At 41.8% G+C, this 70,225-nt stretch overlaps 6 protein-coding genes across 7 annotated transcripts in view; 3 read left to right on the top strand and 3 right to left on the bottom strand.

Annotated features, from left to right (window-relative positions):
* The first annotated feature begins 30,295 nt into the window (after positions 1-30,295).
* Positions 30,296-31,571, top strand: s1pr2 (sphingosine-1-phosphate receptor 2). The gene has a single exon (XM_037688431.1). The coding sequence runs from the start codon at positions 30,382-30,384 to the stop codon at positions 31,486-31,488; it is 1,107 nt and encodes a 368-aa protein (XP_037544359.1). The 5' UTR covers positions 30,296-30,381; the 3' UTR covers positions 31,489-31,571.
* A 5,451-nt stretch (positions 31,572-37,022) lies between these two features.
* On the top strand, positions 37,023-49,772 carry dnmt1 (DNA (cytosine-5-)-methyltransferase 1). The gene is made up of 34 exons (XM_037688430.1): positions 37,023-37,070; positions 37,434-37,470; positions 38,209-38,316; positions 38,405-38,648; positions 38,756-38,828; positions 38,911-38,992; positions 39,083-39,123; positions 39,208-39,262; positions 39,351-39,434; positions 39,526-39,635; positions 40,181-40,299; positions 40,401-40,493; positions 40,568-40,719; positions 40,878-41,065; positions 42,001-42,181; positions 42,253-42,350; positions 42,434-42,581; positions 42,660-42,775; positions 42,851-43,052; positions 43,689-43,822; positions 44,311-44,490; positions 44,691-44,915; positions 45,010-45,202; positions 46,216-46,306; positions 46,398-46,526; positions 46,606-46,888; positions 46,971-47,112; positions 47,192-47,358; positions 47,462-47,639; positions 48,629-48,824; positions 48,908-49,071; positions 49,228-49,344; positions 49,452-49,545; positions 49,628-49,772. Exons 1-34 carry the CDS (start codon positions 37,024-37,026, stop codon positions 49,663-49,665), a joined length of 4,509 nt encoding a protein of 1,502 aa, XP_037544358.1. The 5' UTR covers position 37,023; the 3' UTR covers positions 49,666-49,772.
* Positions 49,773-52,885: 3,113 nt separating this feature from the next.
* eif3g (eukaryotic translation initiation factor 3, subunit G) lies at positions 52,886-55,499 on the bottom strand. Its single transcript, XM_037688429.1, has 10 exons — positions 55,409-55,499; positions 55,273-55,319; positions 54,682-54,770; positions 54,350-54,409; positions 54,145-54,249; positions 53,778-53,973; positions 53,570-53,680; positions 53,339-53,475; positions 53,068-53,174; positions 52,886-52,986 (listed from the first exon to the last, which is right to left on the bottom strand). The coding sequence occupies exons 1-10, from the start codon at positions 55,429-55,431 to the stop codon at positions 52,971-52,973; spliced, it is 891 nt and encodes a 296-aa protein (XP_037544357.1). The 5' UTR covers positions 55,432-55,499; the 3' UTR covers positions 52,886-52,970.
* A 2,487-nt stretch (positions 55,500-57,986) lies between these two features.
* On the bottom strand, positions 57,987-58,935 carry p2ry11 (purinergic receptor P2Y11). The gene has a single exon (XM_037689101.1). It carries the CDS (start codon positions 58,933-58,935, stop codon positions 58,000-58,002), a length of 936 nt encoding a protein of 311 aa, XP_037545029.1. The 3' UTR covers positions 57,987-57,999.
* Positions 58,936-60,278: 1,343 nt separating this feature from the next.
* ppan (peter pan homolog) lies at positions 60,279-65,511 on the bottom strand. Of its 2 annotated transcripts, XM_037689099.1 has the most exons (13): positions 65,312-65,511; positions 64,888-65,058; positions 64,608-64,709; positions 64,465-64,515; positions 64,107-64,277; positions 63,818-63,894; positions 63,402-63,509; positions 62,083-62,206; positions 61,930-62,008; positions 61,609-61,738; positions 61,372-61,526; positions 61,043-61,286; positions 60,870-60,998 (listed from the first exon to the last, which is right to left on the bottom strand). In XM_037689099.1, exons 1-13 carry the CDS (start codon positions 65,324-65,326, stop codon positions 60,959-60,961), a joined length of 1,467 nt encoding a protein of 488 aa, XP_037545027.1. In that variant the 5' UTR covers positions 65,327-65,511; the 3' UTR covers positions 60,870-60,958. The 2 variants fall into 2 exon arrangements, with proteins under 2 accessions (XP_037545026.1, XP_037545027.1); XM_037689098.1 differs by having other exon boundaries at positions 60,279-61,286.
* A 1,423-nt stretch (positions 65,512-66,934) lies between these two features.
* Positions 66,935-70,225, top strand: part of angptl6 (angiopoietin-like 6) — a 3,785-nt gene continuing 494 nt past the window's right edge. Inside the window, exons 1-5 of the mRNA XM_037689100.1 lie at positions 66,935-67,387; positions 67,468-67,599; positions 67,671-67,860; positions 68,540-68,733; positions 70,079-70,225. The exon at positions 70,079-70,225 is cut by the window's right edge and continues 124 nt beyond it. Coding sequence (XP_037545028.1) covers positions 66,935-67,387; positions 67,468-67,599; positions 67,671-67,860; positions 68,540-68,733; positions 70,079-70,225 — 1,116 coding nt within the window. The remainder of the gene's footprint in view (positions 67,388-67,467; positions 67,600-67,670; positions 67,861-68,539; positions 68,734-70,078) is intronic.

Here is a 70,225-nt window from a genome sequence, read left to right as displayed (position 1 = left end):
CGTAGCACTCTCAAATCTCACATCAACATCAGAGGTCAAGAAAGCAAGAGCAGGATGTGGTAGAACATCACACACAGCCTCATAACCAGAGGTTACAGTCTGAAGTTAAAATAAAAAAATAAAATAAAAGAAAAAGGCTTGCATGACGCTTCAAACACACATTTATTTAAACTGAGAAAGTATACTCTTTATAAAACAAAATTTCCACATTTATCTCCTTTTTAATACTACGGGAGCACGTTCATTCTGCAAACCTAAAACAAATGTTTTCACCTTGTGGTCAGGGAACTGGCGAGAAGTGTCCGCGTGAGGTTTCTTTAGCTGCCATATGGTTTCAGGTCAAAACAACAGGATTTAAGTTGCCCCCTTTGGCAACGCCTTTGTGGATTGAATGACAGAAATCTGATCTTCTCATGGTTTTCCTTTGAACTATTTCAAAGAAGTCCTTCACCAGAATCACCAACGACAGTTAGACCGCAGTCCAGACCAGTCGTTGCATCACTTCTGCTTCCTCAGTGTGAAAACAAGCTTTGGTTTCTAAAGTTAATGGAATCGATTCTAATGATAAATGTCTGGATTTATAATTGTTTTGCTAAGGATACTTCAGTGAGGCTTTATAAACACTGCTAATCTTCAGGAAGCCGCTAAAGTCATGGTTTTAACCCCCACTACAACTGTGTGGGCCCCGTGCTTTACTGTCCAACAACACTCTTCGTCCTGAACGTTCTGAAAACAGCAGACACCCTACACCAATAATCAGGCAGGGCAACTGGGAAAAATGTTCATCTGAGCCATGGGAACAACATATTCAGGCGATACTGTACAAATAATGGAACTTTATACTCGAGTTGGAAACATGAAATGTTGCAAAAGTGCCAAAATCTTATCCAGCTAGAAAATATTAGAAGAATTTTATTGAAAAAAGTAACTTATTTGTTGTTGATAAAGTAGAATACATGCCACAGACATCAACTGTTAAAAATCTTGGCGTTATTTTTGATCTGGACGTGTCTTTTATCCCCCCACATTAAAAATGTTACTAGAACCGCCTTCTTCCACCTGCGTAATATCACTAAAATTAGAAACATTTTGTCTAAAAACGATGCAGAAGAACTGGTCCATGCATTTGTCACGTCTAGACTGGACCATTGCAATGGTTTAATATCTGGGGGCCCAAAATAATCTTTAAAACGTCTTCAGTTGATCCAAAATGCTGCTGCCAGAGTCTTAACTGGAGTTAGTGGGAGAGATCATATCTCTCCAGTTTTAGCTTCTCTCCACTGGCTCCCTGTCAAGTCCAGAATAGAATTCAAAATCCTACTTCTAACCTACAAAGCTCTCAACAACCTAGCTCCATCTTATATTACAGATCTTATTGTTCCATATTTTCCTAACAGAGCACTTCGCTCTCAGGCTGCAGGTTTACTTGTGGTTCCTAGAATTTACAAAAACAGAATGGGAGGCAGATCCTTCAGTTATCAGGCTCCTCTCTTGTGGAACCAACTTCCAATCTCTGTCTGTGAGGCTGACATGTTGTCCAGTTTTAAGACTGGTCTTAAGACTTTCCTTTTTGCTAAATCCTATAGTTAGGGTCGGCTTGGGTTTCCTGAGCTGTCCCTTAGTTATGCTGCTATAGGCTTAGACTGCTGGAGGACAAACTGACCACACTTTTTCACTCTGCTACTGTCTTTACTCTGCTCAACCTGTTTTGTATTTGTAATTCTTTTTTCTATCCTTAACATGTGTTTTTTGGGGGGGTTTTGTCTTTCAGATACACCTGGACCTATATCTGGACCTATACCTGGACCTACCATTCTGTGTTCATCTGTCTCTCCTTCCTGTCCTCTCAAACCAGCCGGTCAAAGCAGATGGCCGCTTGTCCTGAGCCTGGTTCTGCTGGAGGTTTCTTCCTTTTAAATGGGAGTTTTTCCTTTCCACTGTTGCCACTGTGCTTGCTCAGGATGGGAGACTGCAATGAAGCCAAGATTCAACTTGTCTGCTGGATTCCTTAGATAGAGAACTTTACTAATTGGCTTTTTTATGTTTGTGAATGTTTCTGTAAAGTGCCCTGAGACAACTTTGTTGTGATTTGGTGCTATATAAATAAACTGAATTGAATTTAAATTGAAAGGCAAAGGCAGATGATTGTGTTTTTACCTATGTGTGCATGTGTGTGTGTGTGTGTGTGTGTGTGTGTGTGTGGGGGGGGGGGGGGGGGGTTCCATTCCCAAAATATCTCATGATATTTCTTTCAGTGAAATATGATGAAACCCCACATAAATTAATCATTAGTTACACATGTACATTCAAGATGGCTGCCACAGGGAACCTTAAAAACCCAGAAACGGCTATAACGCTTGTAAATTTACAGATGTTGAGCTAAAATTCGGTGTGGTCGTAGCTGAAAGACATCCACAACACATACTATGAATGTGGTGTCTCACAACAAGGATTCAAGGATTTTTTTATTTTTTTTATTTATTTTTTTGTCATACCAGCTCACATACATGTATGCATATTTATGGTACGAAATATGGACTCAGGTCCCAGATCAAACAACAAAATGTGGGTGGGATAGGTGAAGCACCCACACCTGTCTCCACCCTCATTTGCCCCACTCTGGGCCCTTGAGCAAGGCCCTTAACCCCCCCATCTGCTCCCCTGGGTACCCTTTATAGCAGCTCTCTCTGCTCCACACAGAGGGCTGTGGTAGCTCAGTGGTTAGTGATTGTGTCAGGAACGGCATCCGGCATAAAAATAATTGCCAAGTCTTCATGTGACTTAATTCGCTGTGGTGACCCCTGACAAAGGGAGCAGCCAAAAGAAGTGGGGGAAAATTTTTATATATATATAAAGTTAAACACCCCTCCCTGGGCTGCCACCTTACCGTGGTGGAGGGGTTTGAGTGTCCCAATGATCCTAGGAGCTATGCTGTCAGGGGCTTTATGCCCCTGGTAGGGTCACCCATGGCAGACAGGTCCTAGGTGAGGGACCAGACAAAGTGCAGCCCAAACACACCCCTATGATGGAAAACACAAATGGACCTAGTGTTCCCTTGCCCGGACGTGGGTCACCGGGGCCCCACTCTGGAGCCAGGCCTGGAGGTGGGGCACGTGGGCGAGCGCCTGGTGGCTGGGCTTTTACCCATGGAGCTCGGCCGGGCACAGCCCGAAGAGGAGACGTGGGTCCCCCTTCCCATGGGCTCACCATCTGTGGGAGGGGCCAAAGGGGTCGGGTGCAATGTGGGATGGGTGGTGGCCGAGGGCGGGGACCCAGGCGGTCTGATCCTCGGCTACAGAAGCTGGCTATTGGGACGTGGAATGTCACCTCACTGGTGGGGAAGGAGCCTGAGCTGGTGTGTGAGGCTGAGAGGTTCCGGCTAGAAATAGTCGGACTCACCTCTACGCATGGCTCTGGCTCTGGAACCAGTTTCCTTGAGAGGGGCTGGACACTCTTCCACTCTGGAGTTGCCCCTGGTGAGAGGCGCCGAGCAGGCGTGGGCGTACTAATTGCCCCCCAACTTGGTGCCTGTGTATTGGGGTTCACCCCGGTGAATGAGAGGGTGGCCTCTCTCCGCCTACGTGTTGGGGGACGGGTTCTGACTGTCGTTTGTGCTTATGCACCAAACGGCAGTTCAGATTATCCACCCTTTCTGGAGTCCTTAGAGGGGGTACTGGAAAGTGCACCTTCTGGGGACTCCCTTGTTCTGCTGGGGGACTTCAATGCTCATGTGGGCAATGACAGTGAGACCTGGAGGGGTGTGGTTGGGAGGAACGGCCCCCCTGATCTGAACCAGAGTGGTGTTCTGTTGTTGGACTTCTGTGCTCGTCATGGATTGTCAATAACGAACACCTTGTTCAAGCATAAGAGTGTCCATATGTGCTCTTGGCACCAGGACACCCTAGGCCGCAGTTCGATGATCGACTTTGTCATTGTCTCATCTGATCTGCGGCCACATGTCTTGGACACTCGGGTGAAGAGAGGGGCGGAGCTGTCAACTGATCACTACCTGGTGGTGAGTTGGCTCCGATGGTGGGGGAGGATGCCGGTCAGACCTGGTAGGCCCAAACGTATTGTGAGGGTTTGCTGGGAACGTCTGGCAGAGTCTCCTGTGAGACGGAGTTTCAACTCCCACCTCCGGGAGAACTTTGAACATGTTCCAAGGGAGGTGGGGGACATTGAGTCTGAGTGGACCATGTTTCGTGCCTCTATTGTCGAGGCGGCTTACCAGAGCTGCGGCCGCAAGGTTGTCGGTGCCTGTCGCGGCGGCAACCCTCGAACCCGATGGTGGACACCGTCGGTGAGGGATGCTGTCAGGCTGAAGAAGGAGTCCTATCGGGCCTTTTTGGCCTGTGGGACCCCGGAAGCAGCTGATGGGTACCGGCAGTCCAAGCGACATGCGGCTCGGGTGGTTGCTGAGGCAAAAACTCGGGCATGGGAGGAGTTCGGAGAGGCCATGGAGAATGACTTCCGCACGGCTTCGAGACGTTTCTGGTCCACCATCCGGCGTCTCAGGGGGGGGAAGCGATATGCCACCAACACTGTTTATAGTGGGAGTGGTGTGCTGCTGACCTCAACTCGGGATGTTGTGGGTCGGTGGGCGGAATACTTTGAAGACCTCCTCAATCCCACCGGCACGTCTTCCACTGAGGAAGCGGAGCCTGGGGACTCTGGGTCGGGCCCTCCAATCTCTGGTGCTGAGGTCACCGAGGTGGTTAAAAAGCTCCTCGGTGGCAGGGCCCCAGAGGTGGATGAGATCCGCCCAGAGTTCCTTAGGGCTCTGGATGTTGTAGGGTTGTGTTGGCTTACGCGACTCTGCAATGTTGCGTGGACATCGGGGGAAGTTCCCCTGGATTGGCAGACCGGGGTGGTGGTCCCCCTATTCAAAAAGGGGGACCGTAGAGTGTGTTCCAACTACAGGGGAATCACGCTCTTAAGCCTCCCTGGTAAGGTCTATTCGGGGGTTCTGGAGAGGAGGGTCCGTCGGATAGTCGAACCTCAGATTCAGGAGGAACAGTGCGGTTTTCGTCCTGGCCGTGGAACACTGGACCAGCTCTACACTCTCAGCAGGGTCCTGGAGGGTGCGTGGGAGTTTGCCCAACCAGTCTACATGTGCTTTGTGGACTTGGAGAAGGCGTTCAACCGCGTCCCTCGGGGGGCCCTGTGGGGGGTACTCTGGGAGTATGGGGTACCAGGCCCTTTGATACGGGCTGTTAGGTCCCTGTATGACCGGTGTCAGAGCCTGGTCCGCATCGCCGGCAGTAAGTCGGGCTTGTTCCCGGTGAGAGTTGGACTCAGCCAAGGTTGCCCTTTGTCACTGATTCTGTTCATAACTTTTATGGACAGAATTTCTAGGCGCAGCCAAGGTGTTGAGGGGATCTGTTTTGGTGGCCTCAGAATTGCGTCTCTGCTTTTTGCAGATGATGTGGTCTTATTGGCTTCATCAGATCGTGATCTACAGCTTTCGCTGGAGCGGTTCGCAGCCGAATGCGATGCGGCCGGGATGAAGATCAGTTCCTCCAAATCCGAGGCCATGGTCTTGAGCCGGAAAAGGGTAGAGTGCCCTCTCTGGGTCAGGGAGGAGGTCCTACCCCAAGTGGAGGAGTTCAAGTATCTTGGGGTCTTGTTCACAAATGAGGGAAAAATGGAGCGTGAGATCGATAGGCGGATAGGTGCAGCGTCTGCAGTGAAGCGGGCGCTGTACAGGTCTGTCGTGGTGAAGAGAGAGCTGAGTCAAAAGGCGAAGCTCTCAATTTACCGATCGATCTACGTTCCCACCCTCATCTATGGTCACGAGCTTTGGGTTGTGACCGAAAGAATGAGATCTCGGATACAAGCGGCCGAAATGAGTTTTCTCCGCAGGGTGTCTGGGCTCTCCCTTAGAGACAGGGTGAGAAGCTCGATCATCCGGGAGGGACTCGGAGTAGAGCCGCTGCTTCTCCACATCGAGAGGAGCCAGTTGATGTGGCTTGGGCATCTGTTTAGGATGCCTTCTGGACGCCTCCCTGGTGAGGTGTTCCGGACACGTCCCACCGGAAGGAGGCCCAGGGGAAGACCCAGGACACGCTGGAGGGACTACGTTTCCCGGCTGGCCTGGGAACGCCTCGGGATTCCTCCGGAAGAGCTGGCCCAAGTGGCTGGGGAGAGGGAAGTCTGGGCCTCCCTACTTAGGCTGCTACCCCCGCGACCCGACCCCGGATAAGCGGAAGAAAATGGATGGATGGATGGATGGATAAAGTTAAACAATGTAAGATGAAGCTGAATTAAGTGCAGTTGGAGTTCAGCAGTCTGACAGCTGCAGGGAAGAAACCGTTAATGTCACATGAGAGTGCACATGATGGCATTTTAAGGTTTGCAGCAAAATGATAACTCTAAAATTTCTTCAAATAAAAGTCTGACGTGAAAGGTATATATATTCCTTCAAGCAACAGATTATGACCTCATCTTGACCTTAATCTGAATCACTTCACTGTCTGTCAGACTACAGCACTATATGGTGGCCGAATCAAGTTATTTTATGCAAATCTAAAGTTTGCTGATTGTCCTGAGACAAGCAGCAAGATTACAGTTTTTTAGATGATGGCAGTGGGGTGGGGGGGTTGGTTGGTTGGGTTGATGAATAAAGCTGTGCACAGCAGAGACATGTGGCACAGCAGCACTCAAGCTCAGTGTTTAGAATGCAGAGAAAGATAAGACACCCTGACTTAAGACAAATCTCTTCTTGATCAGAAAAAGAGACCAAATCTGCTGCCACAAACAACACAGCTGACTTTAAAAACGGCACATTGTTCATAAATTTGCTGAATAGCATTGCTGAAATTTGCTGAGAAACTGAGCTAATGTGTTAAATATAAAGAAGCAGAAAATTAGATAAAAGCTAAAAAAATATATAATACTGGCTAAAAGCTAAAAGAAGCAAAATGTAAGCTGCAACCTAAAGTAGCAAAGATTAGCTAAAACCAAAAATAACAAAAGGCTATAGCTAAAACCTACAAGTAACAAAATGCTAACTCGAGGCTAAATATGTTAGCTAAAGGCTAACAGTAAAGAACAAAGGCATAAAGCTAGCTAAAAACTAAAAGTAATAAAGAGCTAACTAAAGCAAAATGTTACAGAACAGAAGCTACAAACTAAAATGTAGCATACATTAGCTAAAAGTTAAATGTCACAAAATGGTAGCTGAAAGAATCAAAAGGCTAAAAGGTAAAGCAACTATGGAAATGAGTAAATGGGTAAATGAGGGCACAGATTGTAGTGTAAAGCACTCTGAGTGTCTTGATAAGATAGAAAGGTGCTATATAAGTACAGTCCATTTCATTTAAATGTACTAGAAGTCTAGCCAACAGTGTCAAAAAGCTTGTTAAAGGCTAAAAGTAGCAGAACGTAGATCAATACCCAAAGAAGATAAAACTATCTGAAAGCCAAAAGTAGCATAAAAGATTAATTAAACAGATTTCCTAAAGTAAACTTTTGAGAATATTTTTAGACGGAATCACCACAAACTATTTCTATGAAGGAGATATTTTTAAAAACGTTAAATAATTTGAAATGCTAGTTACAAGAACTAAAAGTCTTAACCAACATCTCCTGAATAAGCTGAAAGTTTTGGTCTGCGAATGGCTAGAATACGACAAAGTATGCAGAAGACGTGAGACTGTTAAAAATGCACAGAAAAATATAAACAGGGAAACAATAGTGTGACTGCTGAACCAGCGTTTACACGACTAAGGCAGGGCTATTCAAGTGGTGGCCCAGGGGCCAAATCAGGCCCACGGGTGAGCTCATTTTGGCCCACCAATGGGTTCATTTTTAAATAAATCTAGATTTTAATCCATAAAGCAAACGTACTTAATGACAACAAAGTCCATGCTCAATAATCCAGATATACAATCCAACATTTTTCAGCCAGGTCATCTGGACAGTTTCTTTTTTTGTGCTGAAACGTTTCGCCTTCGGTCCGGAAAAAAGAAACTGTCCAGATGACCTGACTGCTGGATTGTATACCTGGATTATTGAGCATGGACTTTGTTGTTTTCAACCAGTCTGACAAGACTGTCAACGAGGAAGAGGGCCGGCAATGGAGGCGGGGGCGTACCAAAGAGACCATCTTATCACAAGCGAAACTGGTTTGTTCCACTTTGGAGTAAGCTGTTGGGGGAAGAATCAGTTTTGTTGTGTGTGCCCTTGACTGATGAAGCCTTCCGGATCGAAGGCGAAACGTTTCAGCACAAAAAAAGAAACTGTCCAGATGACCTGACTGAAAAATGTTGGATTACTTAATGACAATAACTGCTGGATGTCTGGCCCCTGAGCTTTTGGCTTGACCTAAAGACCGAAGATTCATTCAGCTTTTATTTATACAGTTTAATCCCATTGAGCCTCTGGGACTCATTTACAAGAGAGACCTGAATTTTAACAAAGAGTGATGACAACAGTGGACAACAATAGACAATAATCAAGGCTGCGTACAAATGTTTAAAAAAAATTTTTTTCATTGTGCTGCCGACTCCTTTTTAGGAAATAAAAAGTCTTGTTGCAGAGAAGTGCAGATCCTGCAAAGTAGCTGTGAAAACTGAAGCTCAGATGTCAGCATGATTTCCTTCTCTGTTCTGAGTGATTTTGTCATTCAGATCACACTACTCTGACTAAAACTTGACACATGATGTGAATAATATTTCACACTCTAAAAATACACCTTTGTGCTGGTCATCTGCATGTTAAAAAACAGGAAGATCTTCAGTTATGAATTTTTTTTTTATGTGAAAGAAAAGGCTGTTGCAAATTTCTCCATAACTTCTGAGAATGATACTATTTTTATTTTTGCTGATAAAAATCTATTTTGCGTGTGTGTGCGTTTGTTTTTGCCAGGAGAAATTAGAAATTAGTGCTCATTCATATCAGTGACTCACAGGTACGCCTAAAAGCAAACATGGAGCGCACCGTTGGAGCCAAAACGATTTCCTTTCATTTCATCATTAACACACTGACAGTTGCGTTTGTGGTCCAACTTTATTTGCGAAATAAATGAGGATAAACAGGGAATGGAAAACCCCCTTCTCATGCGACGCAGAGCCTGAGAACAGTTAGAATGTGCTGTTAATGACTTCCCCAGTGTACTCCTGGGTCTAAAAGGAGGAACACTGAGCTTGTAGCAGCAGAGACGACTTTGCCTTTTTGGGTCTTGTTGCTCTTTGATCCAGAAGTAGAGACGAGGAATAAAACCGGTGCGGTGTCTTGTCTTTGTAGATTTGGCTCAGTAGTTTCTAACTCCACTATCAGTGGCAGATCTGCTTCTCATCACATTTACGAGAAGTTCAAAACAAGGTCAGAAGACCACAATCCACCTGACGCCTCAGTGTGCACCATCACGATGTTCTTGTTTTGTTTGATTGATTTAAATGTGAGGATAGTCGTGTCGAACCAATGACGGCAAGTTTGGGGAACTATAATTTTAATTGTTTTTCAAAGATTAAAAAAAAAACAGCCTTCACACTGAGGGATAGAAATGTTTTAGTAAGAAGCAGCAATAAAATCCACTTGTCCAAAAGTTTATGCAAAGCGCCTGCTTTTTTCCAATCTTGCAGAATGTACGGAAACTGGTGTCAAAAGTTTCCACCACTCGAGAAACTTTTTTCTCATTTCAGAAGGTTGTGCACATCCTGTTTGTGTGTAAGTTGCAGCTAAGTTGTGTGACACCACAAATTCCTTGCAACATGGCCATTGTGTGAGTACAGATGAACCTTTATGCTAATCAAACATAACTTCATCATGAAGAAATTCTAGTTAAGGTGAAAAGCTGACTAGACTGGGGCCTATTCCAGAGCAAACTGTCGTGTAAACCGATTGAAAAAAGTCGTAGCAGTTCAAGCAGACATTGTCAAATTGGTTGTTTTTTTTACACTGAATTACTGCTTGACTCAATCGATTTGCCAATTTGTTTCACACGGAACGTGCTGCAACTGACTGTGCTCAAGCATGGCCAGCATTCAGAGGAATTAACCACAAACCATCAATCTAATATATATAAAGTTACCATGGATTCAATGAAACTTTTTAGTTTAGGTTGAAGATGGTGAATCTTTCTGAAAGGGTTCCTGTTTTAGTAGCTTCTCATATGAAAACGTTTTTGTGATTCTCGTCTGCTGTTTCCTGCAGGTAAGACTGTAACCACGCTTCAAGAAATCTGAACTTTCCTTTAAGGACTCACTATTTTTGTGGCTTTACTTTGATAAAATGCAACTTTGTTCTACCTTAAAAATGGCTAAACTAATGAAACATTGTCGTCCCATAGATTCAACATTTATATTTTCCTCTTTTTTATTTTTACAGACTTGGTCTATAGCTTTTTTTATTCAAGTTTCAAGTAAAACCTTTTAATTAATATTTTCATGTTACTAATATCTCAGCCAATCGGTTTAAAAAAAATGTTTCCTTTAAAATCAGCTCTGTAAACTTTATCTTTTGGATAAAAGATGAAACATTTCAACAAAGAAGAATCCGTCCAGAGGACCTGACTTAACGTTCTTAGATTTTTCTACCTGGATTATTGAGCATGCATCAGGACATTTTGTCATTTGTTACTTTTAGTTTTAGCTACTTTGGCTACTTTTAGATAGTCTTTTGACACATTTAGCTGGCTCTTTGCTATTGTTAGCCTCAAGCAAGTCTTCTGCCACTTTTAGGTTTCAGCTATGCTTTTGCTACTTCTAACTTTAATATAGCAAATTTCAGCATTTAGCCAACCTTTAGCTGCTATTAGCATTGTAATGATTGTATCTTATAGCTAATGCTTTTCTAGCTTCTACCTATGATTTTGCTACATTTGTTTATGAGTTAGTCTTTTGTTATTTTTAGCAACCATCTCACCTTTTGCTACTTTCATGTTTAAGCTAGTTTTTTTTTTTTTACTTCTTTTAGCTGGCATTTTACTACTGTTAACTTTTGGTTCATTTTAGTTAACCTATTACTACTTTTAGCTAACCTTTAGCAGCTTTAACTTATGTTTTACTACTTTTAGTTTTCAGGTATCATTTGAAAAACATTTAACCAACATTTAGCTAGCATTTTACTAGTTTTATCTTATCTTATCTAAGCCTATACTATTTTTTAGATTTTAGCTATGATTTTGCTACTTTTAGCTTTTTATTAGTCTGTTGTTACTTTTAGCAATTAGCTTGGGGATTACTACTTTCATCCATCCATCCATTATCTTTACCCGCTTCACTAATCACACTTTGCAGTTTCCTGAGTAGCAGGGCTACATTAATGATCACCAGCTGTTCCTGATTCTGACTGATGAGACCCAGTACTTAAGGCCCTGTGTTCCAGTTCCTCACCACTGGAGCATTTCATGCCATTCGTATTAGTATTGTGGAACAGCCATAGCAAAACTTACCTACAGTAGTCTATGAAAATACTAACCTTGGCACTTCAGCTTCTGGTTCCTTGGTTCACGACACCTGATCCTTTGGATCTTCATGTCCATTTTCCTGATGACATCACTTCTGGTACTCTTGTTCCTCATAAAGGATCAATAGTCTGAAAGAAACACAACAGCCTTTGAGTCTGTTCTGCCACTCCTATCATCTATACACACCTGCCACCACCGTGGTTCGATAGTTGCTTCTGGAAATCTCTGTATCCTCTCCAAGCCTGTGGCACGCAAGACAAAGTAAGACCATAACATCTTGATCCATCTTCAACTCTAATGCTCCTGCGGAACCAGATGCTCACCTTCGTCGTCACATCACCTTAAAATAAAAGCACTCATCATTTTACCTTCTTGAGTGGAGTCTCTTCATTATTGGTTTGCTTACTTTAGGTTTACAACATTGATCATGTTATTAGCTTAACTTTGATAACTTTCAGCTTATAGCTAGCCTTTAAATATATTTAGCTAGCCTTTTGTTACGATTAGCTTTTTGCAACATCATTTGAGCTTTAAATGCTTTTAGCTAGCCTTTTACTACTTTTAGATTCTATTCATTCAACCTTTATTTCTACAAGTTAATCCCATTAAGCCTCTGGGACTCATTTACAAGAGAGACCTGATTTTAACAAAGAGTGATGACAACAGTAGTCAATCATAAAAGAAAGCATACAAATTGAGAAGAACAAGTGAAAGAAAATGGTATAAAAAACAGCTAGATTGTAGGGTGGTGTAGAAAACTAAAACCAGGAACATGTCTGCATTGGTTTTTGCCAGGAACTTAGCAGATGTTTGAAGAGAGGTCAAGGTCGAGAGCTTCAGGTCTTTTTGCAAGATATTCCTGGAAACAGGAGCGGAGTAGGAGAAGGCCCTTTTGTCTAGTTCAGTCCTCACTGAGGGAACACTGCAGGTAATAATGTCCTGAGAGCACACAATGTATGCACTCAGGCAGAGAAATGTAGAAGATGTATGAAGGCAACAGACCGAGAAGTGATTTAAAGATGACAATGTACCAGCGAGAGTCTGCGTGAAGTTAATGATGACCAGTTAACCAGTGAATACAGGGTGCAGTGATGGGTACGGTAGTTACAGCCAGTTATGAATCTTAATGCACCGAGATGGACAGCAGCCAACATCTGCAGGGTGCTTGAAAGTGCGTTCATGTAAATAATGTCATTGTAGTCAATGGAGGGAAGGAAAATCGCAGTTATAAGGCATTTCTTACCATTTAGAGTTAGACAAGATCTATTTCTGAAAAAAAAAAAAAAAAAAATTTAACTTTCAGTTTCTTTACCAAGTTTTCCACATGGAGCTTAAAAGAGAGATGTGAATTGACCAAGATACCCAAATATTTGTAGGAATCGACAAACTCAACAGGGACACTATTTGAGGATAAATTCAAAGCAAGAACTACTGGGACTGACTTCCTGTTTTGAAAACAACATCTCTTTGGTTTTGTCGGCGTTTAGGACAAGTTTGAGACTGAACAAATCTGACTGGATGATGTCAAAAGCAGATTGCAAAAGCTGGAAAACCTTAGCAACTGTTTTAGCTCGACAATAAGCAACTGTGTCATCAGCATAGAAATGTAAGGATGCATCAGGGATGCTCTGATCTACATTACCTATGTAGATTGTAAAGAGGGTGGCTCCTAAGACTGAGCCTTGTGGTACATCATTGTTGACCGTTAAATAACTGGAGGAAGTACCATTATGTTGAATACATTGCCTCCGCTCTGAGAGATAATTAGTGAACCAACCAATGGTGTGAGCTGAAAAACCAATTTCTGAGAGCTTAGGACATAAGATGTCATGATCCACAGTGTCAAAAGCTTTAGACAGTTCTAAGTAAAGTACTATAAAGATAAAGAAGAAAGTGCTGTAAAGATTCTAGCCATTTTGCTGTTTTTATCTTTTTCAAAATTTAATTTTAACTATAATTTGACTGCTTTTAGCTTTTAGTCAGTGTTTTGCTATAACTAGTGTTTTGCTCCTATTAAGTTTTAGCTAGTGTTCTGCTTCATTTGCTTTGACAATTCGTTTTCAGCTTCTTAGCAGCAATCATTCAGCCCTCATTTCTTACAGAAAATGCTATTTTTTTCTAGTTTGGACTTGTAGTTTTGGCAAATGAAGTAATCCTCATAAGGGATGAAGGGGTGGGCACAGGAGGTTGCTAATAACAGCTGCCAGATGTGCAGCGTCCTCCGAGCCTGTGCACATTCTCACAGACAATGGAATGCTTGTGAGGAGCCCCCAACAGGAAGTGAGGTCAGGCTCTTGACCCCTCCCCTAAAGGCCCAAAGAGAGACAGAGCAGTGGGGCAGCTTTAGAGAAGTAAGCCCCTGAAAGTGTGCCACAATAAACCTGCTGACAGTGAGTTATCAGTCCATGAAGGTTTGCTGCTACACAACCATTAGCTCACTCGTTGGGTTGGGGAACACAGAAAGTGAGAACAAAAGCTTTTATGATTCGTGTAAATCTGTGAAAGTGGGCTGCTTTCCCTCAAGATTACAGAATTAAAGTATTTTTTTTAACATGTGCATTAGTAATTTTATTTTCTTGCTGTTACAAGTTCTTTTGTTGTGAGGGAGAGAGTAGCTACTTGCAAAATTACTGCGGGGGTGACTGCGATGAGTGCCGTAAGAGTGGATTGCGTAATATTTCTCTCACTAATAAAGCATAAACGTAAATCTTAAAAGTCAACACTGTTGAAACTGTTCTGTAAAGTCCAGACAAAGACTCATCAGGAGACTGTGTTTACTAATGGGTTCCCTCACAGCTGGAGGTGAGCTGTCTGGGGGGTTTTGGAGAAGTTTCTCATCTACACACTGACATCATCCACACAACAAGGAGCAAAAACAAAACAAAACCAAAAAAAAAAGCCCGCCATGTGTGAATCTGAAGACTTCTGAATAAGCGCCATCTGTTTCCTGCTCCGAGCTGTGGTCAGACTTATAGTAAAAGTATATCTGAAAGTTACTCTGTCACAGTTTTTTTTTTCCAACAAAGGTCTTTCATTTTTCATTTTCATTTAGTTTGGAAATACCCTTATTGTGTCCTAATGAAAAAAAAATTCAGCAGCCCAGAAGTCAAGCAGATTTAGATGTTTCGCAAGCAAACTAATACCTGCTATAACATTATGAAGCTCCTTCTTTACACTCATGACATCATAGCCACTTGGGATGGTTTTGGCTTTCAGTATAATGACTGCGAAGGCATTATTACCTCCTCGGAGGTTGGATAAAGGCTCTTTCACCAGACAGCACCTGCCGTCTCAAACACAGCCCTCACAAGCTCACCCTCCTTATTACACCCATAGACACACAAGGGAGGGAGATATAAAAATTACAATTCTTTAAAGGAATAGACTGGTTGTGTTGTCCCATCAAATTATCAATTATTCTGTCATAGAATACACAGAATAAATAAGAGGGAAGACATCTTGGTGGCTCAGTTAGTAGAGCTGTTGCTTGTCAGCAAGAAGGTCACCGGTTCAAATCCTGGTCCGGGACCTTTCTGCATGTTCTCTCTGTGCATGTGTGGGTTTTCTCTGGGTACTCTGGTTTCCTCCCACAGACCAAAAACATCTATGTTAGACTAACTTATAACTAAATTGTCACTAGGTGTGAGTGAGAGAGAGAGTGGTTGTTTGTCTCTATGTGTCCCTGTGATGGACTTGCGACCTGTCCAGGGTGTACCCCGCCCCTCGCACAGTGATTGCTGGATATGGGCACCAGTGAACACTGTGACCCAAAAAGAAAGAAGTGGACAATGAATGGATGGAATAGCTAAATGTTAGCCTGAATGAAGAGAAAGGAAAAAGTCTTTAGCCAGGCTAGGCTAATGGCTAACCTGGATGAAGATCTTTGCCCTTTTTTTTTCCCCTATACTCCATGATTTATGACTGATGTCACAGCTGGTAAGGCACTAAGGGTGCCTTCACACCAGCCCTGTTTAGTCCGCTTTAATTGAAATCTAGTCTGTTAGAAAGTCCGATTCGTTTGGGGAGGTGTGAATGCACAATCGAACTCTGATGTGGACCAAAAAATCGAACTCTGGTCCGCCTAAATACCTAGGTCTCGGTTCGGTTGAAGTGAACTCTAGCGCAGTTTGAATGCGGTGTGACTGCAAGCTGACCCGAGACCGCTCCAAAAGCAGGAAGTGGACTACAGCGCAGGTCATTCTGTGTAAATACAACCAAAACAAATGTGCATTTCTCATACCTCATACGGAGCCGTCGTAGCTCCTTTGTGTAAAAAACAACATTCTCCATGGTCGTCTGCCTCATCTTCCGCTCATGCTGAGTCCATTGCTGAAAAATGTTTGTTTGGCACATGTGCCACAGACAAAGCAGACATCCTAAAACCGCTCAAATTTGATGCCTCTCCTTTTTTGTTTTTCATTTCCAGAAGTTAGTCGAGCTCAGTGTCTTCTTCAGAGGCTTCCGTGTCGTTTCCTTCAGTAGTTCTTGGTGCAGCGCCACCACAGGCGAGGAGGGGAACAGGTTGGCTCTATTGACTCAGTGTAGTGTGAATGGGAACCACACCAGCTGAAAATATAAACAAATGTTCTGAATTTTGGTCCCCAATCGAACCGAGTCTACTGGACTATCAGGTGTGAAAATGACCTGATACGTTCTGAGATATTGGAACTTCAGTCTGGGAATGACCCAGCTTTATTGTGTTCCAGTTGCAAATTGGAAAGTCAATCAGACCTGCGAGTGGTCGTTCTCAGTCACCAGGCGAACTATAATTTGCAATACAAGCTGCATCCCCTCTGCAGTCTAAACAAATAGCTGCTAATGTTACTACCAATGGCTGGAAAGTGTTACTTTAAGTGTTAATCAGCTCAGCGCTGACTTCCGAGTACAAAAGACAGCACAGAAGACCGTTGGAGTCAGTCTTCCCACCATCACAGACATTTGCACCTCCAGATGCAGGAGGAGAGCCACCTGCATCATGAAGGACTCCACTCACCCCGCGTGCACACTTTTCACACTGCTTCCCTCAGGAGGGAGGTTAAGGAGCATTGGGTGTAGAACCACTAGACTGAGGAACAGCTTCTACCCTGAGGCTGTTAGACTCATGAATCTCTAACCAGAATAATCACTGTGAAAAATCACATCATGTTGCTGCTGATCTGTTTCATGTTGATGTGTTCATGCGTGCTCATCTGCTCACACAGACTCATGCTCATGTTCGTGCTGCTGTTCAACGTAATGTTTTCTATACTATTAGTGCTTAGTGTATTTTTAGTTGATGTTTTTCTTAGTTCACATCTTATATATTATCATTGTTTTTCTTTTACATTTTATTGTTGGATGTAACTGGGACCCTGTGTACACAGTTTCGCTCCACCACATGTACCACATGTGATGCGAATGACAATAAAGAACCTCGAATCTCTTAAAAAATGACCAGATTATCCCTTAAATCTAAAACGAATCAACCAGAACAGGAAAAAAAGATGGGAGGGGAGAAAATTGGTGGGGGGGGGGGGGGGGGGGGGCAACTTAAATCACAAGTTCACACAACGTTTGGCTCCCAAAGGGAAGCAGAGACAGGATGAGCTGGAACTTGTAAACTCTGCATCATGCTGGGATCTGCTGGAGAGAAGGAAGTGATGGAGTGGAAGGAACATCTGAATTTTATTTGGCGCAGTAAAAACGCACGCTGGCTCAAACTGAACGCTCCAGTCCACTAAATGGTGCTAAGAGACAGAGAAACGCGCAAATCTTTATGACACGTGATGTTTCCATGCACCCCACGCAGACAGTCCCTGGTGCGTGAGAGAGAGAGAGAGAGAGAGAGAGAGAGAGGAGTGTTCTGTGCGCGCGCCTCCCTGACGCTCCTCAGCCGCTGTTCACCGAGCAGGACAATCACTAAAGAGAAAGTGAGACTTTAGTTTGTCTCGTCTCAGTTCCCAATTTTTAAGGAATCGCTGTTTTCCTCACTTCCTCCGTGGGATGGGGGTGGGGGGGCGCACACCAGGAATGGATTTACCACGGACGAGACGAGACACGCCGTCTAGTCTGCCAAACTTTTGACTCCTGTCACCGTGGATCTCCTCCTGAGGAGCGAGCTGAACGTTTTCTGTCGCAGCTTTATTATTATTATTTTTTTTTTTTGCGTTATTGGATCAGTTTCTTTGTGGAGCCCGGAGGAGGAAGCTGAGGACAAACATCTGCAACTGTCTCATGGGGTGAGTTGGTTTGGAGCAGCTGGAACAAACACGCGCTGCAGCTGCAGCCGAACAAAAGGATCTGCTGCGCTTCCAGCACTGCAGAACACACACACACACACACACACACACACACACACAAAAAGCGTTTTATCTTTAAACTTGTCAATGTTTTCTCTCTGCAGAAACTGACGCGTTAATAAGCAACAGGAAAATGTTAAAAATTCTCCAGTGAGTCACTCAAATGTCAGCACGAACTCTCCCACATCTGCGCTGCACTTTGAGTCACCAAAAGAAAACGTTGCTGCTGAGGTTAATGCTTTCTTCTTCTTTTTTTAACGCCGTGCGTCTTTGTGCACACCACGGTGCGTTAATGATCAACACACCGGGCTATAGAAGTTCATCATTCAGGGGGTGGACGGAGGGGGTGCAGCCTGCAGCATCATTTGTAGACAGCGGTAAACTGTAGCTTTTGTTAGGGGCACCCCCACATGCACAATAATCCCATTTCCTTGGAGCCGTTACGCAGCCTGTTGTGCCCCCCCCCCCCCCCCCCTCCTCCTCCACTTTCCACCCAGCTCTGATGTTGGGGATTGTTCATCCGTCACTCTAAGGAAGGCATTGTATTGAAAGGATGTATTAATAAGACAAAAGACCCCATTATCTTCTGGTGTACGGGAGGTAACCTCATGGGGATCCTCAGTTCTCATCTACAATAAGAGCTTGTTATTGTGCACATTTAGTTTTTTATTCTGTTTTATCTAAAGGAGTCAATTTATTTATTTTAAATACCTTGTTGCACTTTGTCTTTAGAGAAGGAAGCGTAGGTGTCAACTCTCAAGAAGTTGTCCTGGGAGAAGCCTCAAGTCACGGTGTGATAAGATGATAAGGCAGAGGAACTCCTGTTTATTGCTCAGATAAAAGCCCCCATCCGTCATCCTCTATCGTGTGCTAAGTCCAACTCTCTCTGCCTGGTGTGGTGTTCATTAACAGACTGTCTGAAACTGCCCAGGCTTGCGTTATCTCATTTCCCAGCTGTGGTAATAGGACAAAAACACAGATGCTGAAAGACCTTGTTGAATTCAAACCGGCAAACAATTTACTGCGATAACATCAAGACATGGGGGTTAGGCGGAAGTACAGAGTTTGGATAGGACTATCATGTGTTGAAGGGCCTGTCAACAGAGTCATTGATGCTTGTTGTGCAAAAGCAAACTTACTTTGGTCACCTCAGCCATTTCTTCCAGTACAACCATTTGGAGTCGGGACACAGTGCAACCGCAAGTCCATTAGTTGTCCGTAAAACCAGAAGAGCACCCTCCATCCAACTAGGCCAACAGGCTTCACCTCCTTCTTTACCATCTCTGGCCTTTGCACAAATCATCAGAGTGTGGTGTGACCACAGGTCTACAGTTCAAGGGTTACAGCCCGTCATGAAACCGATTTAAAACTCCTCTGTAAGAACTGCTAATGCCTTAAAGTGCAGAAACGTTGACCCAGACCACCAACCCATTACCTCATACGTTCAGGGTTTGCGTTACTGCAGGCCCAGCTCGCAGCCCCATTCTCTGCTGTAATTTGACCCTTTTCATCGGGGACCGCAAGGGGGTAGCGTGAGAAATTAATACAAACAGATGAGCTGGATAAATAAATAGACGTATAAGTGCATGGACGGCTAAATAAATCAATGGCATTTCAGTGGTGGGAACTAGATTTGTGGGACTTTTTAAAAATCTTGGGTCACTAGGCGGATGAAGGCAGGAACGAGTGGTGGGTGGGTGCTGGCGGCCCCCAAAGGATGCTCACGTTTCAGCTCAGGCCTGAGAGCAGTCTGTTTATGGGAAGCGCTTTCCTTAGGGAGACCAGCTTCTCTTTTGTTGTCTGCGCTCACCGCTTTATGGAGTCTGATCAGAAGAGCCGGCGACCATAGGCGCCCTGTCTTTACCTGTTCAAATGAAGCCAGTACGTCCAGACATACAAGGTAGATGCCAGAAGATAACACGAGAGCCAACCTTGGTTTATAGATTGTTTTATTTGGGGGGGGGTTAGACTTTGATTTTAATAGTGATTTAGAACAGACATCTGGGTTTTGTTTGCTCAGCGTTTTTGCTGGTGCTCTGCAGAAAAACACTTTTCTTGGGTGCGGCAGCTGGAGCAAAATAGACGCCTTCTGTTCGCAAGCTGCTGAAAAGCAAGTTACAACACACAGCTGACAGCATGTAGCACTCTGAATCACAGCCAGGAGCTGGGAGTGTCTCCAATCAGAGGAATAAATATGGCCACCTTTGCTTTCTTACCCCCCATTTTGTAAACAGCGCAGAGGAAAGATGTGCTTTCTCTCAGCTGACAGATAGAAGAATACAAATGCGCAGCTTCCCCCCCTTATCTGTCTTTCCTTTTTAAAACAATATTTCTTGTAGAAGTTCTGCTCTGATTATTAACATTATAAACATTTAGATAAACTGATATTTGATGAGGGGGTTTGATGCCTTTGGCTTTTTTAAGAAGGTGTTTTACACAGTGAAAGAACCCATTAGCTTAAGTCTCAGTTTACATTCCTTTTCCACTTGAAGCACTTTGACAAACCATAAGACCCCCCCATGACCAGGCACTGATGCTTGTAGTAGCATGCCAGGATTTCCTAATGCCTTTTAGCGTAAGGGACAATGCCATCCTCCTCTTCCTCCTCACATTTCAAGCCTGAATCAGCATAACTTCCAAAAGACTTCCAGATAGAAGACGAAAAAAAAAAAAGGTTTAATTTGACTGACGTTTTTTTGTGTGTATAACATCATTAAACCTTAGAGACACAATGACGAGTGGATTGAATACAGGGTTTCTGGTTTCTACTGTGGCTTTGGATGGGATCTGCGGTACTTTGCAACCAATGTTTAGGTTGTGCAGTGATTTATGATCTGGATGGGAGCGACTTCAAAACTGTCTGCTCGAGCACAAGGCTTAATCAGTGTGGTCGTGTTGCGGCTTCCTGTTTTCTGGTCATTCCCAGAGCTAACTGGTGAACATTCCCTGAGCAGGTACACACGAAGACCCTGCTACTTTTTGGAGAACTTCTTGTTTCATCTTTCCTGTTGGAAGTCTTTGTTTCCCAGTCAGCTTTGTTTATGCAGCTGGAAAACTCAACGAAGCTACTTGAAAACCCCACCTCCTGAGACCCAGAAACATGCAGGAGACAGATTTCTTGGATTTTGAGTTGTCTCATGTGGCCAGAAAAGAGCCTGCTAAAGCCATTCGTTTAATTTGGAACTTCAGCGTTTACTTTGTCCCTCGTCCTCTGGAGCTCTTTGAGTCATTAGATTTGAGATTTTCTGAATGATTGACAGACTTTAAATACAAGCAGATGATGGCAAGATGTCATATAGTTGTTATAAGCACTTATGCAGAAAAGACTTTGGCTTGAGTCTTTCAAAGCTTAAAGACATGATGAACCTCACCATCAGCCTCACCACAAGCCGGGTCATGATAGAGGTCAGACAACTTGCATGAAATAGACAGATTTAGTGGAAGTGGATCCTGTTTGTAAAACTGACAGAGGCTAGAGTTCACCTGCATTACACAAGCTGTAAAGATTTGCCCTGTATTCCTCAAAAGGTTATATGGCAACATTATGATTTATTAGTCACTTTTGCAAAATACCCAACAGCAAACCAAAACCCAACCAAGGCTTCTTCGTACAGCGTTACAAAAGATAATTTGTTTGCAGTCATTTTTCTTGTGTGTAGAATTTCCAGGAAATAAAACTGGTGGGGTAACCCTCTAATAGTGTATTCTCACATATAGTCATAGTTTACAACCATAGACACACATGCCGTAGTTTACGGTCTCTTTGTTTATATGCAAATATTGTGTTCAGGTCAAAAAGGTTTTCAGGTATAAAGGTACCCACTGCAAACTATAAAATAAAACCGACCAAAAGAAAGTAAACAAAGCACTTGGTTGAGTCTGTAGAAAATACGATGGAAGCTTGAGTCCTGTGGTTGACCGACATTAGGCTGGCCGTGGTCTGTGTAGTCAAACAAATACGGTGCAGTCAAGCAAGCGTAGACTCTCAGAGAAGACATTGCAGCGGAGATATAAGAGTGAACCTGCTGCTAAATGTGAATGAAAATGGAAAGAATACGTAAGACAACTGTCAAGAATAAATATCAGGGTACAAACTGGGGCACCATGAAGACAGAGCTTGACATTCTAACATGCAGCTCTTGTGAACCAATCTATAGTAAAACCTATCTTTATATGTGACAAATTAGAATGAAAATACAATATGTTCCTTATTTTAATTGTTGGGGTTCGTCAAAAACAGCTTGTTCATTGATGTTTCCATTGTTGACCTATTTTCAGTCACTAATGGTTTCTGTAGATATTTAAAAAAAAAAATGCGTGGGGTAGTTCACATTTTGCCTGCAAATTTTTAACATATATTTTTGACTTGTCTTTGTAACACTGCAATAAGTGCATTTAACCTTCCATAAAACGGGTGTTGTAGCCGCCACAATGTGCCTCCTCCAGGTGACCAAGATGAAAGGATCCATCAAGTAATCAATGTATTAGTGGGCACTAGGCAGCCCAGTGTACCTGCAGATGTTATTACTTTCCATTGTGTGTTTTGATTTTACACGTTTTTTTTTCTGGGATTGCTGCGTAAATCACCAGTTCCATCAATACTCCTGAGAACTCCTAAAATATGCTGTCCTCTGTATCATTTGTGGTGTTTTGTCTTGAAGACCTGTCGTGCAGCGAATGGGTTCTCCCACGGCATTCTCGTGATTTTCTAGCAAAGCAGGAGAACATGAGAATAGGTGGAGCTGAGGGTCAGAAACAACAGAATGGGAACCGAGGATCTTGACAAAAGATACCTTAAAAAGTCTTGAAACCCATTCATTAGAAGTTTCACTCTAAATACAAGCACTTTGGAAGGTGTGAGAGTAGATGAAACTTGAATCGAGTAGTTTAGCCACAGATACGTTTTCCACATTTTTAATGCCTGGCTTCCACACCTTATTTTTTGGCATTGCACGTTTAAAAACAACAACCTGCACTAAAGCAGTACTGCAAAGTGCCAAAATAACTTGATAGTGTGCAAAGTGATTGTTCAAAGCAGCATGTGGTTGACATGCTCTTTCTTTACCACACACAAACCCTGACAAATTCACAGCAGATCTTAACATGACATCTGCCTTTCTGTTTGTGGCAATTCGACAAGTAATACGTTTTCTTGATGCGAAATCCTTAATATAGTTTACACGTGTGCTCCTTAGTTCAATAATGCACAAACAAACAAAAAAATATTGAATTTAAGCATTATTCTGGGAAGTTGTTTAAAATGTGTAGCATGTAGAAACGTAGTTTCACGGCACAGAGCTGCAGTTTCCCAAACAGAGGGGCTGATGAAATGCTGTAACGACGTCTTTAACAGGGAGCTATTAGAACATGTCTCCTCCGAATATGTGTTAAATAAATCCATCTTGATGGGAGTTTAATCACGTCTTTGTGGCCCCGTCTTTTGATCTCTGTGGTGAAGTTGAAAATATACGAGGCGAGGAGGGGCTCTTTGGGGTATAGATGATGTGGCTCTGCGAGTTAGGGATCAACATGAAAGAGAAGTGTGCAAACCAGAGCAACGTAAAGGCACAAATAATTTGGAAACGACTTTAAGTTGACAGAGATGGTCCTAGGATGACCGTAATCCAGTAAGTGCCTATCTGGCGGCATCACCCTCCACCCCCGCAGCCAGTAGTGTGAACAGAATAGGGGGTGGACGTAGTGAACTGTTATGGCTCCTGAGGCTGCATGCCCTTCTTTATGCAGCTCTTTGTTTTTATTTCCTCTCGTGGTCACTCGAGCTGCGGTTGGTGACGCTTGGCAAAGCCTCCGAGATGAACACAAACTAACAAAGGCTAAAATAAACTGATTTTGCTCCAGACAGAACTGCAGACACACTTTAACCCTCAGAGGAGACTGTGCCCAAACTGTCAAACATTTTGACGAGCGAAAGGGTAATCCCTAATTATAAGATGACACCCCCTCCACCCTGCCCGCTGTATTGAGGACACCCGCTCCCCTCGTGTCTTGCAGTGAACGAGTGTAATGACAAAACAAAGAGAATGGAAGGCTTGCTGTTTGGAGCTAAAGTTAAAAGCTGTGAAAACACAAGAAGGAACTGTTTAATAAAAAAAAAAAAAAAAAAAAAAAAAAAAAAAGGAAGAGCTTTGTTCTTTACCTATAAGGCACAGGTATGGCACAGACAAATATGAAATTCATACTTCTCTATTAAAAAAAAATAAGGATGTTATTTATATGCCCTGCATAGTTTTGGTTACAAACTTTGTTGCTATATTTTTTAAAACGATGTTCACAGAGCTGAGTTCCTCTATTTGAGCTAAAGCCTATGAAATGTTGCACGGCCCCTCCATCTCAAATTTTGTCTTATTGTTCTGCATCATCGATACAAGCTCCAAACGTCTAGATTACACTTCCCCATAACTTTTTATCCGACCTGGCGATCTGCTTTAACACATTACCTAGTTTTACATCCGTCTTCCCCTTGCTTTTAATACATTCAGCGTACAGAAAGGAAGTTGGTGGAAAACGTGTCAAGACTTTCTGTCTACTTTTCTGACTTCTGGTGTCCTAGAGTCTGGTAGACGAGACAGAGAGAGCGCATATGACTACTTTTCATTTGGAGCTCCACTACTTGAGAAATCATCTTTTAGTAAATATATAAATATCTTGCAATAGTTTGAGCATTTTGAAGCAATTTCTTCTTTGGGTAAGGAGACTTTTACTTTGTACCTTTTTAAGGAGGAAGTTCAGGGGGTTGTGTTTTGACCTCAAACATGTGTGTGTGTGTTTTAGCTGTTGTCATTGTCAATTCAACATTAGCTTGATGTGGCATGGCATGTAAACAGAGAAAAGCGCGATGGCTTAAGATAGGCAAACTAAGAACTGTTCTGCTTTTGTTCATGCAGTGTATACGCACACTTTTGCCAACTGTGTGCATCGTGTCACGGTCATTTGAAGGGCCATAATACAGTGCTGTAATGTCCCAGCAGGCACCTAATTCACCCCCTGGTTGGAAAGAGACTGGAAACATGAGGACATTTTCCTAGTGATTGCCTGTGAACAATCAATAGTGTTGCTTATGTAAAAAGATATTACATGGAGAGGCCTGAGGCTCAGTGATGGATAACACTGCAGAAAGATGCTGCAGCTACATCCCAACAGACACGTCTCTCTCTTTTGTTTTTGACTTGCACATCCCTATTGCATAAAGCTGTTCGATAGTTTTAAAAGCCTGCCTTGAGGGGCTTCATGTACACTGGCTCATGACGACTCACATGAGCGCTGACCTTCGACAGTAAGGACAAGAATGTACCGGTGCATATTCATTACTGATGGAGTTGAAGAATCTGAAAAGTATCAAGGAGGAGTGCAACACGAGTTCAGCAGCCATCTCTCAGTTTAGTCACCGTCTTCGAAAACTTGTGGGAGTTGTGGTGAAACTGTGTGGTGATAGAAGTTGCGTTCTTCTTTTTGTGTCTGACATGCCAGAACCCCGTTTGGGAGCACTCTCTGACCACTGTGCTAATTAGTATTTTGAGTTTTTCTTATTTTCTTACCATACAGTCATATTTGTCTCTTTTTTGGTTCAATTTAAGTTGAAATTCACAATAAAAAAGAAATAGAAACCCAAAACAGATCTTTAGGTCAGATCAGAGGCAACAGGACAGAGTAGCTGAATCTGGCTCAAAGTAACTCCATGCACTCTTACAGATAAGATAATGCTCATTATTAATAGCTGAGAAACTGAGAAGGAGCATGTCACAGCAGTGGAAAATATCTGTGTTGGTAATGGATTGATTCATAGCTTTTTATTAAAAGACAGATTAGATGTCTTACAAAAGAAAAGCCAAATGTCTTTTTTACAGGAAGACATTAAATCTCTTTATTGGGACATATACAACTAATAATTACCTTTGTATACTTAAACGGAATGCACATCACTTGCCGCCATTCGTGCATTTTAGACAGAAATCATCTTCTGATGAGAAATTATGAAGCTGTAGCTGTTTTGGTCAAACCTTTAAGATAGCTTTATTTAAATCTTGTGCAATACAATATCACATGTTGTCATGCTCAAAGCATTGTGAATGACTCGGCTACTACAACATCCCATTTTAGGTCAATGGCTGCAAAAATGTCTCAGTTAAGGTCAGCTGACTCCAAAAGGTATTTAACTGTAGACACAATGATTACTTTCTGCAAGTTCCATCAAAATTTGTCCAGTGTTTCATGAGATATGTTGGTAATAAATAGATATCCACCTCTGCTTTTCTTCAGAGGGCAATAAGAATCCACAAAGAAAACATGTATTTTACAGTATAACATGTCTGCCTTTTTAGTGTTCTTTAAAGCACTAGTGGCTATAGGCTGTAGCCATTTGTTGCCATAACAGCAGAACAGACAGGATTTTGGGTAGATGGCTGAAGATGTTTAACAGTATTTCTTCAGATTACACACTGCTGTACAACATTTCACAATTTAATGACTACTAAATAAAGCAGCAGCAAAAAAAAAAAAAAAAATCTTTAAATGAAGACGATAGAAAGCAAATGTAATCTTTCTCAATTTTAGCGTCTTTCTCCCCTTATTTTAAATTATTGTTGAAGATTGTGAGCAGAGATGGAAATGTGACAATGCTGTTTTTGTAGGAGCTTCCCACCCAGAGAAAGTGGAGCCAGATTTAAGTATAGATTGACAGGTTATTGGGCGGTGTTGTCTTGGTCTTTGGTGGGCAGACACTCTGCTAATTAGGGCTTATCAGGTGTTTCTGGAAAAAAAAAAAAAAAACACACCTGGGGCTTTTGTGTAGCTTTTAGTCCCACAATGAATGAGAAGTCTGGGCTTTAAAGCGTGCGAGAGTAATATGCATACATGCAAAATTTGTGCACTGAAACTTGTATGCAACAGTGGTTATATAATCAGTACAATAAAGTTTGTTCATCTGCATTTGTCTTGAAAAGGAGGCAGAACTGTGAAGAGAGGCAAAAATATAGTGGCGTCCATGCAAGGAAATGTGTACCACAAGACCATCTTTGCATCTCTTTTCACAAGATAATATACTGTATGTTGAAATTCAGTTGTTAAGTACATATTTTTTTAGAGAGGATATCCTGTCTCGGTTATTTCTCTTCTTTGACTTCCTTTTGTCACTTGACTTCTATGCACTTGTCCACACTTGGTTCTTTTATCACCTCCAATAAACCTTTTAGAGCTTTGCTGTGAAACTCAGACAGGATATTGAGCTATTTTTCTCTTGCCTTTTTGCACCTTCACTTGTATAACAGAGCAAGAGGAACTGATGAAACAAACTGAGGATAGTCTGTCGTAAATTTAAAACCAGTATCTCCAACTTGCATTGCTTCTAAACAACCCTATACAACTGCAGTGTGCTTCAAAACCACTTTCGCTGCAATATGACAATTAGAAAACTAACTGCACGATAATTTACCTTTATTTATAAGTTGTTGCAAGGTACTTTCAAAATAAAAATAAAAAAAAGGTCTACAAAACTGTAGAGTGTTTTGTCTACAGTGAAAGTGTGATAGAGGTGTCTGGGTCAAATGTGGGGCAAAACTTTGACAAAGAACAGTGTGTGCTTGGTGGGGGTGTTTGTGCATTGCAGAAAGTTTGCGCTGCAGCTAACCAATCGCCGTGGAAACACGTGAAAAGCACATGGCAGGTAGAAGGGCTGGGCGGCTACGAGACATTGTTGTAGGCAAACCAGCCAGTCCGGTTTCCCACGTGCAAAATCCCTCGATGACAGACGCTAAAAGACTCCTTGGTGACAACAGGACGACAGGCGAAGAGAGCTGTCCAGAGCCGAGGGGTTAAAAAAACAGCACACAAGATGAAACAAAGAGAGGTCTGTGGTTTCTCATAGCAGACACAGGCCTGTGGAGATACGAGACTTTCCATGAGTAAAATCATTAATCTTCAATAATGTTAGTTAATGTAATTACCCTGGTGCAGCTCTCGCATGTGCTCAAGCTCAAGCTTTCTCTATTTGTGTCTATTAATGGGTCTAAAAGGGATGGGAAGGGGGGAAGACAGGCATCCTTGAGACGGCAGCTCGATAAGGGAGTGCTCAGCAGTAACTTTATTTCTGCCATGATACAGTTGCAGCCGCCAAATGGACGTGTGCTGCCTCATTATTAAGGCTGAAGGCCACCGCTATCCACTGTGAAGGCGGCTATTGTTCCTGCTGGAGGAAACAATGTGCTTCTTACTGGCAGCCAGTTAGCAGCTGGGTGCTCAACCTGCACGTGTGCATGATAAAGTTTGTCACAATCAGGCTAGTGGGCGAACAATATACTGTATTTTCCTGCATGTGTGGAAGTCTGAGGTGAGTTTGTATACGCGCGCGCCGTCACAGATTCCTGCTTTTGTGTCCAAATGCCATTCCACATGCCTGATTTCTGTCTGCTTTTGTCTCGTTCCTTCTTTATCTTTTAGCCTCTCGGGTTTTGACTCAACGCCCAGCAGAACAGTGAAGGGTCCGAGCCCGGTTTCCGTTCATTTATTTAGCTTGGGTTTGCTGGAGTCGTCCAGGCCGGTGAAGACAAGCAGTAGAAGCATCAGTCTTGAATTACCGGTACCTTGGGAGCTGGTCTATAGAGAGATCATGTTGCTTTTGTCAGGTTTAAAACACCAGCTTCACCTCTAATGAGATTACCAGAACCTGCCTTAAACTTCTTTCTGCTCAGCCCTTAAGTGTCAGTCGCTTTTTAATTTCTTGCGAAGAGTTTGTGAAGTTATCCTCTTCTTTAGAAGGATCCATCAAGAATCCCACATTGATTCACATCAGTTTGAATTAACTTTTTAAAACAAAATAGACCCAGTGTGAATATTTACTGCTCACGGCAGTAATAAGCAAAAGTTAACTGCAGCAACACTGTACACCACAATCAAGTCTTAACAGGCTTCTCCTATTGAAGCCCCCACTTATTCCTCTCGGGTATCTGTTTGATTTACTGTTAGCTTTTCTCAGTAACTGGAAGTGGGTGGTTGGGCAGGTCAGAACGAAACGGTCTGGCTGATCAACAAGACATACTGAAGTTTCAAGAAGTAGTTCACTGGGGTGGAATGGTTGGCTCCGCACAACAATGCAGTGTGTTGATAGCCGAGTGCTCGGACAGGGTTGGTGGAATGTCCCCCTTCAGACTTTGTCTCACAGAGCCGTCATTCTTTTACCTGGAGGCGACGTTTGCCTTAGCAGGTTCACCGTTCCAAAAAATATATAAAAAACGAGGGGGGAAACTTTGCATTTTATCTCCATGAACTATGCAAATCCTAATTTTTCTTGGAGTAAGTTTCTGATAATGCACAGTATGGCGCACTTGTGGGTTTTGCATTTGGGACGTGATAAATAGTAAGTGCAGCATACACCCTGCAGTACAACTAAGAGGACTTTCATATGTGTACTTTTTAAATGTCTTTGTTTTGATTTAAAACAGTTTATTATTTTAAAAACAACAAAAAAGTTTAAATTGTGTCACCTGGACCAGCTTCTTTTAAGTGAGAAACGTTTTGTCCTCCATCCAGAGGACTTCCTCAGTCAACAGCCTGCCAGCCAGATGTATAGCCTTCACTGCTGTGTTTCAAGCCAGTTTCAACAAATGTATTGTTTTGTTTTTGTTTTTTATTTATTTTTTTATTTAATTTGATCATTATTTTACTGTGTTCAAATTGAGAAATATGTTATTGCACGAATACTTTGTTTTACAGTTAATGAAGAAGACTGGGGAGAAAAAAATATTAATAAAGGCCTAGAATTTCTTTAAAGACCACATATCACTCACTGCCTTTCATGTCAGCACTTTAGACTAAGAGTGGAGAAATGAGTTGTAGCTTGTTTGGTCAAACCTTGACAGTAACCTCATGTGCAGTCTCATGCAGTAGATGTCATGCTTGGACTGTGTAGGGGATGACACTCAACTACAACCACGTGAAAATGTAGCTTGATACTTGTTAAACTGACCGAGTTATAGCGATTTTTTTGTTGGCTGATGTGGATTGTTAGTGGTGGAATTGGATTGCCTCCAAAAGCTAATAAGTTTTAGATGTACATCCTAAGACGACTTTCAGAAAGTTTAATCAAATTTCATTCAGCGACTCTTTAGATCATTAGATATTTTTGCAAAAAGACAAACAGGGTTGACTCCAACAGTTGATGCTAAATTTTCAAGCATAGATCTCATTTAATGAGCAGCTGGATCATGTCTTGTGAATGATTTTCAGCTAAATTACAAAATTTTAACCCAATAACCATAAAATTGACTGAATCATGGCCACTTTCGTGTTTTCTATGGTCAGTTGGTTGTGTTGTCCAACTTGAATTGGGTTGGTTCCAAAAGTTAATCTGACATAGTTGTACAATCATCCTAAAAGTTTACTTAACATTCATCCACTTATATATTTTTGATAACCCCTGCCCCCAAGTCACAATCAAAACACTACTGTCTGCCTTTCAATGGCAAGCAATAACAAAAAATACTTAACTTTGATATTTTATTAATGCAACATTTCCTCTGAGAGTAACCCAGGCCTTCTCTCTCTCTTTGTTGTTTCTGCAGGTGACCTCCACACGCCACTCCTGAGACGAGACTGTGGGACATCCAGTCTCCACCCAGCCCATTTGTTGCCCTGAAGGCAAAAATTAATGGCATAGACACTTTGCACAACTCTGCAGTGCAAATGAATCCTTGCTGTAAAGCCACTGGGTTCTGCCACCCAGTCACCATGAAGAGCAAGTATTCCCAGTACTACAACTCGAGTGTGATCAGCCTCCACTATGCTTATGCTAAAAACATGAGCATAGAGAACATAACGGTATGCTATCAGAGTAAAGAACAGTTCAGCACTGTCAATATTGTCTTCATCATTATCTGCACCGTCATCATCCTGGAGAATCTTTTAGTCCTGGTTGCAGTCTGGCGCAACAAGAAGTTCCATTCAGCAATGTTTTTCTTCATTGGCAACTTGGCGTTCTCTGACTTGCTGGCAGGCTCCACCTACATAGCCAATATATTCCTGTCAGGATCAATGAGCATAAAACTGGTGCCTGTGCAGTGGTTCATCAGAGAGGGAACAGTGTTCATCGCTCTGGCTGCTTCAGTCTTCAGCCTGTTGGCGATCGCCATTGAGCGCTACATTGCCATCACCAAGGTCAAGGTGTACGGCTCCACCAAGACATGTCGCATGTTCCTCCTGATTGGAGCTTGTTGGGTCACCTCCATTCTGCTCGGAGGACTTCCCATCCTCGGTTGGAACTGCATCTGCAATCTCCCCGACTGCTCGGCAGTCCTGCCACTCTACTCCAAGAAATACATAGTCTTTGTGGTCACCATTTTCACTCTCATACTGTTCTCTATTGTCATCCTCTATGTGAAGATCTATTTGATCGTGAGCTCCAGCCGCCAGGAAGCAACTAACTTACAAGCGTATGCACTTTTGAAAACTGTCACAATAGTGCTGGGTGTTTTCATTGTGTGCTGGCTGCCTGCTTTCACAATCCTGCTCCTGGATTCGTCCTGCACCATGCAGCTCTGCCCTGTCCTCTCCAACGGACAGATCTTTTTCAATTTTGCCGCTCTAAACTCAGCGCTTAACCCAGTGATCTACATGCTGCGCAGCAAGGAGATGAGAAGGGAGTTCCTGCGTGTGTTGTGCTGCTGGGGGGTGCTGCAGAGCGGGCGACCATCTGAACGCTGCTGGGTCCCTCTGAAGAGCTCCAGCTCTCTGGAACACTGCACCATCAAACATGAACACCAGACTATGCCCATCATGCAAACCTGTGTCTGATATGGCATTAGAGGGCTTGTGATTTTGTAAAAATAAAAATAAAAAAGAGCATTTGCAAACAAGTAAAAAGGCTGCAATGAGATGGGCAGAGGTTAAAATAAAAGCAGGTGCACCCTGGGACTCAGATCTCTGATAATTTCTGCTGAGACACCTCATGGGATGCAGACGTTTCTTACGTTACAATCAAAACTGTGTGACGTTACAATCAGCATTCAGTGGATTCATTGTTCAGTTGTGAAATGTATGTAAACGGGACAATGTTCCAATTTGGTGTGTGAGAAATGTGAAAAGCTTTTTTATTTGGTACCTTTATCAAATGATACAGAGCAAGCCATTTTGATGTATATACCTACTATGTGTTCGTTTTCTTTCTGAACATGTAATTTCTCATTCAAAACCAAAATCTAAAGCATGATTTTTTTTTTAGGTTTGTTAAGTTTGGGCTTTTCATTAGCAGTGTCAATGCAAAGATTGCAAAGTTGCACTTTGTAATTATTCTATGATCCTTCAAACTATATCACTCTCCTTTCCAGTGAACGAGAACAACAAGCCTAAAGATTCACCACTTGTTCTTTACAGAGCAATGAGCACTCGACGGTACAGAAACCAAATTATTGAGTGGTCCCTTAGAACAAGGGCTATATATTCCCTATATAACCTTGCTTGACACCAGTTAAATTAATCACAACAGAAGTGCATAATCTACTTCATTTAATGCATGAAATTCTAACACATTTGTAAGCGTTAATGTGTTTGATATTTATTCCAGCTCGAGCTTCTATTACTAACCACACCTCTCCCCGTTTGCCTTTATAACCTGTGTCCCTTTGCTTTGACTGTTGTCATTAATATTTTAAGTTTCCGTTGAGGAAGGCCAATTTGGAAAGCGCATTTCATAATGTGCGTTGGCACTCTTGAATTTTACCCTGTGACAGCTCTCCAGCATTTTTGACTAATGGAACCAATGCCCTGACAGTGTTGTAGCAACATAGCAGCAATGTGCCAACTTGTTTTTTTAATGTCTTTGAGAGAAAGAAAAAAATGGCTGAATGTATGAATGAAGTGTTTGGGGCACATGCTCCGTTATTGACAGTATTACTAGTCATCATGTTATTACCAAGTCTCTGACCAGCAGCTTGTGGGGGTGAACAAGTCACTCTCACTGTGAACTGTTTATTGCACCAAGAACAAGAGTTAAATTGTGAGGATGCTAGTTTAATTTGCTAGTGGCATGCTTTGTGCAACTAAAAGCGTAAATGCATCTCGTCTTTCCAACGTCCCACCCTCACCGCCTCCACAAAACATTAAATCCGGTTTCAAACGCTCTGACATCCTATGTGTGGAACTTCCGTCAGCCGTAGGAAGTCCTGTTTTTATTTTTTTTCCAGGTCCGGTTCCTGTTGTTCAGGGTTACACTAACCGTCTTCCTGTAGACAAACACTTAAAACTCCTCTCTCTGTTATTCTGCCGAATATTAACATTTTCATCTAGACAGCCAAGTAGAAATGGTGAAAAGCACTTTGGCAGCTTCAGAGACATTTTCTTCCCCGAGTTATTTTTTCTCATTTGAGTAGAAAGGCGTTTTAAACCGTGTACCTGGATTTTATGGTGAATATTTGAATAACTATGTATGTTTGTAAGTATGTATTGTACAGTATGTATGATTTTGTGTTGTATGAATTGTATTGTGTGCAATAGCTTTGTGTGTCTTGTAGCACGCTGCCTGTGTTAAATTGGTACAATCTTAAACACTAATTGAGGTACATAAACATTTTGTTAACTGTATTCCAGTTTTATAAAATAAATGAAATACCAAATTAAATGTGTTTCAGTTTCATTTTAAGGTGTGGGCAAAAAAAAAAAAAAAATATATATATATATATATATATTATTATTATTTTTTTTTTCTTTCTTTCTAAGATGCAGCTGGAACTTTCTACGTGTACAGAGATGTCCTGTTAATGTGCCGAGCTCTGCTAAGAATTCAAAAAGCAGTATTAAACCTAAACATGCTCTGACAAGGTCACAGAAACACTCGCTTCAACATGAAAGCCTGAAATCGTGCGTGCAATTTCAGTGTGGGCATTAATCATGACTCTCTTACCTAATAAAATTATTCAGTTGCTTGGAGGTTACAGCAAAACAGGGCAACAATAGGAAGCTGGGCAGAGAGATGAAACAGGGTGTGGTGACATAAGCTGTCTGGAACAAAGTTCGTCAGCGTGAAGCATTATAAAATGCCCCCTGGAGGCATTTATGGATGATGGGGAGAAACTTGGGCTGGGGGAGAGGCTGCCTTATACTGGCCTTGGGTCTGTTTCCTGTCAGACATCCAGAATTCCTGGGTGGGAACACTGGCTGAAAGTATCCCAGGAGGCTGCACTGTTGGGAATCCAGCCAAGTCCTTCCAACTCTGCTGGACAGGACGCTACAATCAGAAACCTGTGAGTTTTTACGCACACAATATTAAACTCATCACATAAAAACTCTGAATTCATCATCCATCCATCCATTATCTTTACCCACTTATTCCATTTTGGGTCACGGGGGTCGCTGGTGCCCATGTCCAGCAATCACTGTGCGAGGGGCGGGGTACACCCTGGACGGGTCGCAAGTCCATCACAGGGCCACATAGAGACAAACGAGACAAACAACCATTCACTCTCTCATTCACACCTAGGGACAATTTAGAGTTACCAATCAGCCTAACATGCATGTTTTTGGTTTATGGGAGGAAACCGGAGTAACTGGAGAAAACCCACGCATGCACGGAGAGAACATGCAAACTTCACCCAGAAAGGCCCCTGGACCGGGGTTTGAACCAGGGACCTGCTCGCTGAGAGGCAGCAGCTCTACCAGTTGTGCCACCGTGCTGCCCTGAATTCATCATATAAAGAACATTTTTCATATAAAACTAAATTTTAACAGATTCCATGAGATTGTAATAATTCATAGATAATAATCACAGCTATATTAAGAGAATGTAAACAGTACATTTTTATATACACACTGTATTAAAGTTTTAAATCCCTCATTTCTTTATATTTTGCTTTTAATGAGCAAAGTAAACCTCATATTTTAAGGAAAGATGAGAAGTAAAGGGTTAAACAGCGGATGAAGAGTGATCAGTATACATGAGCCTGATCAGGGATACAGGAACATATCCAGCAAAGACCTGACAACAAAATTTACACAAATATCTTTCAGTTAATCATGCATGCCAAGTTTTTAGTTAATAGCTCTTTGGGGATTCACTTTCTCAGTGTAAAAATACTTTATTTTGTGTCCGTTATTTGGTGTTATCAAATGTATTTTTTTATCATTTTGACGAATGAATAGGAAGACGCTGTCTTTGTGACAGGAGGTTGTAACAAAGTGCCTAAAAATCCCATTTGAAACTGTTACTTTGATACAGTTTAGTAGCCATGTTATCCCCGAATGATCCAAACGATTTATGGATTAGAATTAGGTCTTGGTAAACAATCACTATTCCTCTGAAAATGATCAGGTTGTGGAATAAAAACATGCACACACAAATATATGAAGCATATTACGCATTTATATAAAACAGCCAAAAACCAAAGTAAAACTATCAAAGTCAAGGATTCAAGGTTCTTTATTTGTCATTCGCACCCCATGTGGTACATGTGGTGGAACGAAATTATGTACACAGGGTCCCAGTTACATACAACAATAAAATGTAAAAGAAAAACAGGCCTTCAGAAAGCCTAAAAAACTATTGATTAAAAAACAGATTAAAACAACGTCTGGCTGCTTAGAAGCAAATTATAATGAAATATGGTGTGGTTTAAGACTTTTGCACTGCATGTGTAACAAAAAGAGGTTTCTAATGCATTATCTGTCCTCAAAGATGGCCTTGAATTAAATTTTTACTTTAAGCAATTACTGTTTCCTATAACTGTATACAAATTCCAACAGTTAGTAAAAAAAAAAATATACTCAAGTAGCAAAATGCTCACTCACTCACTCATTCACGCTGCCATTTTGCAAAATGCAGAACACGTTTATCTACTTTAGAATCAAAATACACCAAGATGTCTCTTCTTTGCAAGGCACTGATTCTCAGACGACTAGATCTACAAACCAAATGGTTAAAAACTTCAACCAAGTGTGAGTCAGGTCAGGTATGAGCACTATATCGATGCAGCAACGGTTCAGGGGTGGGTGGATTTGGCAGACATGGAGATTCTTCACTCCGGTGATATGAATAAAATCTAAAGGCTAGATCCAGCGAGGCAAAAAGGTGATGCCTTTATCTTTTATCCACTGTAACTGTATTTGATAAAGTATTTCATGGTATTTTGCTACATATAAGTTTGCTTAAGTTACAGAAAACTGGGCTACATTATTGAATTTACATACTGACTTGATTTTATGGTATAATGTTTTTTTCGTCAGTTTGCAGCATTGTTTCTGGACTTTACTAGGTACCTCACTTACAATTACGAGGGAAGGAAAGGTGCTAGAAGTGTTTTAGGTTGGACACATTAGTTTGTAAACAGTAAAAAAATAAAGTTTTTATGATTGGTGTGTGTTTGATATGGCAGTAAAATATAACCCTTTTAAATACAAATTAGAGTATTAGAAGTGTTTTGTTTTCCAAAATTCCTGATTTTTGTGTGTGTGTGCTTTGATGCTAATTGTGTGAGGTGTTTTGGAAAAAATAAAAATAAAAACTAGCTTTTCTAAACTGTTCCAAAATGTAATGTTAAAAATGTAATGAAATACTGTCATCTTGTGGTGAAATAAGCACATAGCTGGCCATAGCTGAAGGATGTTTTTGCAATATATGAAACGTTGTAATGAAAATCCAAGTACAGGTACTGTTCAAACTGTAATGTACACATAAAAAGTATGGAAGATAGCTAATAATACCTAGCTTAGCAATACCTAGCTAAAATATTCTATACTACAGCTGTTATCTCCACAAAGCAGCTTCATGATACATATAAAAAAAACAGTTTCGTATTTTAGACAATTACAGAGGTTAGACTTACAAATGTAGTGACGTTTTGCTGCTTTATTTATTCATTTATTAACCTTTATTTAACCAGGAAAAATCCCATTTATATTATTCATAAACAACATTCACATCGCTTCCGCCTGGTCATTAGACTCTAACAAGTGTGAAACAAAAGGGGGACACCCGCATTTCTGTTTATTCTGACAAAACGTATATATGTGGAACTATAACAAACTGATAACTTTAATTATGCTTATAAAGTTTATTTGTGGTATTAATTTCCCTTTAATAACCGCGTTTGTGTATTTTAAATGTAATTTGTATTTTTTTCTACAGGGAATGTTTTGCCGGCGGATGTGTGAAGTGGTACAGTCCACAACACCCGGGTTTCCGCGCGAAAAGACGGCCTGCCCGCCCAAACTGCATGTAACTAGCATCCGTCAAAGAGCCACTCAGCACTGTCAGTCACCGTGAATGACGGTGGGCTACAGCGGTCTTTTAGCAGTTTGTTTTAATCGCTCGGTTCTTACGCTTTTAATTAACTGTTTAAGATGCCATCCAGAACGTGCCTGTCTCTGCCAGATGACGTGAGGAAAAGGTTAGGCATGCTAATACTGTCATATTCATAACGAGTCACAACAGCACATTTTAAAATGTATTCCTTAATTTGTATATCATGACTCCCTAGATGGAGTGAAAAGTTCACCTTGGGTTTGAACTAGCAGCTACAGCTAGCGTTAGCTTGTTGCTACTTATCAATTTGGTTCTAAATCACTATTAACCTGCTAGCATCGTTAGCCTGACATCTATGGAGCACCGTGGGAGATTTCGCGCCACTCAGGAAGTTTCCTGCGTTTATTTTGGCTGCTCCTTCTGACAGTAAATGTTCTGCCACGGCATGGCAATACAATGTGCCTCTCGGTGACTTGACTTTATAAACTGAAATGTGTTGTGTTTCTAGGTTGGAGATGCTGGATGAGGATGGATCTTCAGAGGAGGTGAGTTTAGTGAGCACAAAACTGTACCTAAAAATATGCTGCTCTAAAACTAGGAAAATATAAACCAGTTTAATGAGAATTCAAATGGTCACTCACAAACGTTAGAATAAGAATGTTCTAAGTTAGGCTAAAACTATTCAGGGTTTACTCTATTACTTCCCTTTTTCTGCTTTAAGAAAATGACAAAAACTAAATTTAAAGTTTACCATTTCTTAAAGGAATCCACATTGCCTGCTGCTTGTGAGATCGTGCTTGGAGTATGTGTTGAGGACGACTCTCAGCTGCTACCACACAAAATTTTAGATCAGTATGGGTAGAATTGCCTGACTTCTGACCTTTGACCTTTTTGGTCATGTGGATTAGCTGACGCAGCCGTCTTGAACTGAAATTATTAAAAGTTACTCGTATAGCTGTACAACCGGTGGTTATTTTCTGGGAGTTTAGTAAAAATTCATCCATTCATGGGGTGTTTTGCAAACACAATAGATTAACAAACAGACAAATACATTCTCTCTGGGTGATGGTTACATTTTCAGGGGTTAACTGGCGTTTTTAAGTACTGTTAAGTAATGTATTCGGGTTTTTTGCACTAAGTTCTGTCAAGGCAATTGGCACTAAAATTAATTCATACCTTTTTTTTTAGTTTGAATCTTTAATTTATTGTCCTGCATCAACTTCAAGATTAAACAATTATTTGAGCTGCTTTGTTGCTTCACAAAAGCTCTTGTTCCGTTTTAGGACCAAGTGAAGGAGAAGCTCAAGTTGGTGCAGGACTTCCTGCACGACGATGCTCAAGACCAACTGTCCAGCCTTGAAAAAAAAATGAAAAAGTCCGAGATCTCAAAGGTTCGTGAATCTTATCTGTGTAATTATTACCCTCGTTACTCGACTTTTAATAACGTCTCCTGTAATGCATCGTTTGTACTTTCCTTAGGAGGTTTACATCTCAAAAGTGAAAGCCTTGCTGGGTAAAGAACTTCATCGGGAAAATGGCTCATGTGTTGATGATGTGAAGCAGAATGGAAAAGCAAACGGGTTCACTAATGGCTCTCATAAAGACAAAAAGGATGAAGATGGCAATGTAACCATGGACACACAGGAAGAAGAAGCAGTCAAGTCACCACCTGCTTCAAAGGGGAAGGGTGGACGCAAAAGCAAGGGAAGCACAGACACAATAAGTGAGTCTGAAATTTGGTTTGTAGTCATCACACTACTGTTTTTTTAATATTCTCATAAAGATCAATAAATTAAGGTTGCTTGTTTTGTTTTTTTCCGGCATTTTTAGAGTCACCAGCCAGTTCCAGGGTTACAAGAAACAATACGAAACAGCCAACCATCTTATCAATGTTCTCTAAAGTGTAAGTATTCGTTTTATTCTGCGTGTACTTTTATCAAAAGTAGTATTTAAAGCAAGTGACTTAATCTGAAATCTGTTCGCAGTCAAAAGCGCAAGTCTGATGAATTGAATGAAGAAGCCGTGAACGGAACAAATGAAGTGAAAAAAGAAGACGACGCGGACGAGGTGACGTTTTTTTATTTGTCGGTTTTGTGAAAATGTGTCGTTTGGGGTTTGTAAGAATGATAACGTTACTCGTTTGGTCACCTGCTGCAGTCTCGTGAGGAGAAGCGACTCAAAGTGGATTCAGATGAAAAGTAAATAACAGGATCTTGGAAAATTGATCTTTAGGCGAAAGCACTTTTTTACAATTGTTAATTATTTTCTATATACATATACAGACCTGCCCCTGAGGAGTTAAAGACTGAAACTGCTAAGCCAGTGTCTACTGCAAAGGTAATGAAGTGATTTATTCAGTATAGCTTTAAACATTTTTGCTCATATGCTTGTCAGTGGTTGACGCAACCTCCATTTCTTTTCTCAGACGCCTCCCCCCAAATGTCTAGACTGCCGACAGTACTTGGATGACTCCGATCTGAAGTTTTTTCAAGGAGATCCTGATAACGCGGTGAGCCTTCCGTTATTATCGTGAATAAAAAGCTGCAAAGTTACCGTTTAAAGTCAATATCCATCGTACTTTTTATTATTTGTGTATTTAGCTGGAGGAGCCAGAGATGTTGACAGACGAGCGTCTGTCTCTGTTCGACTCCAACGAGGATGGGTTCGAAAGCTACGACAATTTGCCGCAGCACAGGATCACAAACTTCAGGTGAATTATCTGTTGCTGTTCTGGCGACTTGTGGAATCAACGTTGCCGACTTTTTCTTCCATTAACTCCCAGTTCCAAAAAAAAAAAAAAAGTTGGGACGTTGTGTAAAGTGTATATAAAAACAAAACGCAAGGATTTGCGAATCTCATTAATCCAAATTTTAGATAACTAATCAGTGTGTACCATTTTAGAAAGAAAAATAAATGGAATTTGACTGCCATCACGAAGGCGCCAACAAAGGCTGTAAGTTGTATGAAGGAGGAATGCTGGAAGAGCATTTCGCAAAGGATTAGGAGGACTGAGTATAAATTAAAGAGGGTCGAATCTTCAGAAGTAAACATGGGCAGAGGTTCAGCAGTGTGGGAAAACTTCTAAAAGTTGTGGAGCAATTTTTAAAACGATAAACTCGGCAGAAATTGGCAACACTTTGATTATTGTACAGATTCTGAGTTTCAGCATTCGATGCGTTTACGTCGTTCCATTGTGGATAAGATGACCCTTGCATTCTGAGCTGCCTTCAGACAGAGTGTTCTTGTGTTTTGCAGTGTGTATGACAAGCGTGGCCATCTTTGTCCGTTTGACAATGGGCTGATCGAGAGGAACGTGGAGCTTTACTTCAGCTGTGTTGTTAAACCCATTTATGACGACAACCCGTGCTTGGAGGGTACGACAGCTTTCATGTCAACAGACACCTCATAATGCTTGTGTGCCACTTTTTTTTTTCTTTTTTTTTTTACTTAATAAAGTTTTGTTTTTTCTACTTAGGTGGCGTTTTTGCCAGAAAGCTGGGCCCAATCAATGCCTGGTGGATCACTGGTTTTGATGGAGGAGAAAAGGCTTTAATCGGTTTCACAACATGTAAGCCGTGCACAGTTGTATTCATTTTCTCTATATGTGGCATCCTCCTAACGTTGTCTTACTTTTTTCTCCAGCTTTTGCCGACTACATCTTGATGCAGCCCAGTGAGGAGTATTCTCCCATCTTTGCACTCATGCAGGAGAAAATCTACATGAGCAAGATCGTGGTGGAGTTTCTCCAGAAGAATCGCGACGCCTCTTATGAGGACCTTCTCAACAAAATTGAGGTAAGTTCGTTGGATGTTTCTCGTCATAGTTCTGAAAGTTCGTGTCCGCTTTGTTCTGCACGAACAAGCTGAAGCCAGGATTTTGAGAAATTTGTGGTGGCTTTAATTCTGCAAAAACGAACGAGCAGCACAGTCGTAATGAGCTCTTCTGCCCACAGACGACTGTCCCTCCTGCAGGACTTAACTTCAACTGCTTCACCGAAGACACGCTGCTGCGTCATGCCCAGTTTGTGGTGGAGCAGGTGGAGAGTTACGATGAGGCTGGGGACTCGGACGAGCAGCCTATCATCGTCACGCCCTGCATGAGAGATCTGATCAAACTCGCAGGAGTCACTCTGGGGAAAAGGTGCAGCTAAAGATGATTTGTGAGCTAAAAGTAGCCAAAGCTGCTAAATTGAGCTTTGGTAGCTGAACATTAAAGTGAGGGATGATTATCACCACTTACTTTATGATTTCAGTGCATTTGTTAATCAAATTGTCATTTGAGTTATTTATACTCCTGACTCGTTGATGTCTAACATGCCTTTAACATTTCTTAATGCAGCATGCTGCTGTACTGGTAGGTGGGCCTTGATGTGGTTTCATCCTTAGCTTCGTTGTTGTGTCAGTGTGAAGCATTTCAGAACTTTTAGGCAAGATGACCACTGTACCAATGTCCGAACTACAAGATTTATTAGAGTAATTTAATATATTTAGGCTTTACATCGCAGTTGATTCTAGAGGCTTTGTGTGAACCTGGTGATCTACAGCATTGGAGAGAGTGAATCTGTGCTCACTAGATCCAAATGCAAGCCAGGTTGGTGGCTCGAGAACAAGTTTGGTAGAATTAGGAATAATTTTGCAGGAAAGTGGACTTAAATTTTTTTTTTTTTTAGAAAACTGCGCACATAAGAAAAATGGCTATTTTCTTGGTTCCAGCACTTGTTAAAATGTACAACTTTAAAACTAAAGCATCAAAAATTGGGGTCTTGCCTCCACAAATGAAAACGTAAAAGCTAGGCAAGTTAGTCTTATTTAGGTGAAATGTCAAATTAATCCTTTTGCATTTGTTTTCTCTCGACGCAGGCCAGGTTGTTTCCTTTAGGAAGGATCTTTTCACTTTTCCATTATTGCAAATGGCATTTTTCATCCTGACTGCTTTGTGGGCTTGTTGCATTGCATGGCCTTGACGCTGTGGTGTGGTGATGGCCGGCGGCTTCACAATGGCATCGCTCCACGTATGATCGGGCATTTATGCCAGTAGAATCACCCCTCTGAGAACAAACTTTATTCTGTTGACAGGCGAGCTGCCAGAAGACAGGCTATCCGTCATCCGACAAAGATCGAGAAGGACAGTAAGGGACCGACTAAGGCAACCACGACCAAGCTGGTCTATCAGATCTTTGATGCCTTCTTTGCTGATCAGATAGAGCAAAACGATAAAGAAGGCGGAGCCAAAAGACAGCGGTGTGGAGTCTGTGAAGTAAGTAAATGACCGGGCATCAATGTGATTTTAACGACCGTCGGGCTTCTTTTAACTTACTGAATGTTTAGGTTTGCCAATCGCCCGATTGTGGCAAATGCGTAGCCTGCAAAGATATGATCAAATTTGGAGGAAGTGGCAAAAGCAAGCAAGCTTGTAAGCAACGGAGGTGAGCGTGTGCGCAGCTCTTCAAGAAGATTTCATCTTAGACATGCACATTTATTTCTAACCAATGAACACCCCCATTTTCAGATGTCCAAACCTTGCTGTAAAGGAGGCTGAAGATGATGAGACTATTGAGGAGGAAGACGTTCAAGTAGAGAAGCCTAAAAAGGTCCTCAATGCCAAGAGGAAGAAGCAGACCCAGTCCAAGCTCGCATGGATTGGAGAGCCTGTTCAGGTCTGTTGTTGTCTTGGTGCTGAGCAAGTTTTTATTTAGTGTACGTTACAGACGATTGTATTAATGTCTAATTCTTAGACTGTGGGAAAGAAGCAGTACTATAAGAAGGTCTCTGTGAACGATGAAGTGCTGGAAGTCGGAGATTGTGTCTCGGTTTCATCAGATGATCCGTCCATACCTCTTTATTTGGCGAGGTATAAACCTGCTTAATAACATCCCGTCCAAAGTTGGATTCGTGCACAAGATCTAAGCGAGGTTTTCTTCTTCAGGATCACGTCTCTGTGGGAAGACAATAATGGAAAGATGTTTCACGCCCACTGGTTCCTTCGTGGGATTCACACGGTGCTCGGCGAGTCCTCTGATCCGCTGGAGCTCGTCGTCGTGGACGACTGTGAAGACATGCTGCTCACTTACGTCCAAGGAAAAGTGAACGTCACGTACAAGCCCCCGTCTGATAACTGGGTCATGGAGGCAAGTTTATTTCACAGACGAGGAATGTCGATCAGAACAGGATCCGGGAACTCTTATTTTGACAGGGTGCTTCTGGTAACTGTTTGCTTGGATCTGGAAACTCTCGGGCTTACTAATAATAAAGTTATGTACAAATATGACTGCCTTGAATGAGTAAAACATATTGGATATGTAAACTGAAAATTACATAAACACTCATTTTAAACACAACAGCATGTGATCTGCCTCTTCAAGTGAAGCATTTTCACGTCTACCCTTAAAGAAATCTCTGCCCCTATAAAAGTGAAGGCTGTCAAGTAGGGGGGGGGGGGGGTGTTTGACAAGAGCGGAGTGTTTTTTATATATATATATATATATATATATATAGATAGATAGATAGATAGAATATATATATATATATATGTGTGTGTGTGTGTGTAGGTAAACGCAGATGTTTAACAACGCGTTAAAAAGACACCAAAATGTAGGAAATTGCATCTACTTTATAAAAAAATTTCAGGGGGAGGACCTCCCGCCGCTGGCCCGCCTGCTATTTGCGTTCTGGCATCGATCGTTGTACAAATTAAGCCTGACGTCAACGTTATTAACTTTTATTTTAGTTTTTGTTTGTTTAATTTATTCATTTTATTTTTTTAGGGCGGCATGGATGTTGACCTCAAAGTGATTGAGGATGATGGGAAGAGTTTCTTCTATCAGTTCTGGTATGATCTTGACTTTGCTCGATTTGAGACTCCCCCTGAGGCCTGTCCATCAGAAGAATGTGAGTTCAGGTAAACGCCATTTTCCTACTCGTGATCTTTCCCCCCTATGTATTTAGGTGTTCAGGTTTGTGTACTTCTTGTTTAACTCATATTTGTTAATTTTTTTGGGGGTCAGGGGAATTTATGTAAAGGTCATGGATGTCATCACTTACTAGTGTTAAATTATTGAGAACCGTGTGTGAGTTAGTTTAATCTGAACAGAGAGGAGCCTGCGCACCTGATGAGCTCCAAGGCTTCTAAGCTGGAAAGCAGAGGTTGTTTTGACCTTATCTCTGTCTGATAAGAATTATTAAAAGACACTTCTTTATACTGTCTGTGGGCAGACCTTGCGACTGGAGCTTCAATGTAACATCCGTGTAAGCCTGTGTGTTAACTCTGCCCCTCCTTCCCCCCTTTGCAAGGAGTAAATTGGGTTGAAAAATCTTCTTGTATCCTTAGTTACTTGAGTAACGAGTTGATGATAGGATCATTAAATTAACCAACTTTTTTCCTTATAGGTTCTGCGGCAGCTGTGCTCGTACTAAAGCGAGAGACGATCAGGAAATCCCTCATGCCTTTGAACCCCTGGAGAACGAAGACGGCAACACCAAAGTTCTTTATGCTTTGGCCTGCTTCATGGGACAACAGTTCAGGGTGGGAGACGGCGTCTACCTGCCCCCTGAAACCTTTAATTTCAGGTGAGTGACTTGTATAGTGACCAAAACTATAAGGTATGCTGCTATATTTAACAAAGTACTGTGTGCGGTGCATAAGCTCACCGTATGTGCTACATTATAATCGACACCTCTAGGAGCAGCTTCATGTTACTGGATATGAAACTGCGCTATAAAATGAAAACAAAGAAATTGAGATTTACTGCTTGTGTTTTGGTGGTCAGCGTGAAGCCAGCCAGTCCAGTGAAACGCTCCCACAGGAAGGAGGACGTCGACGAAGATCTGTACCCTGAGTACTACAGGAAATCGTCGGACTACATTAAAGGGTCGAACCTGGACGCTCCGCAGCCATTTCGTATCGGGCGCATCAAGGAGATCTTTTGTCACCGACGCAGCAACGGGAAATCTGACACCGGCGAGGTCAAACTGAGACTCTACAAGTTCTACAGGTAGATCAGTTCTGTTGAGCGAGCGCATAGATTTTATTTTCTTAAAAAAAAAAAAAAGAGCTGAGAGTCGATCCAAGTTTGTGTTCTCATGTAGGCCGGAGAATACCCACAAAGGTGTCAAAGCTAGTTACCATACGGACATCAATCAGCTCTACTGGAGCGATGAAGAAGTGACCGTCAGCATGGCGGACGTCCTCGGTCGCTGTCAAGTAGAGTACGCAGAAGACCTGAATGAATCGGTCCAGGACTACTCCAGTGGTGGACCAGACCGCTTCTATTTTCTGGAGGTACAGTCAATAATAGTTTTCAGAATTGTGTATTCGCGTCCGCTGCTACGCCACACAACCCTGCCAAGAAGAATTATCGTATTTTCTGCCGTACTTGTCGCATCAGTCCAAATATGTCTAATAAAGTGGAAAAATCCATAAATACGTTGCTTTGCCGTATATGTCGCATCTATTATGCGTCACCGCTGACGACCCGGAAATGTGGGCAGGTGCGCCAAAAATCGATTGGATGCCAATTGGCGGCTGCGGAAGCGTGCACGGGAGGACTTTAACAAGATTAACATTTAAAAACTATTATTTGTTTGCTCGAAATTCTAGCAAAGGTGTGTCTCAGTCTAACTTTTGCTTAATAAATGCACTTTGATGGTCAAATCAGCTGCATTTCAATAACAGATACGCGGAAGTAGGAGCATGCACAGGAGGACTCGCTGCGCATTTCTTGGAAATTTAACAAGATAAGCACCTAAAACAATTATTTGTTTGCTCGACTTTATAGTAAAGGTGTGTCTCAGTTGAACTTTTACTTAATAAATACACTTCAATGGCCAAATTAGCTGCATTTCACCAGGGCGGCGCAGCAAAATGAAGCTGATTTGATGGTTGCTCCAGGCGAGCTGGACAAAGGTAGGAGTTTATGGCAAGTCCACTGTGTCATTAATAGCCACTTTTACCTATTACATGACACAACGGCATGCCATACTGCTCGAGTGCCATCTAGTGGCTGAAAATGGTAGCGTTCAATATTTTCAGTCAGAATGACTGAAAACGATCATATCTCAGCCAAAAACTGTTTTTATAAATATGGAGAAAAAAATCCATAAGTAAGTCGCAGGGCATGCAAGTTATGCAAAAAAAACAACACGACTTATGGGCTGAAAAATACGGTAAGCTATAAAATGCAGTCAGTGTAACGATTGTTGTCAACGTGTAGTTTGTGCGTTTGTACGGGATCAGCTTTGTGTTCTTGAATAAAACAGTAGATTTGATTTTATGTATCCTTTTTTCTCCCTCAGGCTTACAACGCCAAATCAAAGAGCTTTGAAGATCCTCCATATTATGCTCGCTCTTCCGTTAATAAAGGGAAAGGAAAGGGCAAAGGAAAAGGTTTGTTTATAAACGGTTTTATGCAGGAAAAAAAAGTTATTACCATTAATTTGATCTTAACTCAGAGATATGTGGTTGGTATTCTCATCAGGTAAAGGCAAAGGAAAAGCTGTGCAGGAACCACAGGACTCTCCCATAGAGCCACCTAAAGTGTCTAAATATCGCACTCTGGATGTGTTCTCCGGCTGCGGTGGACTTTCTGAAGGCTTCCACCAGGCGGGTAAATACGTCTTCCATCACACAATGTTTCCAAACGCACCGAGGCGGTGGTTTGAGAGGTAACTGCGCGTTGTCTTCAGGCATCTCTGAGACTCTCTGGGCTATAGAGATGTGGGAACCTGCAGCGCAGGCCTTCAGGCTCAACAACCCCGGCACCACCGTGTTCACAGAGGACTGCAACGTCTTGCTGAAGTTAGTCATGTCAGGAGAGAAGACCAACTCTCTTGGCCAGAAGCTGCCGCAGAAGGGAGATGTGGAAATGCTGTGTGGCGGGCCTCCGTGTCAAGGTTTCAGTGGCATGAATCGCTTCAATTCTCGAACTTATTCCAAATTCAAGAACTCTCTTGTGGTCTCGTATTTGAGGTGGGTGTGCCACTAAGAGCCAATGCTGCTGATTTTTCTCGCAGTTTGCAGTTGCGCTTTAACCGTCACATCTTCCTTTCAGTTACTGCGACTACTACAGACCAAAGTTTTTCCTGCTCGAGAACGTAAGGAACTTTGTTTCGTTCAAAAACTCCATGGTCCTTAAGCTGACTTTACGCTGTCTTGTGCGAATGGGTTACCAGTGCACGTTCGGGGTCCTGCAGGTGAGTCTGGACTTTTTTTTTCTGTGTAAAACTGCTCCGATGAAGCCATACCAGATTCCTAAGGTGCTCTGCTCATCAGGCCGGTCAGTACGGTGTCGCCCAAACCCGCCGCAGGGCAATCGTCCTGGCTGCTGCTCCGGGTGAGAAGCTGCCCCGTTTCCCTGAACCGCTCCACGTATTTGCTCCCAGAGCTTGCCAGCTGAGCGTGGTAGTGGACGAAAAGAAATATGTCAGCAACGTCACACGGTAATCTTTGCAGTGCTGTTAATTGTTTAAATTACAAACAACGCACAACCTTGTAATGCATTTGAACTGCAACTTATCGAGTGAATTTTCTGTCTTGTAACAGAGGTAATGGTGGAATCTACAGAACCATCACAGTGAGAGACTCCATGTCTGATCTGCCGGAGATTTGCAACGGTGCCGCAGCTTTGGAGATTTCCTACAACGGGGAACCTCAGTCTTGGTTCCAGAGGCAGATCAGAGGCACACAGTATCAGCCAATCCTCAGAGACCACATCTGCAAGGTGAGCTGGCACTGTGCTGCAGCTACTACTGAAATGATTACCGGTCTCCCATTCCTTGATGAAATGCGTAAATAGGCCTGTCGCGATAAACGATAAATCAATTAATCGCATGATGAATGAAAATTATCGACCTCATTTTCATTTACCGGCTTTATCGTTCCTTCGTGTCTCTCTTTCTACTGAAGACACTGGATGACAAAAGACTCAACTCCGGTGTTCTTCACTGACCCCTCCCGTTCTCTTTTCTCTTTAAAATCCGTTTTTAACCGTTCAAAATCGCGTTTTTGGGTCATTTAAAAGCAGCTAAGCTGAGAAGCTAAGCTAACAGGCCGACCTCGGGAATAAACCTCCGTCTTGTCGAAGCTCCAAAATTCACGGTTGAAACTTGTGCCTTCGTGTAAAAAGTTGTTTTTCCTCTGCAAAAAGATGCTGAGAACTTGTTTACTGACTTTTTTTTTTAAATTAAAAGCTTTGTGTGACAAATGCTATGCTAAAGAGCTCAAATCACCGAGCGTCCACCATGTTAGCCCATGTCACGTCAAGGGCCCTCCCTCCCATTTTTCTTAAAGAGACGGGTGCGCAGTTATCCATCCTTTGGTTCAGTCTTAAATTGCCATCAGGTGGTCCAAAAAGATACTACACCCCAAACAAATCAACATTTCTTATAAAATTTGATAATTAATTATTGTTAAATTTCAAACAATATTATCGTTTATTGCAATAATTTCTGAGACGATTAATCGCCCAGCAAAATTTGTTATCGTGACAGGCCTACGTGTAAATTGACAGAGTAGCAGCTCTCTAGCACCCATTGAGGATTGGGTTGACTCTAAAGGTTAATCAGTTTTTAAAGTACAGCCGCAGATTATTTCCTGAAAGTTTTCTAATAAAATGTGTCCCGTGGTTTTAAATGATTTAATCGCATGGTGTAAATAGATCAAATTATTATAATTTATTTTATTTTTTTAAATCATGGTTTCTGTTTTCAGGACATGAGCGCTCTGGTCGAGGCCAGAATGCGTCACGTCCCTCTGGCTCCGGGCTCTGATTGGAGAGACCTGCCCAACCTTGAGATCCGGATGAAAGACGGCAACATGACTAAGAAGCTGCGCTACACGCATCACGATAAAAAGAACGGCCGCAGCGGCACCGGCGCGCTCAGAGGCGTCTGCACCTGCGCAGGAGGTAACGCACGGCTGCCGCCACTGGATTGATGGAGAAGGCGGAGCTACAGATTGGACATAGATCTTGTGATTTGTACGTTTTAGGGAAGCCTTGCGACTCTGCAGACAGGCAGTTTAACACCCTGATTCCCTGGTGTCTGCCCCACACGGGGAACCGCCACAACCACTGGGCCGGACTGTACGGCAGGCTGGAGTGGGACGGCTTCTTCAGCACGACCGTCACCAACCCTGAGCCCATGGGAAAACAGGTGCATGAGCCGTGGGAAACTTTTTAGAATCTCATATTCAGCTGTTCAGTCAGGAGAAATGTTTGAATATGTTTATTTTAATATGCAGCAAAGGATTTTTTTGGGGGGGATTCTGATGAACCGCTTTTGAACGTTCACCCAAACGTTTAATTTCAGGGCCGTGTTCTGCACCCCGAGCAGCACAGAGTGGTCAGTGTGAGGGAGTGCGCACGCTCTCAGGGGTTCCCCGACACCTACCGCTTCTTTGGAAACATCCTGGACAAACACAGACAGGTAAAATGTAGTTCATCAGATTCACACGAAACTAGATGAATCGACCCGTTTTGATTTCTTCGGATGCAGTTTCTCTGTTCAAACAAATGGTTGTTGCCGTTTCTCAGGTTGGAAATGCAGTTCCTCCTCCGCTGTCCAGAGCCATCGGGCTAGAGCTAAAGAAATGTGTCCTAGAGAGGATGAAGGAAGAACAAGCAGCAGGTGCTTTATATGATTTAGACTTGGTCCTAATTGACGTTTAGTAATGAGACAGTTTGATCTAAATGTGTTCTTTTCTCTGCAGAGAACGTCAAACAGGAAAAGATGGAAGTCTCTGAGTAATCCCGTTCCAGCAAAATTCAATTCTAGAAATCCTGATGTTGGGGATTTTTTTTTTGTTTTTTTTTAAATACATTGGCTGTCAGCTGTCACTAAGTGACCACCGTGTTCCATGTAGTAACCATTCCATGTTGAGTTTTCACTGTGCTTTTAATCATGCTGTTCAGATGTTTAACGTTGAACAAATTTTATGTAGTTTTATATGTAAGGTTTCAAATAAAGCTCTGATGAAATTGTAAACTTAAACTTCTATAAGTGGCCTCTACTGGAGTAGAAAATCTAGCGGTAGTCAGAGTTGAGTTGGTCAAACGCTTTCTAACTTTAGGCTGGCACTGTATAACGAATATATAAAAAGAGTTTGCATGTTCGTCTATATAAAAGGTTTAAAAAGACTTTAAATCATTCTCAACTTAAGACCTTAAAAAAATGTTCAAGACTTCCATTTTAAGTCCTACAGTTTTAACCCAAGACCAAGTCAAGACCAGAGTTTACCGAGACAAGAAAAAGACTTGGGGTCTGAGATCCAAGTCTTGGAGCTCAATCTTTTCACAGATTATTTGTCACGACATGGTGACTAAGAGACTGCGTGCGTCCAGCATTCGCTAATTGCTCTTCGCTCATCAACTGAATCTTCCTCGGTCAGAAGGAATGGGCCAGATCCATTGGTGCAGATCAGTTGAGGAAATAGGAGCAGGTACATGGGAGATGAGGGTACAGATGCTGATGTTCATCTATATGAATGTGTGTGGTTATCTGAAACAAAGGAACAAAAGTGTATATTAATAACCATCTAGGTAAACTAAAGTACACGGATGCAGTATTAAACTGACCTGCAGTACCACATAAAATCACTACAAATGAATTATCAATGACCTAACAATTTTCAGTCAGGTCATCTGGACAGTTTTTTTTTTTTTTTGTGTTGAAATGTTTCACCTTCCATCCAGAAGGCTTCATCAGTCAAAGAAACAAAACTGAACACACACAAAAAAATCGTATGCCTTTTTTATAACGGTCTATTGTCATCATTCTTAGTTGAAATCAGGTCTCTTGTAAATGAGTCCTCGAGGCTCAATGGGATTTACCTGTGTAAATAAAGGTTGAATGAATGATTCTTCCCCCAAACAGCTTACTCCAAAGTGGAACAAACCAGTTATGTTGATGCCAAGATGGTCTCTCGGGCACGCCACCTCCTCCGGTGACGGCCCTCTTCCTCACTGACAGTCATGTCAAACTGGTTCAAAACCAACAAAGTACAAACGTTTCAGCAAAAACAAAAAAAACCTGTCCAGATGACCTGACTGAAAATTGTTGGATTGTATACCTGGATTATTGAGTATGGACTTTGTTGATTTTGAACCAGTTTGACATGACTGTCGACGAGGAAGAGGGCCAGCCCGGTACCGGAGGAGGGGGCGTGCAAAAGACGCCATCTTAGCACCAATATAACTGGGTTGTTCCACTTTGGAGTAAACTGTTGGGGGAAGAATCAGTTTTGTGTTGTTTCCTTGACTGATGAAGCCTTCTGGATGGAAGGTGAAACGTTTCAGCACAAAAATAAAAAAAGAAACCTGTCCAGATGACCTGACTGAAAATTGTTGGATTGTATACCTGGATTATTGAGCATGGACTTTGTTAATTATCAATAACATGCAAATGACAAGAAAATGTCAGAAAAGTGAAATATGCGGTCTACCCGCCACCAATAAAACTTACTAAGTGATCTGCAGGTAACACCGGATCCACCCCGAATGTTGCGTCACATGGGTTTGGCTTTAATCTTGAAAGTCTACTTCCGTTTTTCGGCAAGGAATTTGCTAAAATATATAAATTATAAGAAAATTAGTTAGCAAGTTAAATATTTAACTAGCAAGTTAAATATTTGGGACGGAGGTAAATGTATAGTAAGCAAATTAAATGTATATTTTTGGAAATGAAATGTTTAGTTTGTAAAATATATATTTAGGTCCGAGTTAAATATTTAGTTGGCAAATTAAATGTATAGATTAGAAATTATGCAAGTTTGGAATTTTTTTTTATTTAAATATTTAATTTATAACTAAATATTTACTTAACTAAACATTTAACTTAAATTTACACTGTAAATTAAATATTTAGTTGGGAACTATGACATTTATAAATGTATGAATAACATGGTGAAAATATGATTTAGATAAAAAAAATTTTTTATTTCTTATTAAAGGCTAAATAGACCAAAATATTGCTGTTAATTTTTGACTGTAACTTCACAAATGACACTCCATATTCATAAAGCAGAAAGACAAAAGTTTTACTAAATCTAGCTGTCTTACAGTTGTCCTTCCTACCTTTGATGGGCTCCACCTAATAAAAACAAATAACCGTTTAAACAAGTTTTTTTTTAACAAATAATTTGACCTCACCCAGTTCACAATGTAGATAACGTTCTGCTGTTTGATGTAGTCAGAATCTAACCCGTTCCAATTTTTCAGCATCAGGAGTGTCAAACAGGCCGGTGTTATCACCACGAACCTGGCTGGACGTCTGCAGCCGTATCTTCCGTCGCTCGCGGCTTCTCATCCTTAGCCGGCCCCGCGCTGCCATGTGCACGGCCCACATCCAGTGGTTGATCAAAACGCTCCTGCCCCAGCAGTTCGGGCAACAGCCTGGCAACAAACTCAGAGGGTCTGCCATTCCTCTTATTCTAACAATGCGGATATGTTGCCGGCGGGAACGGGACTCCAAATCATCCAGTTTATGCTGCTGTGATGCACACGTTCAATCAAGGCTCTCCAGCTGTTTCTCATGTGATCCCACAGCCTCTTCGGTGGCAGACACTCCCTCACAAACATTTGATAAATGGTGCAGAGACCCTTTAAGCTCATTAAATCTCTCATCCACGGCACTATTCATGTTGTGTATTGAGGTTAAAATAGCTTCGTTAGTGGCTGAAGCCGACACACCTGCGCTGGCTGCCATAGAACAGACATTAACCATGACATCAGCACTTTCATCCTTTTCGGCCAAATCTTCACAAAAATATTTTTCATATTCAACTCCCCTTGTCCCTTTTCCCCCCTCATTTTGTTTCCATACACTGTAGAACGATAGGATATCAGCTCAAAAACAACTGGTTGAGGTAGTGGTCCTAATTGTCAGTCCGGAGACAGTATTGTGCACATTAATGTAGCACAACAAAAATAACTTTCAGTATATGCTAACACCTGAGGAACAAACAAGAAACTGAATTTATCATCTTTATTTAGGTAACAACCACATTTTATCACAATAAAATCTGGCATCTTCCTGAAATTATTCTGAAGAATTCCTCAGTTGTTTGACGGTCTGTAAAGAGAAGTAACGTTTCGTTAGAACAAGACGACATCTTGATCATGCACCTGACAACCATGACGACGACTAACTTACTTGGCCCATTCAACATTGAGAATAAGATGATCATATCCAAATCCTGACACGCCTGCAATGGCTCGGGCTGCATCCTCCCGACGGTGGAAACTGATGAAGGCAAATCCCTGCAGGACAAAAGACGGTAAATGAGACCAAGAGCTTTCTGGATATTGTCAACATGTTATTGCAAAACAGTCAATAGTGACATTAAAATGACATGCAGAACATATTACAGGCACATTAGCTTTAGTAATTCTCCTCAGTAGGTCTTGGTAAGATGAGGGCTAACCTTTGACTGTCCCGTGTTCTTGTCCTTCGCCAGATAGATCCTTGAGATCGACCCAAAAGGTCTGAAAAGCTCCTGCAAGTCTGTCTCACGGGTGTCCTCGGACAGGTTGGTCACTCGGATGGTAGCATTGTCATCAGCTGTTGGGTGCAAGAATTTACCATTTAAACTACAACACTCTAAATGTTGCACAATGACTGAAAAAAACAGTCATGCAGTTTTACACAAACGTACCTCTGCGGTTAGGCTGCATGGACTCCCCTCTCCGCGTGCCTCCATCTCTCAGGCTTGGAGGCACATACTTCCCGGTTTTGCTTTGCGCTGGTTGTACAGGCTCTGGTTCAGCTAAGAAAAGAGCAAGCAACATTTCATTATTACAACTTAAGGAAACGAACAGTACAAAGTGTCCAACAATTGGTATATAGTTGTCAGCTGATGATACCAGAACCGGCAGTCTTCTCCTTGTCCCCAGTGGTAAGGCCAAGCTGCTCAGCCAGCTCCTTCTGCATGGGACCCAGTGTGTCCTTGTATGGACAGCGGGTTGTCCAATGGTCGCCTTTGCAAATACGACAAGACACAATCTTCTGTCCTTTAAGTTTGTTCATGGGATCCTCATCCTGATCTTGAGCATTCAGGTCCTGAAAAAATTAATAAGTAAAAGATTAGCAACTTGACATAATTTTAGAAATTATTTAGGAGGTGTGGGTGAGAATTCAAGTGCGCAGTGAAATTCTGGAGATATTGTGCAAAAAATAACTTATCAGATCATCAGGGAATTGGGGGTGGGGGTGCAGACAACATTTTCTCACCTCTTTGCTGGAGATGAAAGTCATGAAGACGTCGTCGCTGACTGTAGTGGTAGCAACATTAGGGCCTGGAGCGTCAAACTCAGAGTTTCCAAACTTCTTCCAGTTCTGAAACGAGTGACAGACGTTACAGGACATTCAACTTAACTCAGAGAGTTGCTCATTAAATAAGTGAACACTCTTGACTTGTTTCAATTTGAAAACAAACCTTCCTTCTGGCAACAGCTTTCGAGGCTTTCCTCGTCTCAATCTTGAAGGTCCGAACAATCTAAACAAAAAAATTGTGATTTATATGGAATATTTCAGAAGATACATCCGTTTACTTTTGGAATACACAAACTGCTACAATACCACAAAACAGCAGCAATGGATTTATTGTTAACCAGAAATTGCGAGATACAATTTGCAAAATATATTTTGATTCTGATGGTATGCAGCAGAAAATAATCTAAAAGCCTGTTTTACACTCATTAAATCCAGCTGTTTAAACCACAATTCAACCAGCTCCATTGCTACAACATAACTTTGCAAATCTTTTACCTTGAACTTTTTACCATCCTCATCTATTTTATATTCCGTGAGTGTTTTTATGTTTCCCTTGATGGTCTCTTTGGGAGATGGTAATGTGCCTGTGACAAAACAACACAAGCTTTAAACAAAAAAGCATATATCCGGGAAACATCATAGATAATTACAAGGAAATTACATTAAAAACGTATAAAAATGATTTAAGCGTCGTTTGTGTTGATCTAATAAACGTATCATTAGACATTTTAAAATCTACTTTAACATCTCCTGCTTTAACTTTACACGGAACAAAAATGGCACTTAAGTGACAGGTTTTAAATGTAAAAGTTTGATTTATCACGTGCAATCAACATGGAATCATTTATTTAGCGGTTTTCACGAGACCTTGCTGACGTCACTAACGAAGAGTCAGCCCAACAACGATAACGTGTTTTCTTAACGTTATTTGTCTATTTTATTCATCCAACACGGGGACAACAATGGAAAGATGCTTATTCAAGCTAACAAACTTGTAGTTTAGCAAGTCGTTAATGCCGTTTAACCACGTGGGAGTGGAAATCGGCCTCCTTTTTTCACTAACACAGAGCTAAAAATGCTAACTACCTTCATCTACTTCCTCTTCCACTTGGTCAGCCCAGCTGGGCTTGGAGCTGAAAGGTAAACACGGAAGTTTATTATCACAACAGTAAAATACAGTCACCACAAAAAGAAATTATCTAAGTTTTCTGATGACACTTACTCGTCAAATTCAATCGACGGCATCCTCTCGGTTAGCCTAGCCTCGTGAGAACTAGCGCTAACCTGGCGGTGCACTTCCGGGACTTAACCTTCGCAATAAAAGTACGACAACTTGTTTCTTTTCAAAATAAGATTTTGATTTTGGCGCCAATATTCTTCGATTTTATTGTACATATGATACTTATTGTGGATTTAGCTACATTGCAGTGTTAGTGTTTATTATTAGTAATTATTGCCATTTTAAATTTCCACAAGAATTTACTTTTGTACTTGTTCAATTAAACTATTGTTTCATCTTTTAATATATAACATTGCATACACAAATCAAGTAAAATTTAAAGCAGATTGCATTATGACTGAGCAACACAGTTTGGAGCTTGTCAACATTATGATCGATGCAAATAGTTTCAATGCCAATAAAAACAGACAGAATTCTTGAGTGCTAAATGGCATTTATTTAGTTCATAATACCCATGGTTAAGAATAGCAAAATATATAAAAATAAATATAATAAAAATAAATTCTCCTTATGTTTGGTTTTCCAGATGTGAGTCAGATTGTTGACATTACCAACAAAAGGCCTTTTTTTACAGACAGGTTTGGTCAAAATTTGTTAGTACAGAACAACATCTGGCATTAATAACTATACTGAACAAAACTATAAATGCAACACTTGTTCTTGCTCCCATTTTTCATGAGCTAAACTCAAAGATCCAAGAGTTTTTCAAAGTACACAATAGGTCTTTTTCTCCCAAATATTGTAAAAAAAAAAAAAAAGTGTAAATCTGTGTTCGTGAACACTTCTCCTTTGCCGAGATCATCCACCCACCTCACAGGCGTGGCATATCACGATGCTGAATAGACAGCATGATAATTGCACAGGTGTGCCTTAGGCTGACCACAATAAAAGGCCACTCTAAAATTTGCAGTTTTATCACACAGCACAATGCCATAGATGTCACAATCACATCAACATCCAGCATCTTCACCTCCAAGATCGTCTGAGACCTGCCACCCTGACAGCTGCTGCAACGATCAGTTTGCATAACTAAAGAATTTCTGCACAAACTGTCAGAAACCTTCTCAGGGAAGCACACCGGTCATCCTAATTGGGCTCTACCTGATGCAGTTTGTCACTGTAACTGACTTGCGTGGGCAAATGCTCACATTTGATGGCGTATGACAGAGAGAGGTGTTCTCTTCACAGATGAATTCAGGTTTTCACTGTACAGGGTACATGGCAGGTATGGCATTGAATGGCCCGTCTTGGTGGTGGAGTTATGGTATGGGCAGGCATATGGTATTTCTCAGACAGTGCAACACATTTTTTTTCATAGAGTTGATCAGTTTATTGATCACGGCCTGTGGAATGTTGGTCCACTCCTCTCCAGTGGTTGTGCAAAGTTCTTGGATTGTCAGGAACTGGAACGTGCTGTTGTATACTCCAATTCAGAGCATTCTTAAAGGGTAACATGTCCAGTGAGTATGCTGGCCATGCAAGGACTGGGATGTTTTCAGCTTCCAGGATTCATGGGGCCGTGCATTATCATGCTGCATAATGAAATGATGGTCATGGATAAATGGCACAACAATGGGCGTTAAGATCTTGTCACAATATCTCTGTGCATTCAAAACGCACGTGTTTGTTATTCGTAACATACGCCTGCCCGTATCTTAACCCCACCACCACCACCAAGGGCCACTCGATTCACAACATTCACCCACACGACCCCATAAATGCAGTCTGCCATGTACCCTGTACAGTGAAAACAGGGATTCATCTGTGAAGAGCACTTCCATATGCCATTTAATATGAGCATTTGCCCACTGAAGTCTGTTACGATGACAAAGGTGGCGATCCTCATGAGGACCATGAGCATGCAGGTGAACTTCCCTGAGACAGTTTCTGCAGAAATTATTTGGTTATGCCAACCTGCTGTTGCGGCAGCTGTCCTGGTGGATCTTGGAGGTGAAGATGCTGCATGTAGAGGTCCTGGGCTGGTGTGGTTACACGTGGTCTGCGGTTGTGAGGCCAGTTGGATGTACTGCCAAATTCTCCGAAACAGCTTTGGAGACGACGTATGGTAGAGAAATGAATATTAATTTCACGAGCAACAGCTCCGGCTGATATTCCTGCAGTCAGTTGCATGCTCCTTCAAAACTTGTGACATCCGTGACATTGTGCCGGGTGATGCAACTGCACATTTTAGAGTGGCCTTTTATTGTGGTCAGCCTAAGGCACACATGTGCAATCATCATGCTATTTAATCAGCATCTTGATATACCACAACTGTGTGGTGGATGGATTATCTCAGTAAAGAAGTGCTCACGAACACAGATTTACACACATTTGTGGAAACTATTTGGGAGAAAAAGACCTTTTGTGTACATAAACAAGTCTCTGGTTTGTTGAGTTCAGCTCATGGAAAATAGCAACAAAAAGAGAAGTGTTGCATTTATATTTTTGCTCAGTGTACAAACAAGAAGTGTGCAGGATTTCGTTGCAGAGCAACAATTAGCTTAATATCTCCAGTTAAAGTTCATAGCGACTACACACACACACACACAAAAAACCCCCACCAAGTAGCAGTTCTACTTCCTTATCATCCCCTGAATCTTGTCCTCTGAGCTGTTCCCACAACATGCGACTCTGATGCTATCAAACACAGCCACGTAGAGTATCGGATGGATGCACATGTTCAGCGTTGCCAGTCCTTTGGACACTTGGTACATGTTGTAGATCCAACAGATGGGCTTGTTACGGTTGAAGATTCTCCTATACAAGTGGGCGATTTGAGAGACGTGATAGGGCACAAAGGAAACGGCATACAGGACGATCACTGATGAGACTAACAAGGCAACTTTGCGTTTCTCAAGCGTTGTTATGCTGACATTTTCCCGCACCACCCGGATCACCACATAGTAGGAAGTGAAAGTGACCAGAAAGGGAAGGAGACAGCCAAACACAGCCAGAAACAATTTGTAAATCAAGAAAGGCATTGCGTCGTTCATATTTTTGTCACAGAACGACACGCATAGAGTCGTGTTATTCTTGTCGTGACAAACGGAGGCGAATTTCAGCACGGGGGAGGAGATGACCCCAACAATGACCCAGACGACCACGCTGACGACCTTGAGATGAGCAGGCTCCACGTAGGAGCGAGCAAAGAAGGGCCACTTGAGGGCCACGCATCTGTTCACGCTTATCGCCATGATGAAGAAGATGCTCACGTTCAGATTGCACGTGAAAAGGAACCGCTCGGTTTTACACACAGCTTCACTGAACGGCCATCGTTTCCCGAGGGAGTAGTAGACGATCAGCAGAGGCAGGGTGAGGACGTACAGCAGGTCACTGATGGCCAGGTTACAGGACAGCACGACACCGGCGTGCCAGTTCCTCCGTTCCTTGGTGAGCAGAAGCCACAGGGCAAACAGGTTTCCTGCCAAGGCCACCACAAACTCCACACCGTACACCGCCGGCAGCACGCCAATCTGAAACCTCTCGCAGTCGGAGAAATTGACTGCCATCCTGCCTTCGGCTCCAAGTTCAGCTTCTGAGCAGCTGTTCAAATAAATCATAGCAAGAAATACATGTAAATAATAGGATGATTAAAATTACTACATTTAATAGGTGGCATAAATCGTCAGGTTAAAGCCCCAATTTATTTTTATGCTGTTAAATTACGAGAGTTGCAGAAAGCAGAGTCAAATATAAAAACATAATTTTATGGAATGTGGATAAAAATAAAAAACATCTTTATCTTACCTAAAGGCAGATGTTTGTGCGTGCTGCGAGACGTCGAGGACGCAAACAAGTCGTTTCCTCGTGCCCCAGCGCTCATTTCACAATTTGCAAAACGGAAACTGTGACGCCAGAAACGGAAACTGTGACGCCAGAAGCTGCATTTGCAAATTATGCAATAAAGACATGGCATCTGTGCACGACAGAAATCACACTCGCAAACAAAAAACAATTTCTTACAAACAACACAGTTAAGTTTTGCCAGCTAGTCTTGGGTCACTCAGTTTGAGGACGACCTACTGGTAATTTACACACGTCCTTCCATTTCTTGATGGATTTGACAAGAGCTGAGGATATTCAGGACTTCGGGAATCCGTTTGTATCCGTCCTTACATGTACATTTCTATTATATTTTGTCCAGTTTGAATTAGGACGATGACTTTGAAAGGGATGAACTGGTTTTGAGTTGCATATACAGGATTAACGAATTTATATTGACCACAACTGATGTGCGACTGCAGCAATAGCACAAACATCTGAGGGAAATAACTTTATATAGGCTCTGTAGGTGTTTATAGTATCATTACATGCAAAGGCCAACATATTCATTTTACAGATCAATGGTTACTACTGGGGGTGCACAGATAAATCGGCGCTGATTTCCTTAATTTTGGGAAACTGGCCGATACTTGCATGAGAAACAGATTTTTTTTAACAATTGTCTAAACTTCCTTTATATTTTAGAGCACTACCTCATGGCCAGTTAAAACAAGTTTGTATTATTTCTAGGATATTGTTCAAGGGTGTGTTTTTTAATAAAATAATTGGAAAACTGAAGGTGCATTGTGACCTTATAACACCTGACTGTGTTGCTTATCAAACAAAATTGGTATCGGCCGGTCAGACTTTTTAGAGATCGGCCAGAACACTGCACCCCTATAACAACAGTGAGTTTGTATTCTGACGTAACATTTTACTGATGAGATCAACAACTCAACAGAAAATGCAGCCAGAAATGCTAAACTAATGGAGTTCTATCAACTTTGCCTTTCACAGAAACTTAAATCAATTAACTGGGCTATTCACTCCACAACTGTTTTTAAAACATCTTTACTCGACTAATGCTCCTCTTCAAATCTTTTTAGAGATGCTCATTTGTGCAACAATCAGAAAACAACCCCCACACACAAACACTTTGTTCTCAACAGACCTAACAGTTACTTTTACTTGTTTCAAACTCTTGATTCTGATTTTTTTGCATTGAGGGGAAAAACATTTATTCAATAAAAATTTGCCACAATCATTTATTTCTCTCAAGTACGCTTTTTAAATTCAGACGGTAAAGAACATCATTTGAATTTAAATGGCACAGAGAAAAAAAAACTTTTAGAACTTATTTATAAAAATGTTCACTTAAGTTCTGAAGTCCAAACGAATGTAAATACTGACAATTCAAATCAGTATTTTTTATTTTACAGTCTTATTTGTCTCATGCTCCAGCTCGGGCTTCACCTGGTTAATCTTTGCTGCCTCCTGCTGGTTGAACCCGGCACTGCACCCAAAGCACAGAACCAGAGAACAGTTCAGCTTTTTCTTTTCTTCTGAGAGAAGCCTGGATTTCTTCCTGCGCCTTTATTCTTGAAACCCGACTGGTTTTTCTGGCCTTTAGATCTGAATGATTTGTCTTTGTTGTTTTTCTTATCGCCAAACTTTTTCCCACCATATTTATTTTCCCTCTCCCCACCTTTCTTAAAGCCAAATGCTTTTCCTGGGGGGAACTTTTTCTTTCCAAATGTTTTCTCCTCATCTCTAGATTTGGGGGAGAACTTTTTCTTTCCAAACATTTTTTCATCTCTAGATTTGGGGGAGAACTTTTTCTTTCCAAACGTTTTTTCATCTCTAGATTTTGGGGGAAACTTTTTCTTTCCAAACGTCGTCTTCTCATCTTTTGATTTCTTCCACCCTTTCCCATGTCTGTCTTTTCCCATTCTGTCTCTGCTTTGTCCTCCTGCACCTTTTCTATTTGGCGATTTGGAAAACGTTTCTTTGGAGGACGCAACGGGAGACAACTTCCCCTTCTTGGTCGGCTTGTGAGACTTTTCGGAGCGTCGTCTCTTTTTGGCGCTCGGGAACATGTCTGCACAAAAAAAAAACAAAAAAAAACATTTAGTCAATAAAAATAAGCACTACATTAGGGTTTACAGAGCATGTTTTATATGCACCTTCATCCGGTTCTTCCCCCACAGCCTGTCTGTAATACTCCACATCATCATCAGATTCGACAGCAGCTTTATCGTCCTGCGCCCCTGGATCTTCCACCTCGCTGTCCTCTTCAGCCTCAGCTAGTTTCCTCTTTATGCCTTCCAGGCTCTTCTTCCTGACAGACAGAAAATATTTAGTTTTTATACTTCAAGTGAACCAAACAGGAAACACGTGAAGTTGCTCCAAACCCAAATTACTTGTGCTCGTCCCGCTTCGCTTTCTTCTCTGCAATATTCTGTTCCTGTTGTTTTTGGCGTTCCCCCTTTTTTTTAACCTGGGCTTCTTTTCTTTTCAGGATCTCCTGTATTTCTTCCTCCGTCTTGGTTACTGTAAGCAACGTACACAAAAATATTCCTGCTCAAAAACGGTTTGCGTCGCGGGTGCATAAAACTGAAATAAAGTCCAGACGAATCAGATAGCGTTTACTTTTAAAGAGAAATCATACGAATCATACAGATTGCATCATCATGTACATCTGAGCATCGAGCAGGATTAAATTAGGACTGCCGTGCACTCACTCAAGGAGTGGTAAAGAATGTTCCCGTCGCCCATCCCCTCCTGAATCTTTATCAGCTGCAGAGTCATACGAGGACCAACCTGAGGACAACGAAATACGATATTTAGCCGACATCAAAGCTCACGGGTGCGTTAAACATAAGACCCTTACGCACTTCGGTCAAACGGACGGCGCTCTGCTGTGACGCCATGTTGCCCCTTCCAGAGTAGATTTGTGGAAGTTCAGTTATGTTGTAATCTCCGTCCGGTTCAGCTTCACTTTCTGAAAGATTTGCTCCCCTGAGACATGTAGACAGCACTTTAAATATTAAATACAGACCCATTCTGTAAAAGATAAAACACTACAAATGTAAAAGTAGCAAACTTATCAAGATAGGACTAAAATAAAAATATCACATAGTAGGGAAAAACAATTCTTCATATTTCTGTTAAACTAATTGTAAAGAGTCATAAAAGGAAGGAGTGACCAGATTCAACCATGTTTATCTACAGAAAGTGCTAAAGTGACTAAAGAGTAAAAAGGGTGGGTGATGGGGGGGGGGGGGGGGGGGGGGGTGTCAAACTGAAACTTACCAGCCATTATTTGTTTACCTCAGACTTTGCTCAACCTAATGTAGACCAATCAATTTTGACAAGATTCAGCCAAATACTTTGTTTACATCGACTGTGGACCCACATTTCAGAACTGATTCAATAAGTCTGGAGACTACTGGAGGAAACTTTTAAACTTATCATTTCATATAACATATTTTTCACTGTATAAGTTGCACCTTTTGGCATAAATTTGCAAGTCCTGCAACTTATACACCGAAGTCACCATACACCCCCCCCCCCCCCCATATTTATAACCCAATTTTTGGCTGAGATCTGACGATTTCATTCATTCTGACATGGAAAATATTGAACACTACCATTTTCAGCCACTAGAGGGCTCTTGAGCAGTATGGCAAGCCAAGTGTCTCATTAATAGGTAAAAGTGTCTATTAATGAGACACTTGGCTTGCCATAAAGAGCCAACTTCGTCTCATTCTGGAACTCCTGGAGCAAACGTCAAATCAGCTGCATTTCGCTGCCCAGGCGAAATGCAGCTGATTTGACCATTAAAGTTCATTTATTAAAGAAAAGTTAAACTGAGACACACCTTTATTATAACGTCGAGCAAACAAATAATTGTTTAAAGTGTTAATCTTGTCCTCCCATGCATGCTCCCGCAGCCGTTATTTGGCAGCCCGTCGATTTTTGGCACAACACCGGCCCACGTTTCCAGGTGGTCAGCGGTGACGCATATTAGATGCGACTTACACGGTGAAGCGATACATTTATGTTTAATAACGTATCTGGACTGACGTGACTTATAAGGCCGTGCAATGTGTATAGTGGAAAGTACGGCAGTTCTGTATACATTTTTTTGTTTCACACTTTGCAATGAGTATTTTAACAAAATAACTTAATTTCAGCAACAACTGAAGCTTACTTCATGAGCAGCTCACTGATGTCCTCAAACTTGTTCATATTGGGGAACCTCTCCAGCATCAGCTTCTTTACGCCTCGGCTCATCCCGACAGGAACAACCTTCAGGCTGCTGCAGGTTAGAAACACGACCACTTTAGTAAACCTGACTGGACGCAAACGGACGACGGCGAGCTGCAACGTGAAGAGGCTCATCAGTGCGTTTACTTTGGACGTACATCACGGAAACATCAAGTCAAGAGTTTATCATCATCTGAGCCCACCACTCCACCGAATTATTTCTAAAACTTAAAGCCACATTAATTGTAATACAACTTAGCTCGATTTAGAACACAAAGCAGCAGCACACCAGCGATGCAGCTGCATAAACTTTCGCAGCTTAACTTTACGGCACAAAGATAATATTAAATTCTTACTTACTAATGTCGAAATTGTATTTCTTGGGACTCCGAGTTGAAATGAAGCAGCACACACCTCTTGATGTCGTTTAGATTAACCTGAACAGGAGAAAAGAATCATCAGTTCACCTCAGAGAAAAGCTCGCCCTGTGTTCATTAAAAAAAAAAAAAAAAAAACCAAGGTATCAGAAAGCGTTTACTTATGAAAAATCTTCACACTGATTCAGAAGACTATACTTTCATCATGTCTGCAAGGTTCGTCCATCTTCAATTACAATGCAACAAAAAAATACAAGTTCTACTACAGATACCCTTTGAACGTTTATTGAAGGAAACATGTGCTGGAACATGGTGGCCATCAGTTTGACGTGCATGCCATCCATTCCGAAGTTGCTGAGGATAAGTAGTGGATGGTGTGTGAACTGCTGCTCGTGCATCCTGTGCTTCTTCAGAGACGAAATCACGTCTTTGACGAGAGAATACTGGAGGGGAAAAAAAAAGGTTTTAAATAAAAAGTGGAGAAAAACATTGCGTGTATATTGTAATGGTGCACGGGTGCATCAGTGCGTTTACTTTAGAAAATATCACATAACAATCAAATATTTAAATCTCATCACCTGAACCCATCATTAGATCAAACTAGCTTTGCTGGTGTATTAAAATATTTACCTTAAGGACTTTGAAATAAAGCATGGGACCTTTGGGAAGTCGAGTAACTCTCTGCAACAAGAAAAAGACGGTTGGATTAGAAAAAGCATGAATTGAATATAAAGGATAAAAAAAAACACGTGTTTTTGAGCTGACCGTCTCACCATGGTGACACTGTTGGGAGTTTTACCAAAGATGATAAAGTGTGACACTCCCAGCGGTCCTGCTACTGATGCAAAATCTTTAAGGACATTCCTTTTTCGAACCTAGATTATAAAAAAAAAACCAGTAATAATGAGTGGGTGACCATGTTCAAAAAGTAGTATTCATGTATCTCAATTTAAGAAATGCACGTTTTAGGTCGCCTGCTGAAAAATTTCACGTCAAATCCAAAGTTTCAATATGAAGTGTCTCCCAGAAGTTGCAGACAGATGTTTTCCAGACCTTCAGCGACTCTGCGGTGAAGGGCTGCATGACTCTCCGCATGTCCATGACGAGCTGACCGACGTTTTTCCCAATCTGACCCCGGTGAAAGACGAAAGAGTGGGGCACAGATCTGTACGCATGCTCTGCCACCTGGTGGGCTTCTTCTCGGGCTTTCTTCTGAGTTTTGGTCTAACACAAACAAAATACAACCATGCTTTTGTTAAACACACTTCTCAATGATGCTAAGCTAGCACAAGCTAAGCTAGAGTTTAACGGAGGTTGAAGCAATGCTAACTTTACTGTCTACAACACCATAGACTATTTTTCAGCAACATAACCATTTGAGTTGCGATATAATCAAACAATACCGTATTTAATAATTTAGTCTAAATTTCGTTGATTAGCCGTTAGCTAACATGAAGCGGAGGCTAAGCGCACTCACCTTTGATTTCCCCATGATTTAACTCGACGCAACGCTGATAAAATTCTTTGAAAAACTCACAATAATTTTTGCGAAAGTACACGTAAGTTAAATTAGGTTATGTTCATTGTTGCAGCAAAATCTACAGTAAAACGGGAAACTTCTACTCGCCAATCCTTCCACATGGTACTCTCACGGTGTAACACACTAATAGGTCCGTGTTTCTCAAACTGAGAACAGTTTGTTCCGAGCTGATCTGGTTTATCTGCCCTGCAATATTTTTCTTTGACCACCAGAGGGCAGAAAAGTGACGTTTTATTTATTTACAGCACAGTACTGTGATTCACAACCCTGGTCCTCAAGGAACACTACCCTGCATGTTTTAGTTGTTTCCCTGCTACAACACACCTGATTAAGTGATTTAATTGCTTCATATTCAAATTACTTCATATTAAAAAAAATGTATGCATTATTTATGATTATCTTCTGTTGTCGTTGTTGTCCATTGTTGTCATCACTCTTTGTTAAAATTCAAGTCGCTCTTGTAAATGAGTCCCCGAGGCTCAATGGGATTAACCTGCATAAATAATGGTTGAATGAATGAATATACAGTATTCCAGTATTTCATCGTTATGTCTCTTGAATGCTTCTAATTAAACTAAAATAACTTCCACAAAATGCCTTCAATACAGCCATTTAAACACCAGCGGATCATTTAAGACTAGAAATCCAACAACAGATGCGTCAGAGATTTGACGGAAGTTGAAGCCACATCACATCATCACATGCAAGTTCAGTTCTTTTTGCAGGCTCACGGGGTGGTGGAGAAGGGAGGAGATATCCAGATTCCTACACTGAGCAGAGCTAAACAACAAGCACTGGGAGGAGACATCACTGGGAGAGTTTATTAGCCGTCTCTCTTTTTTTTTTTTGTGATACTGAGCCAGAAACTGAGCAGTGCAGCTCCATCACAAACCCAGTCATTCACCTGACTGAATACAACTGACAACTCTGAGCTTTAAATCTGAAGAAAGCTTCTCTGTTTCCTGTATGAAAAAGATGAATTTAATGTATTATGGTGCTGTGAGCTGCTGCTGAACACTGGAAAAGGAACAAAGACATTCAGCATCTGCAACGGTAAGTTATAAGTATTTCTAAACATTTATCTAATCATAAAAAGTGTTAAGTCATTTAAACCATTACTTAGCATATTATTCACTTCTTGATGTATCCAAACTCACAGTAATAATTGTTGTATTTTGCAACAAATAAGATATTATTTGATTTCAAGGTTTCCAGTAGATTATTTCAAAGAAAAAGTTACATTTTTTAAAAGCCATGTGTCCGTTTTCCCTGTTTTTTTTTTGTCTTTGAGTCTTGCGGTTTTGTTAATTGTGAGTCGGAGGCATGTTGATTCTGTCTGGTTTGTGTTGACTGTTGTCTCTTTAGTGTTGACGTGCAAAGTTTCCAGCACGTAGGAATGTGCATACTTTCAAAGGAACATCTGGTGAAGAGACTTAAAAAAAAGTTAAATCATGTTGGAGATGGTCGAACCTTGTTAGCCCCTGCTGGGTAATCATAACTTCAGTAATATATACATTTTTTACTCCTTTACCAGGGTGTCCTCAGGTGTTTGAGAAATCCATGGATTCATCACTGACAATAAGCCTGAGCATTTTTCTCACAGTGTGTGTGAACACACCAGAAGTTGTAGGACAGATGGTTGGAGGCAAACAATCACCACGTTCTTCAGATTCTAAAGCAGAACGTTGCTCTTACACCTTCATTGTTCCGCAGCAGAAACTGACAGGAGCGCTGTGTTTGAACACGCTGCCATCTTCGCCCAACCGCTCTGATGTGGCAGCTCTGCAGGCGCAGCTCAAACATCAGCAGGAACAGCTGGACAAGCTCCAGCGCCAACTGGAGCAGGAAGGGTCTCTCGCCATGGAGGTGAGAGCCCTTCGCAAAGAGAGCAACAATATGAACTCTCGCATCGCCCAGCTCTACGCCCAGCTGCTGCAGGAAGTCATGCACAAGAAGGACCAGGCTTTGGAGCAGCAACGGGTGGAGAGCCTCCTGCTCAATGCTACAACACAGGTGAGCAAAGAACAGCGCAAAAAAAGCCACATCTAAATCTCTTACCAGCTCATCTTTATGTTTGCTGTGGGACACCTCAGGCATTACAGGTGTCCAGTAATTACAGGGAACTGGAGAAGAAATATGGAGCCCTCACCTCCACGATAAGCTCGCAGAACCAGTTCATCAGCAAACTGGAGAAGCAGTGCCAGCGCAGGGATTCCAGCTCTCAGGTAAGACACATGCTCTTTATGTCTGAAACATGTGCTCCGAGGGACAAGAACTGTGTGTTCTGTGTGAGCAGGTGATGACAGATCCAGCAAGCATCCAGCCTAATGAGCATCATAATTACAGCTCTGAAGCCAACAAAATGATCAGTGACGTTCAAAGGGACCAAAGCGCTGCCTCAGCACCGCAAGACAAAACAGGAGGAGATTCCCCGCACGCTCCGACCAACAAGCCTTTTGTGAGCTTCCCTGTCACAAACTCTCCAGGTACTTCAGTGTCAGGCAAATTTCAAAGTAGCACCTCATTATACTCCAAACTGCATTTTTTTTTTCTTCCTCATCTTTATCAGAGTTATTTAAGAGCTCAGATAAGCAGCAGAAGCTGACGGAGTCAATGACCTGCTGGTAGAAGTCTTATCTTCTTGGGAAAGCCTAAACAACGTCAAAGCTGCTCTCAGAGCTCAGGCGTCGTGATGAAGAGCCCAACGTTTGCAAATGTTTTAAACATCCCCAAAGAGCAGAAACTTGCCTACTTTGATTAAAAAAAAAAAAAAAAAAAAAAATCCAGAGTATAGAGGACTGGAGCCGATGACAGACACAAAATGACTCATCAGCACTTTCTAAAGCGCTGCCACATTGCGCTCATGTGACAGTGCTTTCCATGGCAGCTCATTGGGTGTCATCACTCCATGTGGGAGGTATTCTGCTACAAGTTCATTTTTACCAGGGCCTGTTTCTGAACAGGAATCTGAAAAAACATGCCTTTGCTCCAGCTAGATAAACTGAAGCTGCAGAACGTCTTTGATCTTCTAGACGTTAAGGCGACTTTACAAACTGTTACCATTCCTTTGAAATAGATAGCATTTAAAAGTTGTGCATTTAAAAATAAATTTTAAAAAAAGTACGCTATGTCTGCATATTACTGGCACGTGTTTTCTTGGTTCAGGGCCGTGGCGGGACTGTCAGCACATCCTGGACTCAGGTGAGACCACCAGTGGGATCTACCTGCTCCGCCCACTGAACACCAACCGCCTCCTGCAGGCCTGGTGCGAGCAGAGTGGTGATCTGGGAGGGTGGACCGTCATCCAGAGGAGACAGGATGGATCGGTTAACTTCTTCAGGACCTGGGAGCAGTACAAGGTGACTTCATACATCTTTGAAGCTCGGAAATCGAAATGAGGGTGATTATTGTTGGACTGTGGTCCTGGGGTCAACAGCTGAAGTAGAAAATATGTGATGATGTATGATGATTGATGAATATGGGCATTAATGAAAGTATTGAGAAAATAATTACATTTTAAAAGGCCGGCTACCAATTGTGTACTTACAAGTTACATATCCAGTACGTAAAATAGCATGTACAAGGCAAGTACATAATATTCACAGGATTACTTACTTGGTACATACTCTGTACTCACCTGGCTTGTAGGGAGTATGTATATTATGTACACTAGCACAAACAGGTTTTGTGTATGTTACTTAGGAATGTGCCTGATACATACTGGGAACTTACCAAGTACTTATCAACAGTAGCGCATACAGAGTACATGTTAATTACAGAGTTTGTGCCGGGTACGTACTGGTTATATACCTTGAAGCTACAGGGACAGGGTTGTATTATGAAATTACAGGTTACCCTGTACATACAGGGCGGCTGTGGCTGAGTGGTTAGAGCAGTCGTCCTCCAATGCAATAGCTGGGGGTTCGATTCCACCAGCAGTCACATGCTGAAGTGCTCCTGGGCAAGACACTGAACCCTTCACTGCCTCCGATGTGTGTCCCATCAGTGTATGAATGTGATAAAGCACTGATTATTCTTTGTACAGAAATAGTAGAGTGCTGTATGAATGGGTAAACGAGAGCACAGATTGTGGTGTAAAGCGCTTAGAGTATCTTGATAAGGTAGAAAGACGTTATATAAGTGTATTTACCATTTACATACAAACTACACACCTACAGTGCATGTACTGTATCACATACATCCTTTGTACTTAGCCAAGAGGTACCTGGTCTTTCTCTGGTATGTACTTGGTACTTGTCTGGAATGTGCCATATACATATTTACAGTAGCACACCAAGTACTTCTAGTTACATATCTAGTATTTACTAGGCACTTACCTGGTGTGTACTGTTTATATACCTGTTTTCAATGAGGACCACAGGGTATTATGAAGTGCCTTGTTACTTGCAGGCTACCTGGTACGTAACAAATATGTACTTGGTAAGTTAACTTGGTTTTCCATTAAAACTCATTTGTTTTTCCCTAAAAGCTAAAAGACACAGTATTAATAAATGGATGACTCAAGGGTCACCAGCTGCAGATTTTATTTATTAGTAAAAGTTTACTTTTCGAGTAACTATTTTATATCAGACTCCTATTTTTAATTATTTGTAAATTTTGAAAACTGCTGTAAAGAAACTTTACAGGGAAGAAAGTAGGGCCTTTTAGAAAGCGGGTCTAAATTAGAGCTTTGGTGTGTTGCAGCAAGGCTTTGGGAACCTAAACGGGGAGTACTGGCTCGGTCTGGAACACCTCTACTGGCTCACGAAACAAGCTAAATATAAGCTGCGGGTGGCTCTGGAGGACTGGCAGGGCCGGCACGTGTTTGCAGAATACGACAGCTTCCGTTTG

Source organism: Nematolebias whitei, chromosome 15 (assembly GCF_014905685.2).
Source record: "Nematolebias whitei isolate Nwh7 chromosome 15, NemWhi1, whole genome shotgun sequence".
Taxonomy (NCBI): Eukaryota; Metazoa; Chordata; class Actinopteri; order Cyprinodontiformes; family Rivulidae; genus Nematolebias; species Nematolebias whitei.
The sequence above is the reverse complement of the archived record's forward strand: the minus strand, read 5'-3'. Positions and strand labels throughout refer to the sequence as shown.

Coding starts and splice junctions, on each gene's coding strand:
- dnmt1 (XM_037688430.1), top strand. CDS start 37,024: ATGCCATCCAGAACGTGCCTGTCTCTGCCAGATGACGTGAGGAAAAG. Junction 39,263..39,350: donor AGCCAGTGTCTACTGCAAAG/GTAATGAAGTGA, acceptor TTCTTTTCTCAG/ACGCCTCCCCCCAAATGTCT. Junction 44,916..45,009: donor AGACTCTACAAGTTCTACAG/GTAGATCAGTTC, acceptor GTTCTCATGTAG/GCCGGAGAATACCCACAAAG.
- p2ry11 (XM_037689101.1), bottom strand. CDS start 58,935: ATGGCAGTCAATTTCTCCGACTGCGAGAGGTTTCAGATTGGCGTGCTG.
- eif3g (XM_037688429.1), bottom strand. CDS start 55,431: ATGCCGTCGATTGAATTTGACGA. Junction 55,320..55,408: donor CCGTCGATTGAATTTGACGA/GTAAGTGTCATC, acceptor TTTACCTTTCAG/CTCCAAGCCCAGCTGGGCTG. Junction 53,476..53,569: donor CATGCAGCCTAACCGCAGAG/GTACGTTTGTGT, acceptor TGCACCCAACAG/CTGATGACAATGCTACCATC.
- ppan (XM_037689098.1), bottom strand. Junction 64,516..64,607: donor CTCCCAACAGTGTCACCATG/GTGAGACGGTCA, acceptor TTCTTGTTGCAG/AGAGTTACTCGACTTCCCAA. Junction 61,739..61,929: donor CATTCTTTACCACTCCTTGA/GTGAGTGCACGG, acceptor CGTTGCTTACAG/TAACCAAGACGGAGGAAGAA.
- s1pr2 (XM_037688431.1), top strand. CDS start 30,382: ATGAATCCTTGCTGTAAAGCCACTGGGTTCTGCCACCCAGTCACCATG.